The following is a 60,101-nucleotide window of genomic DNA, read 5'->3' on the forward strand; positions in this document are numbered from 1 at the left end:
CTGTATGCTGAGCAAATAATCTGAGAAGCTGGACTCTAAGAAGAAGAACAGGGCTTCAGGATTGGAGGAAGTCTCATTAACAACCTGCATTAGGCAAATGGTACAACCTTGCTTGCTGAAAGTGAAGAGGGTTTGAAGCAGTTACTAATGAAGATCAAAGACCACAGCCTTCAGTATGGACTGCACCTCAACGTAAAGAAAACAAAAATCCTCACAAATGGACCAATAAGCCACAGCATGATAAACGGAGAAAAGATTGAAGTTGTCAAAAATTTCATTTTACTTGTATCCACAATCAACAGCCATGGAATCAGCAGTCAAGAAATCAAAAGATTCATTGCATTGGGCAAATCTGCTGCAAAGGACCTCTTTAAAGTGTTGAAAAGCAAAGATGTCACCTTGAAAACTGAGGTGTCCCTGACCCAAGCCATGGTATTTTCAGTTGCATCATATGCATGTGAAAGCTGGACAATGAATAAGGAAGACCGAAAAAGAATTCACGCCTTTGAATTGTGTCGTTGGCAAAGAACGTTGAATATACCATGGACTGCCGAAAGAATGAACAAATCTGTCTTGGAAGAAATACAACCAGAATGCTCCTTAGAAGAAAGGAGGGCGAGACTGCGCCTTGTATACTTTGGATATGTTGTCAGGAGGGATCAGTCCCTGGAGAAGGACATGATGCTTGGTAAAATAAAGAGTCAGTGGAAAAGAGGAAGACCCTCAACAAGATGGACTGACACAGTGGCTGAAACAATGGGATCAAGCATAACAAGGATTGTTAGGATGGTGCAGGACCAGGCAATGTTTCCTTCTGTGGTACACAGAGTCACTATGAGTCGGAACCAATTTGACGACACCTAACAACTACAACGACAGTGGAACAGGGGCTTAGTGCTTGGTCACTAACAGAAAGTTCTGCAGTTGGAACCCACCAGCCACTCCATGGGAGGAAGTTATGGCAGTCTACTTCCATAAAGATTTATAACCTTGGAAGCCCTATGGGGCAGTTCTACTCTGTCCTATAGTATCACTGTGAGTCAGAATTCACTCAGCGGCAATGGGTTTTTTGAAGGTTTTGTGTGTGTGTGTGTGTGTGTGTGTGTGCTTTAAGTGAAAGTTTATAGTTCACATTATTTTCTCATACAAAAATTTATACACACATGGTTATATGACCCTCCTTGCTCTTCCTGTAATGTGACAGCACACTCTTCCTTTCCACTCCGGATTTCCCGTGTCCATTCAACCAGCTCCTGTCCCTTTTTGCCTTCTCATTTCTCCACCAGACAGGAGCTGCCCATTTAGTCTCAAGTATCTACTGGCGCTAAGAAGCACTCTCTTCAGGAGTATCATTTTATGTCGTAGCCCGCTCTAATCTTTGTCTGAAGTGCTGGCTTCGGGAATGGTTTCAGTTCTGGGCTAACAGGGTCTGGGGGCCATATTTTCCAGGGTCCCTCCAGTCTCAGTCAGACCATTAAGTCTGGTCTTTTTCCTAGAATTTGTGTTCTGCACTCCACTTTTCTCCTGCTACATCAGGGACTCTGTTGTGTTCTCTGTCAGGGCAGCCATTGGTGATAGCCAGGCACCATCTAGTTTTTCCAGTCTCAGGCTGATGGAGTCTCTGGCTTATGTGGCCTTTTCTGTCTCTTGGGCTAATATTTTCCTTGTGTCTTTGGCGTTTGTTATTCTCCTTTGCTCCAGGTGGGTTGGGACAAATTGATGCATCTTAGATGACCACTTGGTAGCTTTTAAGATCCCAGATGCCACTCACAAAAATGGGATGCAGAACATTTTCTTAATAAACTTTGTTATGTCAATTGACCTAGATGTCTCCTGAAACCATGGTCCCCAGACCCCCGCCCCTGCTGCTTTATCCCTCGAAGTGTTTGGTTGAATTCAGAAAACTTCTTAGCTTTTGGTTTAGTCCAGTTGTGCTGACTTCCCCTGTATTGTGTGTTGTCACTCCCTTCACCTAAAATAATTCTTATCTGCTACCTAATTAGTGAATACTCCTCCCCCTTCCTCCCTCCCCTCCCTGTAACCAACAAAAAATGTTTTCTTCTGTTTAAGCCTTTTCTTCAGTTCTTATAATAGTGGTCTCATACAAGATTTGTCTTTTTGCGACTAATTTCACTCAGCGTTAATGCCTTCCAGATTTCTCCATGTTAATGAGATATTTCACAGTTTCATCTTCTTTATCATTGCATAGTACTCCATCGTGTGAATATACCAGAGTTTGTCCATTTGTCTGTTGCTGGGCTCCTAGGTTGTTTCCATCTTTTTGTAATTGTGAACAGTGCTGCAATGAACATGGGAGTGCATCTATCTATTCGTGTGAGGGCTCTTATTTTTCTAAGACATATTCCAAGGATTGGGATTGCTGGATTGTATGGTACTTCTATTTTTAGCTTTTTAAAGAAGCAACAAATCAATTTCCAAAGTGGTTGTACCATTTTACATTGCCACCAGCAGTGTATAAGTCTTCTAGTCTCTCCACAACCTTTCCAACATTTATTGTTTTGTGTTTTTTGATTAATGCCAGCCTTGTTGGAGTGAGATGGTATCTCCTTGTAGTTTAGATTTGCATTTCTCTAATGGCTAATGATCATGAGCATTTCCTCATGTATCCGTTAGCCGCCTGAATACCTTCTCTGGTGAAGTGCCTGTTCATTTCCTTTGCCCATTTTTTAATTGGGTTATTTGTGTTTTTGTTGTTGAGGTTTTGCAGTATCTTGTAGATTTTAGAGATGAGAGCCTGATCGGATTTGTCATAGCCAAATTTTTTTTTCCCGGTCTATAGGTAGTCTTTTTACACTTTTGGTGAAGTCTTTGGGTGAGCGTTGCCCTTATCTCTTCTTCCATGATCTTTATTGTTTTAAAATTTATATTTAGGTCTTTGACCCACTTTGAGTTAGTTTTTGTGCATGGTGTGAGGTATGGGTCTTTTTTCATTTTTTTACAGATGAATATCTAGTTATGCCAGCACCATTTGTTAAAGAGACTGTCTTTTGCCCAATTAACAGACTTTGGACCTTTGTCAAATATCAGCTGCTCATAGATGGATGAATTTACTTTTACATTCTCAATTCTGTTCCATTGGTCTACATATCTGTTGTACCAGTACCATGCTGTTTTGACTACCCTGGCAGTACAATAGGTTCTAAATTCAGCGTGAGGACTCCCACTTTGTTCTTCTTCAGTAATTCTTATCCAGGCCCTCTTTCCCTTCCACATGAAGATGGTGATTTCTCTCTCCATCTCCCTAAAAAATGCCATTGGAATTTGGATTGGGATTGCATCGTATTTGTAAATTGCTTTGGGTAGAATTGGTATTTTCACAATATTGAGTCTTCCAATCCATGAGCAAGGTATGTTTTTCCATTTATGTAGGTCTCTTTTGATTTCTTGCAGTAGTGTCTTGTATTTTTATTTGTACAGATCTTTTATGTCTCTGGTTAGATTTATTCTTCAGTATTTTATCTTCTTGGGAGCTATTGTAAATGGTATTCATTTGGTGATTTCTTCTCGGAAGTTCTCTTTGTTGGTGTAGAGGAACCCAACTGAATTTTGTCCGTTTATTTTGTATCCTGAATCTTTGCTGAAATCTTCTATTAATTCCAGTATCTTTCTTGTGGATCTTTGGGGTTTTCTGTGTAGAAGATCATATCATCTGCAAATAGAGATACTTTTACTTCTTTCTTACCAATTTGGAAGCCCTTTATTTCTTTTGCTAGCCTACTTGCTCTGGCTAGGACCTCTAGCACAATGTTAAATAAGAATGGTGATGAACGGCATCCCTGTCTGGGTCCTGTTCTCAAGGGGAGTGTTTCCAGACTCTCTCCATTTAGGATGATGTTGGCTGTTGGCTTTGTATAAATGCCCTTTATTATGTTGAGGAATTTTCCTTCTATTCCTATTTTTTGAGAGTTTTTAAAATCATGAATGGCTTTTGGACTTTGTCAAATGCCTTTTCTGTATCAGTTGATAAGATCACATGCTTCTTATTTTTTGCTTCATTTAAGTGATGGATTACATTGATTGTTTTTCTAATGTTGAGCCATCCCTGCGTACCTGGTATGAGTCCCATTTGGTCATGGTGAGTTATTTTCTTAATATGTTGTTGATTTCTACTGGCTAGAATTGTGGAGGATTTTTGCATCTATGTTCATGAGAGATATAGGTCTGTAATTTTCTTTTTTTGTAGTGTCTTTATCTGGTTTTGGTATCAGGGTTATGCTGGCTTCATAGAATGAGTCTGGGGGTATTCCATCCATTTCTATGCTCTGTGATACCTATAGTAGTAGTGGTGTTAACTCTTCTCTGACAGTTTGGCAGAATTCTTCAGGGAGACTATCAGGGCCAGGGCTTTGTTGTTGCTGGGAGTTTTTTTAAATTACCTTTTCAATCTCTTTTATTACAGGTTTATTTCATTGTTCTACCTCTGTTTGTGTTAGGTTAGGTAAGTAGTGTGTTTCTAGAAATTGGTCCATTTCTTCTAGGTTTTCAATTTTGTTAGAGTATGATTTTTCTTTGTATTCTTTATGATTCTTTTAATTTCACTTGGTTCTATTGTGATATCACCCATATCATTTCTTATTCAGGTCATTTGCTTCCTCTCCTGTTTTTCTTTTGTCAGTTTGGCCAATGGTTTATTGATTTTGTTGATCTTTTCAAAGGACCAGATTTTGGCCTTGTTAACTCTTTCAATTGTTTTTCTGTTCTCTATTTCATTTAATGCTGCTCTAATTTTTATTATTTGCTATCTTCTGGTGCCTGAAGGCTTCTTTCACTGCTCTCTTTCTATTTGTTCGAGTAGTAGGGTTAATTTTTTTTTTTTTTTGGCCTTTTCTTCTTTTTGAATGTGTGCATTTATTGATATAAATTGACCTCTGAACACTGCTTTTGCTGTGTCCCAAAGGTTCTGGTGGGATGTGTTTTCATTCACATTTGATTCTGTGAATTTATTTATTCTCTCCTTAGTTTCTTCTATTACCCAGTCATTTTTGAGCAAGGTGTTGTTCAGTTTCCATGTGTTTGATTTTTTTTTTCCTTGCTTTTTCTGTAATTGATCTCTACTTTTATGGCTTTATGGTCAGAGAAGATGCTTTGTAATGGTTCAGTGATTTGAATTCTGTTAAACCTGGCTTTATGGCCTAATATGTGGTCTATTCTGGAGAATGTTCCATGTGCTTTGGAAAAGAAAGTATACTTGGCTGCTGTTGGGTTGAGTGTTCTGTATATGTCTTTGAGGTCAAGTTGGTTGATTGTGGCATTTAGATCTTCCGTGTCTTTATTGAGCTTCTTTTGGACGTTCTGTCCTTCACTGACATGGTGTCTATTATTGTAGAGATGTCTATCTCTCTTTTCAGTGTTGTTAAAGTTTGTTTCATGCATTTGGAAGCCCTGTCATTGGGTGCATAAATATTTATTATGGTTATGGCTTCCTGGTGTATTGACCTTTCAATCATTATATAGTGTCTTTCCTTATCCTTTGTGGTGGATTTTACTGTAAAGTCTATTTTATCAGAAATTAATATTACCACTCCTGTCCTTTTTTGATTGTTGTTTGCTTGATACATTTTTTTCCATCCTTTGAGTTTTAGTTTCTTTGTGGCTATTTCAGGAGAATAGGCCCTTGCTGGTAGACTGCTATTGTTTAAGCTGTGCAGTGCAGAGGTAGGTGTTTGATATCTGACATGGCTTTGCATATTAAACAGCACCTCACCTACGAACATCAGGGGCCTAAGGACTGGTGGCTCCACTCAGGTCACCCAGCCACCCATGACAGGGGTCCAAGGATAACTGGTACCTTCCAGTCCTTACAACCAAAAGCATTGGGTGCCCATGGTCCAACTGCAGAACCCACACACCTGTACGCTCCAGGGAAGAGGGATGTGCTTTCTTCAGAGACACTCAGGGAACGGTTCTCAACCCCCTGCCTTTTTCAGAACGTGACCCCCTGCTACAACCAGATACTGGTACCTATATCAAACATCCCAACCCCTCTAAGACTGTAGGACAGAGTCTGTACCACACTACCTGGACAGCTGAGCTGAATCCACACAGGAAAAGAGAATGGACTCATAAGCTCATATACCTGACAACAGCTCTAGTCTTCTGGTGACAGGACATCAGAGCCCAAAAGGTGAAAATAATCAAGCTAGCTCACTCAAGCAACCCATCTGGGAATATCAAAACAAAACAAAGCAAGAAACTAGGATACAGTAAGCAAACAGAAAATAAACTAATACAATAACTTATAGATGTCTCAGAGACAATAGTCAATATCAAACCACATAAAGAAATAGATTATGATCGCTTCAACAAGCTCTCAAAACAGAGAATCAAAGGATCTTCTGGATAAAGGTGCCTTCCTGGAACTACCAGGTGCAGAATTCAAAAGATTAATATACAGAATTCTTCAAGACATAAGGAAGGAGATCAGGCAATACGTAGAACAAGCCAAGGAACACACAGATAAAACAATTGAAGAAATTAAAAAGGTTCTTCAACAACATAATAAAAAATTTAATAAGCTGCAAGAATACCTAGAGAGACAGCAATCAGAAATTCAGAAGATTAGTAATAAAATTACAGAAGTAGACAACTCAATAGAAAGTAAGAGGAGCAGAATTGAGCAAGTGGAAGGCAGAATTGGTGAGACTGAGGATAAAGCACACGGCACTAATATATTTGAAGAAAAATCAGCTAAAAGAATTAAAAAAACATGAAGAAACCCTAAGAACCATGTGGGACTCTATCAAGAGAAACAACCTACAAGTGATTGAACAGGGAGGGGTAACAGAAAACAGAGAGAATTGTTGAAGACTTGTTAGCAGAAAAATTCTCTGATATCATGAAAGATGAGAAGATATCAATCCAAGATGCTCATCGAACTCCACGTAAGGTAGATCTTAAAAGAAAATCACCAAGACATATTATAATCAAACTTTCCAAAACCAAAGATAAACAGAGAATTTTAAGAGCTGCTAGGGATAAAAAAAAAAGTCACGTACAAAGGAGAGTGAATAAGAACAAGCTCGGACTACTTTGCTGAAACCATGCAGGCAAGAAGACAATGGGATGACTTATATAAAGCAATGAAGAAAAAAAATTGCCAACCGAGAATCATATATCCAGCAAAACTGTCTCTCAAATTTGAAGGTGAAATTAGGACATTTCAAGACAAACAGAGTTTAGGAAATTTGTAAAAATCAAACTAAAACTACAAGAAATACTAAAGAGAGTTCTTTGGTTAGAAGATTAATATCAGATATCAACCCAAGACTAGACTCCTGGACAGAACAATCAGATGTCAACCCGGTTAGCAAAATCACAACAATAAATCAAGATAAAAATGCTCAAAACAGGGAAACAGCAATGTCATTATGTAAAAGAAGACAACATTAAAACAATAAAGAGGGATTCAGAAATATAGTCACAGATCTTCCATATGGAGAGGAAGATAAGGCAAAACAAAGAAATAAAAGGTTTAAATTTAGAAAAATAGGGTAAATATTAAGGTAACCACAAAGGAGACTAACAATTCTACTCATCAAAATAAAATACAAGAAAGAAATAGAGACTCAGCAGAAACAAAATCAATGACAACGTATAAGAGGAAAAGACAACATATAAAGATAAACTACTCAGTGCAAAAAATTAAGTGGAATAAAGAAACTACCAATAACACACAAAAAAGACATCCAAATGACAGCACTATCTATCCATAATTACGCTGAATGTAAATGGACTAAATGCACCAATAAAGAGGCAGAAAGTGGCAGAATGGATAAGAAAACATGATCCATCTATATGCTGCATAAAAGAGACACATCTTAGACTTAGAGACATAAACAAACTAAAACTCAAAGGATGGAAAAAAATATATCAAGCAAACAACAATCAAAAAAGAGCAGGAGTGGCAATATTAATTTCTGACAAAATAGATTTTAAAGCTAAATCCACCACAAAGGATAAGGAAGGACACTATATAATGATTAAAGGGACAATATATCAGGAGGCTATCACTGTATTAAATATTTATGCACCCAATGACAGGGCTGCAAGATACATAAAACAAACTCTAACAGCATTGAAAAGTGAGACAGACAGCTCCACAATTACAGTAGGAGACTTCACACCACTTTCGGTGAAGGAAAGAACATCCAAAAATAAGCTCAATAAGGACACGGAAGATCTAAACGCCACAATCAACCAACTTGACCTCATATATATATACAGAATACGCCCCCCAACAGCAGCCAAGTATACTTCCTTTTCCAGTGCACATGAAACATTCTCTAGAATAGACCACATATTAGGTCATAAAGCAAGCATTAGCAGAATCCAAAACATCGAAATATTACAAAACATCTTCGCTGACGATAAGTCCACAAAGGTAGATAGCAATAGCAGAAAAAGCAGGGAAAAGAAACCAACACTTGGAAATGGAACAATACCCTGTTCAAAAACAACTGGGTTACAGAAAACATGAAGGATGGAATAAAGAAATCCATAGAATCCGATAAGAATGAAAACACTACCTGTCAGAACGTTTGGGACACAGCGAATGCAGTGCTCAGAGGTCAATTTATATTAATAAACGCACACATTCAAAAAGAAGAAAGGGCCAAATCAAAAAATTATCCCTACAACTTGAACAAATAGAGCAACTAAAGAAACCCTCAGACACCAGAAGAAAGCAAATAATAAAAATTAGAGCAGAATTAAATGAAATAGAAAACAGAAAAACAACTCAAAGAATTAAGAAGACCAAAACCTGGTTCTTTGAAAAAATAAAAAAATTGATAAACCATTGGCCAAACTGACAAAATAAAAACAGGAAAGGAAGGAAATAACCCAAATAAGAAATGAGATGGGTGATATTACAACAGACCCAACTGAAATTAAAAGAATCATTTCAGATTACTACAAAAAATTGTACTCTAACAAATTTGAAAACCTAGAAGAAATGGCTGAATTCCTAGAAACACACTACCTACCTAAACTAACACAAACAGAGGTAGAACAACTAAACAAACCCATAAGAAAAGAAGACATTGAAAAGGTAACCAAAAAACTCTCAACAAAAAAAAGCCCTGGCCTGGATGGCTTCACTGCAGAGTTGTACCAGACTTTCACAGGCGAGTTAATGCCACTACTACTAAAGGTATTTCAGAGCATACAAAAGGACGGAATACTCTCAAACTCATTCTATGAATCCAGCATATCCCTGATACCAAAACCAGATAAAGACACCACAAAAAAAGAAAATTGTAGACATATACCCCCCATGAACTTAGATGCAAAAATCCTCAACAAAATTCTAGCCAATAGAATTCAAGAACACAACAAAAAGAAAAAAAAAAACTCACCATGATCTAGTGGAATTCATACCAGGTATGCAGGGATGGTTCAACATTAGGAAAACAATTAATACATAATCCATCATATAAATAAAACAAAAGAGAAGAACCAGATGAGTTGTGGAATGACATCAAGGACATCATCCATGAAGAAAGCAAGAGGTCACTGAAAAGACAGAAAAGAAAAAAAGACCAAGATGGATGTCAGAGGAGACTCTGAAACTTGCTCTTGAGCATCGAGAACTAAAGCAAAAGGAAGAATTGATGAAGTAAAAGAACTGAACAGAAGATTTCAAAGGGCCTCTCGAGAAGACCAAGTAAAGTATTATAATGACATGTGCAAAGAGCTGAAGATGGAAAACCAAAAGGGAAGAACACACCTGGCATTTCTCAAGCTGAAAGAACTGAAGAAAAAAATCAAGCCTCGAGTTGCAATAGTGAAGGATTCCATGGGGAAAATATTAAATGATGCAGAGAGCATCAAAAGAAGATGGAAGGAATACACAGAGTCATTATACCAAAAAGAATTAGTCGATGTTCAACCATTTCGAGAGGCGGCATATGATCAGGAACCGATGATACTGAAGGAAGAAATCCAAGTTGCTCTGAAGGCACTGGCGCAAAACAAGGCTCCAGGAATTGATGGAATCTCAACTGAGATGTTTCAACAAACAGATCCAGCGCTGGAGGTGCTCACTTGTCTATGTCAAGAAATATGGGAGACAGCTTCCTGGCCGACTGACTGGAAGAGATCCATATTTATGCCTATTCCCAAGAAAGGTGATCCAACTGAATGTGGAAATTATAGAACAATATCATTAATATCATATGCAACCAAAATTTTGCTGAAGATCATTCAAAAACAGCTACAGCAGTATAACGACAGGGAACTGCCAGAAATTCAGGCTGGATTCAGAAGAGGACGTGGAACCAGGGATATCATTGCTGACGTCAGATGGATCCTGGCAGAAAGCAGAGAATACCAGAAGGATGTTTACCTGTGTTTTTTATGCAAAGGCATTCAACTGTGTGGATCATAACAAACTATGGATAACACTGCGAAGAATGGGAATTCCCGAACACTTAATTGTCCTCATGAGGAACCTTTACATAGATCAAGAGGCAGTTGCTTGAACAGAACAAGGGGATACTGATTGGTTTAGAGTCGGAAAAGGTGTGTGCCAGGGTTGTATTCTTTCACCATACCTATTCAATCTATATGCTGAGCAAATAATCCGAGAAGCTGGACTATATGAAGAAGAACAGGGCATCAGGATTGGAGGAAGACTCATTAACAACCTGCATTATGCAGGAGACGCAACCTTGTTTGCTGAAAGTGAAGAGGACCTGAAGCACTTACTAATGAAGATCAAAGACCACAGCCTTCAGTATGGACTGCACCTCAACATAAAGAAAACAAAAATCCTCACAACTGGACCAATGAGCAACATCGTGATAAACGGAGAAAAGATTGAAGTTGTCAAGGAGTTCATTTTACTTGGATCCACAATCAACAGCCATGGAAGCAGCAGTCAAGAAATCAAAAGACGCATTGCATTGGGCAAATCTGCTGCAAAGGACCTCTTTAAAGTGTAGAAGAGCAAAGATGTCACCCTGAAGACTAAGGTGCGTCTGACCCAAGCCATGGTATTTTCGATCACATCATATGCATGTGGAAGCTGGACAATGAATAAGGAAGACCAAAGAAGAGTTGACGCCTTTGAATTGTGGTGTTAGCAAAGAATATTGAATATACCATGGACTGCCAAAAGAAAGAACAAATCTGTCTTGGAAGAAGTGTGGCCAGAATGCTCCTTAGAGGCAAAGATGGCGAGACAGCGTCTTACATACTTTGGACATGTTGTCAGGAGGGATGAGTCCCTGGAGAAGGACATCCTGCTTGGCAGAGTACAGGGTCAGTGGAAAAGAGGAAGACCCTCAACAAGGTGGATTGACACAGTGGCTGCAACAATGAGCTCAAGCATCACAATGATTGTCAAGGATGACACAGGACTGGGCAGTGTTAAGTTCTATTGTGCATAGGGTCGCTATGAGTCGGAACTGACTCGATGGCACCTAACAACGAGAACAACAGCATTGTCCCTAATTTTTGTTCCATGATCTTTATCATTTTAGACTTTATATTTAGGTCTTTGACCCATTTTGAGTTAGTTTTAGTGCAAGGTGTGAGGTATGGGTCTTGTTTCATTTTTTTGCAGATGGATATCTAGTTATACCAGCACCATTTCTTAAAAAGACTATCTTTTCCCCATTTAACTGAGATTGGGCCTTTGTAAAATACCAGCTTCCTGTATGTGGATGGATTCATGTCTGGATTCTCAATTCCATTCCATTGTTCTATGTATCTGTTGTTGTACCAGTACCAGGTTGTTTTGACTACTGTGGCTGTATAATAGCTTCTAAAATCAGGTAGAGTGAGGCCTCCCACTTTGTTCTTCTTTTTGAGTAATGCTTTTCTTCTCCGGGACCTCTTTCCCTTCCATATGAAGTTGGTGATTTTTTTCTCCAATTCATTAAAAAATGTAGTTGGAATTTGAATTGGAATTGCATTGTGTGTATATATGGCTTTTGGTAGAAGAGATATTTTTATAACGTTATGTCTTCCTATCCATGAGCAAGGCATGTTTTTCCACTTATCTAGGTCTCTTTTGGTGTCTTGCAGTAGTGCCTTGTGGTTTACTTTGTATAGGTCTTTTACATCTCTGGTTAGATTTATTCCTAAGTATTTTATCTTCTTGGGGGTACTGTAAATGGCATTGATTTGGTGATTTCCTCTTCGATGTTCTTTTTGTTGGTATAGAGGAATCCAACTGATTTTTGTATGTTTATCTTATATCAATACTCTGCTGAATATTCGTTTCAGTAGTTTTCTTGAGGATTCTTTAGGGTTTTCTGTGTATAAGATCATGTCATCTGCAAATAGAGATACTTTTACTTCTTCCTTACCTATCTGGATGCCCTTTATTTCTTTATCTCGCCTAATTGCTCTGGCTAGGACTTCCAGCACAATGTTGAATAAGAGTGGTGATAAGGGGCATCCTTGTCTGGGTCCCATTCTCAAGAGGAATGCTTTCAGAATGTCCCCATTTAGGATGATGTTGGCTGTTGGTTTGTATAAATGCCCTGTATTATGTTCAGGAATTTTCCTTCTATTCCTATTTTGCGGAGAATTTTTACCATGAATGGGTGTTGTACTTTGTCAGATGCCTTTTCAGCATCAATTGATAATATCATGTGGCTCTTGTCTTTTGTTTTATTTATATGGTGGATTACATTAATGGTTTTTCTAATGTTGAACCATCCCTGCATTCCTGGTATAAATCCCACTTGGTCTTGGTGAATTGTTTTTTTGATATGTTGTTGAATTCTATTGGCTAGAATTTTGTTGAGGATTTTTGCATCTAAGTTCATGAGGACATAGGTCTGTAATTTTCTTTTTTTTGTGGTGTCTTTACCTGTTTTTGGTATCAGGGATATGCTGCCTTCATAGAATGAGTTTGGGAGTATTCCATCTTTTTCTAGGCTTTGAAATACCTTTTAGTAATGGTGTTTAACTCTTCTCTGAACGTTTGGTAGAACTCTGCAGTGAAGCCATCAGGGCCTGGGCTTTTTTTTTTTGCTGGAAGTTTTTTGATTACCTTTTCAATCTCTATTTTTGTTATGTGCCTATTTAGTTTTTCTACTTCTATTTGTATTAGTTTAGGTAGGTAGTGTGTTTCTAGGAATTCCTCCATTTCTTCCAGGTTTTGAAATGTGTTAGAGTACAGTTTTTCGCAGTAATCTGAAATGATTCTTTTAATTTCTTTTGGGTCTGTTGTGATATGGGCCATCTCAGTTCTTATTTGGGTTGTTTCCTGTATTTCTTTAGTCAGTCTGGCAAATGGTTTATCAATTTTGTTATTTTTTTCAAAGTACCAGCTTTTGGCCTTGTTAAATCTTTCAATTGTTTTTCTGTTCTCTAATTCATTTAGTTCAGCTCTAATTTTTTTTTTCTTCTGGTGCCTGACAGTTTCTTTTGTTGCTCTTTGTTTGTTCAAGTTGAAAGGACAGTTCTTTGATTTTGGCCCTTTCTTCTTTTAGAATGTGTGCATTTTTTTTTATATAAATTGACCTCTGAGCACTGCTTTCGCTGTGTCCCAAAGGTTCTGATAGGAAGTGTTTTCATTCTCACTGGATTCTCTGAATTTCTTTATGCCCTCCTTAATGTCTTCTATAACCCAGTCTTTTTTGAGGAGGGTATTGTTCAGTTTCCAAGTATTTGATTTCTTTTCCACGGTTTTTCTGTTATTGATTTGCACTTTTATGGCCTTATGGCCTGAGAAGATACCTTGTAATAGTTCGATGTTCTGGATTCTGCAAAGGCTTGCTTTATGACCTAATATGTGGTCTATTCTAGTGAATGTTCCATGTGCACTAGAAAAGAAAGCATGCTTTGCAGCTGTTGGGTGGAGTGTTCTGTATATGTCTACGAGGTCAAGTTTGTTGATTGTGACAATTAGATCTTCCATGACTTTATTGAGCTTCTTACTGGATGTCCTGTCCTTCACCGAGAGTGGTGTGTTGAAGTCTCCTACTGTAATTGTGAAGGTGTCTATCTGACTTTTCAATGCTGTTAGACTTTGTTTTTTGTATCTTACAGCCCTGTCAATGGGTGCATAAATATTTAATATGGTTATATCTTCCTGGTAAATTGTCTCTTTAATAATTATATACTGTCCTTCCTTATCCTTTGTGGTGGAATTAGCTTTAAAGTCTATTTTGTTGGAAATTAACATTGCCACTCCTGCTCTTTTTTGATTGTTTTTTGTTTGATATATTTTTTTCATGCTTTGAATTTTAATTTGTTTGTATCTCTAATTCTATGGTGTGTTTCTTGTAGGCAGCATATAGCTATATTATGTTTTTTTATCCAATCTGCCATTCTGTGTCTCTTTATTGGTGCCTTTGGTCCATTTATAGTCAGTGTAATTATAGATAGGTATGAGTTTAGTGCCATCATTTTGATGTCTTTTTTTGTGTGTTGTTGACAATTTCATTTTCCAATTACTTTTTTGTGCTGAGGTTTTTTTTTGTTGTTGTAAATTGTGTGTTCCGCTTTTTCATTGTAGTTGAATTCATTTTTGTTGAGTCCTTGTGTTTATCTTGGTTTTTATTTTGAAGTATGGAGTTGCTTTTCCTCATTGTGATTACCTTAGTATTTACCCCTAATTTTCTAATTAAAATCTTCACTTTTATCTCCCTATATTGCCTTGATTTCCTCTCCATATGGAAGATCTATGCCTCCTTTATTTAGTCCCTCTTTATTGATTATCGTCATCTTTTACATAATGATGTCAATGATTCCTTGTCCTGAGCTCTTTTTTTTTTTTTTTTCGTTTTTGTGATTTCCCTATTTGAGTTGATATCAGGATGTTCTGTTCTGTGTCCTTGTGCTGTGTTGATATCTGATATTGTTGATTTTCTGACCAAAGAATTTCCTTTAGTAATTCTTGTAGCTTTGGTTTGGTTTTTGCAAATTCTCTAAGCTTGCGTTTATCTGTAAATGACTTAATTTCACCTTCATATTTGAGAGTTTTGCTGGATATATGAGTCTTGGCTGGCAATTTTTCTTCTTCAGTGCTATATATGTCATCCCACTGCCTTCTTGCCTGCATGGTTTCTTCCAAGTAGTCCTAATTATTCTTATTGATTCTCCTTTGTAGGTGACATTTTGTTTATCCCTGGCTGCTTTTAAAATTTTCTCCTTATCTTTGGCTTTGGCAAGTTTGACGATAATATGTCTTGGTGATTTTCTTTTTGGATCTGCCTTGTATGGGGTTCAATGAGCATCTTGGATAGATATCCTTTCATCTTTCACGCTGTCAGGGAAGTTTTCTGCCCACAGATGTTCCACAATTCTCTGTGTATTTTCTGCTATCCCTCCCTGTTCTGGAATTCCAATCACATGCAAGTTCTTCTTCTATATAGTCCCACATGATTCTTAGGTTTTCTTCATTTTTTAAAATTCTTTTGTTTGATTTTTCTTCAAATATATTGGTGCGAATTGCCTTATCCTCCATCTCCCCAATTCTGCATTCCAATTCCTCAATTCTGCTCCCCCGACTTCCTATTGAGTTGTCTAATTCTGCAATTTTATTGTTAAATCTTTTGAATTTCTGAATGCTGCCTTTCTATGGATTCTTGCAGCTTATTAAATTTTTCACTATGTTCTTGATTAATCTTTTTGGTTTCTTCAACTGTTTTATCTGTGTGTTCCTTGGCTTTTTCTGTATATTTCCTTATTTCATTTCTGATGTCATCCCTGATGTCTTGAAGCATTCTGTATCTTAGTCTTTTATATTGTACATCTGGCAATTCCAGGAATATATCTTCATCTTGGGAAAAGTCTTCATTCTCTGATTTGGGGATTTGTAGAAGTAATCATGGTCTGCTTCTTTATGTGATTTGATATCGACTGCTGTCCCCGAGCCATCTATAAGTTATTATAATGATTTATTTTATATTTGCTCAATATGCCTTATCTTCTTGTTTTGTTTTGTTTCAGTACACCAAGATGGGCTACTAGAATGCTCTAACTTGTTGGAACCTTTGAATCACTTATGTCCTGTTATCAGATGTTTAGAGGTGTTAGCAGGTATATGAACCTATGAGTCCACTCAGTATTCTTGAATAGAATCAGCTCAGGTGTCCTGATAGTGAGTCACCTAGAGTGTGGTGTAGGCTCTCACCTACTATCTTAGAGGAGTAGTGGTGATGTTTGTATGCGCCACTTTCTAGTAGCCTCAAGGGGTCACACTCTGAGGAGGGCAGAGTGCTGACAGCCTTCCCCCAAGTGCCAGTGAGGAAGTAGCATCTCTGTTCTCTAGAGCACTCTGGTGGGTGGGCTCTGCAGCTGAACCTTAGGCACCTAATGCTTGTATCTCTGAAGACTGGTAGACACCACTATCCTCGGACCCCTTTAGGAGGTGGCTGGGTGGTGTGGATGGAGCCTCAGCCCTCAGTTCCTGCTGTGGGTCAGTGGGGGCTCTATTTAATAGGCAGAGAAGTATCAGACCTCCAAAACCTGCCTCTCCAATGCTCTGCTGAAACAAATGCAGTCAGACCTCTAACAGAATTGCCTTTGCATTATAATAGCCACCTGGTTCCATGTAGAGGTGAAAGCCAAAGACTGTGGATCTCTCATGCCTGGATGGAGCTGCTTCTGTCTGATCTTCCAGTTTAGGGAAGTCAGGAAAGGATTTTTCCTCTGATTGTTAATTGCTGCTTTTCCCAGGCCAGGAGAATGGGTTAGGAAAAAACCCCTCTGTCTGGCCCAAGGAATTTGGATGTTAATGAAGCCGACTGGGGCAGGGAGGGGAGGGATCAGATAGGAGAGAGGAGAGAGTAGCATGGTAGAATAGACAAAATCACTTATCTTGTATGGTGAGGGCTGTTTTATCTGAGATTCCAGAGGGGTGTGTAGCCTGTGTGTGCTGGTTGGGGTCTCGTGAGATTGCTCCAGGAGATAGGGCTGTGTCCTGTGCTTGCCTTTCAGGAATCCACCATCAGCCCCGCCGCACTTGCTCCAAAGCCCAGCACCAAGGGATTAGGGCTGGGGCACTCTTTCTGTGTGGCCTCTCATCCCCCTGTCACTCAGATTGGTTTGTAGCTTCTGTGCCCTGGCTGGGTCCCCATGGCGATTTCCCCTGGGGGTTAGAGGGGCGTCCCGTGCTTACTTTGTCTCAGGAAGCCACCATCAGCCCTGCCGCACTCACTCCAAAGCCCAGCACCAAGGGATCTGAGCTGGGGTGCTGCATACGCCAGGCTCCAGAACTAGTCGCTACTTCTGCGTGGTCTCTCATTCCCCTGTGAGTCAGGTTGGTGTGTAGCCTGTGTGTGCTGTCTGGGTCCCTGCTGAGGTTGTCCCAGGCAGTTAGGGCTGCATCCCATGCTTGCCTTGTCTCAGGAAGCCACCATTGGCCCCGTTGCACTATCACCAATGTGCCGCACCAAGGTCTCAGGACTGGGGCGTAGTGCGCCAGGCTCCGGAACCGGCTTTAGCATGGTCTCTCAATCCCCTGTCACTCAGGTTGATTCCTTAGTTCTGTGTTTGATGGTGAGGGTTTGTAGATTGTCATGTATGTAATCGATTCACTTGTTTTTTCAAGTCTTTATTGCAAGAGGGTTCAGCTTAAGCTTCTGCCTAGTCAGCCATCTTGGTCCTGCCACCTATTACTGCTTTTTATTATCAGTATCTTTATAAATCATGTCTTTGCCTTTGGGGGCTGGAAGCATTACATATAAACTTATGGATATATTTTAATACATACATACATGAAAATACACAAATAAAAATTTACTCCGATGATGAAGAAGAACTGGACGGCATTGGCATTTTGTCAGTTGTGGTAATAAGCCCTCTTGTAGAAGGTTCTGGATCATCTGGATTATGCCTGGGAAAGGAGACAGTGTTTCTATTCAGAAAATTAGTTAGAGTTGTCTATATGGTCCTTTTCTTTTTTTCTTCATATGTTTCATGGTAACAGTTCACTGCTTCCTGAATCTGCCTGTCAGTGTTAGCTAAGGGATCAGCATTTGGGTCCATGTTTTCAAGGAGCTGAAGTCCCTGATTTAAAAAAAAAGAGAGAAAGAAGTCCCTGATTTAGTTTAGAAAAAAACTCCAGCTAATCATTTCACTATAAATTTTTTTAAAATAATTTTTATTTTGCTTTAAGTGAAAGTTTACAAATCAAGTCAGTCTCTCACATATAAACTTATATACACCTTACTACATACTCTCATTTACTCTCTCCATAGTGAGTCAGCCCACTCCCTCCTTCCAGTCTCTCCTTTTGTGACCGTTTTGCCAGTTTCTAACCCTCTCTACCCTCCCATCTCCCCTCCAGACAGGAGATGCCAACACAGTCTCAAGTGTCCACCTGATACAAGTAGCTCACTCTTCATCAGTATCTCTCTCCAACCCATTGTCCATTCCCTTCCATGTCTGATGAGTTGTCTTCGGGAATGGGTCCTGTCCTGGGCCAACAGAAGGTTTGGGGACCATGACCGCCGGGATTCTTCTAGTCTCAGTCAGACCATTAAGTCTGATCTTTTTCTGAGAGTTTGGGGTCTGCATCCCACTGTTCTCCTGCTCCCTCAGGGGTTCTCTGTTGTGCTCCCTGTCAGGGCAGTCATTGGTTGTGGCCGGGCACCATCTAGTTCTTCTGGTCTCAGGATGGTGTAAGTCTCTAGTTCATGTGGCCCCTTCTGTCTCTTGGGCTCATAGTTATCATGTGACCTTGCTGTTCTTCATTCTCCGTTGATCCAGGTGAGTTGAGACCAATTGATGCATCTTAGATGGCCCCTGTTGGCATTTAAGACCCCAGACGCCACACTTCAAAGTGGGATGCAGAATGTTTTCTTAATAGAATTTATTTTGCCAATTGACCTAGAAGTCCCCTTAAGCCATAGTCCCCAAACCCTCACCCTTGCTCCGCTGACCTTCGAAGCATTCAGTTTATCCCAGAAACTTCTTTGCTTTTGGTCCAGTCCAGTTGAGCTGACCTTCCCTGTATTGAGTATTGTCCTTCCCTTTACCTAAAGTAGTTCTTATCTACTAACTAATCAGTAAATAACCCTCTCCCACCCTCCCTCCCTCCCCCCCCCCATAGCCACAAAAGAATGTGTTCTTCTGGGTTTATACTACTATAAAACAAGACTCTTGGTAAGCCTGAGGCCTATGCCAGTTGTGCAGGTTCCAGACTGAGAACCATTGCCCTGCTTAACTTCACTGCCCAGAGGATTTCACATATGGCCTGAATTCAAGGCCAGGCACAGAACCTCAGCACCTTCACATTGGAGTGTATGTTGCTTCAGAGGAGAGACCTCCATAGGTTACAAACAAGTTGTATGACTACTTTGTACCTGCTTGTTGTTAAATGTCTGTAAGAATTGAATCCACAGCTTTTTTTTTCATGTAACTAAAAACCTGTTATCAAGTTTTCTGAGATTGGGGACTCTCTCCTCTGCATTTCTCACATTTAGAAGCTGGTCCAGCTCCTAGTTACTATGCCACTTGGAAGCCAGAGTCTCACTTCCCTCAGGGGCCCTCCTGCCAGCCAGGCTCATCAGAGGAGAGCCATGCCCAGGTCAGCCCCGACATCTGCTATTGGCTTATCTGCTGTTGCACCCCAGCAGTCAGGTTTGGTGGCCCAGATGGCAACCCCTACTGCCCGTGTCATCGTGGGCTCTTCTGTCACTGGGCCATGCCATCACTGGAGGCTTCAGTGGAGTAAATAATGCTGAGCCCTCAAGGCCTGACATCACTTGCCAGGAGCCTCAGAGAGCCTAACCAGCATACCAGCAACAGCAGTTTGGCCCTTGCCGCTATGAGATGAAACAGTTTTTGGAGAGTGCCCAGAACCAGAGTGACCTCAAGCTTTGTGAGGGTTTCAGTGAGGTGTTGAAGCAGTGCAGATTTGCAAATGGATTAGTGTAATCAAGTTCAAATAGAAGAAATGGAAAATCTGCTTTCATGACCAGGTTAATGTGGCATAAAACTGTAGTTTTTAGAAAATAGGAACGAGAATCTAGTTGCCTAGCAGCATTGCGTTGGTGAGGCAACCTGCACCTGTATTTGGGGGAGAGGCAGGAAGTTTTCCTAGTCAGGTTTTACCACAATAATGCTATATAACAGAATCCCCCAAAATGTGAATGGTTTATGAAAACAAATATTAATATCTTCCTCACGTAACTCAAATTGGCCACTGAAGTTACTTCCAGCCCACTAGTTACCTTCAAGTCTATTTCACGTGTCCTTTTCATTTGTGATTGACCTTGAGAAGCAAGTCCTGCCTGGGGCCTGCTGTCCTCATGTGGAGTGCAGGTGGGGCACAACGGAGCTACCAGGAACCTGTAATGTCTTTTTAAAACTCTGCTTAGAAACGACACACTAAATAAAGTGGGGAAATATAACGTTCCCACAAGAGCAAGGCAGGAATAGTGAATATATGTTGAATAATAAAATCTTCCATAGGGGGGACTAGACCTAGCCAGCATATCAAACAGTTAATGCCATTCTAATACAGTTAATGATAACCCATTACATATTGTAGCTGATTATGTATCCTATTAGCTGGTGAGCCTGGGTGTAACCTTGCTTATATCATAAGTGTAGTATTATCTCTAGACTAAAGTATATTGCTCTTCTTTTGTTAGCATCATTTAAGATAAACACAAAAATGTTAGAAGGCTAGAGCAAAGGGATGGAGGTCAACCTATGCTGGCTTAAGAGTATGGATACCTACTAGCTATGATTGAGTTGAGGGGATAACAGAATCATGGAACATGTGCAGTTTAGGAATGGATATGCCAATAACAGTGTTTCTAATGACATTTAACATTGGGTTATTACACTAATGCTCTCCATAGGGCACACTGAGAACTGACCCAAGAGCAGGTCTCTGCCTTTTTAAAAATCACAGCCTCATTCCTTGAAGAAGAACAAACAGTGGCTACTCTAAAAGTCAGAACCTGGCACAGAGGCAAAACCCTTCCCTACTGACTGGGAAAGTTGCCCTCATCACTAAGACATATACATTGAGGAGTTAATTTTTGTTACTATTGAGAACTGAAGCTTTACAGGAAGCTCTACTGCCAACATGTAGTAGGCAGCATTTTAGAACCATGGCCAGGATAGCTTTAGCTAAAATATCAGAGTCTAAGAAAAACAAGATATTTATGCAAATCCAGATTTTAAATATTAAAAAAAAATTAGTACACACAAATTCCCAGTCTCCTGAGGCAGAATGATGAGAACTTGTACCAAACAGCATTGAACAGGAATTCCATTTTACAGAAAGAGAAATTGCAACTACTTTGCCATTATTTAAATGAGCTTAGTTCTTGAACCCCTGTTTCCTCCGGGGGTCGAAAATTTCTTTCCAATACAAGTCCTTTTTTTTTTTCTTTTTTTTGGTGTAAACTCATTCTGTATTTGGTATGTGATCAAGGAAGAAGAATCACACTCCAGGCTCTTCCCCGAGAATTGAGAAGAAGCATACCTTGGGAGAGAGGTGTCTGTGTCATGCCATGGTCCCATCAGCCAGCGCAGAAAAGGAGTTACCCAAATAGCTAAGAGCTGTATCACCAGGTTCACACATTTTGCTTCGAGATTGGCTGCCCTAGCAAGTTGAACTTTCCCTTAAACTCATCTCACTGTTACTGAAGAGCATAGGCTGAGGGAACAGAACAGGGAGAAAAAATCAGCTGATTATATTGAGGAGCTGGTAGCGTGAGGGGGGCGGAAAAAAGAGTTAAAAACAGGCTAAAAGGTCCAGAACCCACAGATTCATCTTTTTCTGTCTAAACAGCATAGGTACATGTCAGGCTATGGCTGCAGTTTCCATTTCCCTCACACTCTACTAAATATAGGAACAAAGACAAACGAGGATGGGGTTTAGTTGGCAGGCATCTGAGTCACTTCCCATTGCAGGACTAAGTGTTCTACTCTATTCCTACATTTGTAATGTGGTTTTTAGACTCCAGTGTCCTAAAAGGGTAGTAGAGGTGAGTGAGAAGGTAACCACTGGTGAGGTAGTTATCTAGATACAAGAGGCTTCAAGGAACCCACGGCACAGAAGGAAACTTATACTATTTTTTTTTTTTTTTTACTGTGTCAGCCCTTTACAAGGATCAGTACACAGGCACGTGGATGCTCATATTGTGTGTTAGATCCTGCTTTCTCTTCTGGTGTAGTGTTTATGGACAAACTCCCAACCCTGGCCCCAACTCTTAAAGTCTTTTGACTTTGGATTTTGTGAATGTTCTGACAGCCAAGAATCATCAAGCCAGTAACTGCTTTTTTTCCTTTTAAATGGGAACAGAAGAGGGTTCAGAGTGAGCACTGTCTGATTAACAAAGAGATCTGACACCCAAGTCACAAATTTTAAAATTTCTCAACTTCAAATGGCCCATCCCTGAGAACTATTGAAAATTTGTAAAGGGGATACTTTTTGTCTCTCATCACACCAGACCAGATGCTATGGCTATGAAGAGGGTCAAAGCACCTGACTCTTATGGTAATTTCCAGATCAGCTCTCCTGAAGAAGGGTGAGATGATTTTTTCCACTGGGCTCATTTGTAACCTATTCCTCAGGGATGTCAGAGCAGCCTGAGTCAATGAAGGGCCTTCCTGAAGGAAGAATGGCTAGGAGTCAGGGCTGTAGCCCAGAGAGTGCCTATCAGTAATACGGCACAAGGCTAAGTCTTACCTCATTTAAGGGTGGATGAGTGGAGGTAGGCACCATGGGCCGAACTTTTGTGAAGAGGGACACAGAGGACCAAACAGGGTTTCTCAGAGAATGGCATGTGAGACACTTTTGTAACCTCATAAATATGTAATACTAGCATTCCAGTGTCCAGGTCTTACTGGAGGTGCTTTTTTCTTTTAAATAGCTATCCTACAAATTAAAAGCCCTGTAATTTCAGTTTTCCCCGTATGCCCCATGTTCCAAATAAACTATCACTGAATTGAGGCTGAAATTTTCCTATAGTGATGTAACCTTCTCTCCAGCTTGAGGGTTGTTGTTGCTGTCAAGTCAGCTCCGACTCATGGCAACCAGATGTAGGTAATGTGATTATTATACTAACACACCAAGCAAGGTTTTTTTTACATTATAGGAGTCCCAGGGCGGCCGAAATAGTTAAGTGCTCTACTACTAGCCTAAGGGTTGGTGGCTGGAACCTACCCACGTCTGGCAATCTGGTTCTGAATCAACTCAATGGCAGCTAACAACAACAGCAACATTGCCTTCTGTTTTGTGTAGTCTTGAATCCTTATTCTTAAACCTGTATTTTCTATATCCAGTAATACCCAAGGTGTTTTTAATTTTGCTGTTATTTTTACTGTTTTCTCATGGTGGCAACTCTTTCTCATTCTAGAATTTCCCTAAAGAACCATTATCCCTTCGTACCCACATTTTTCTTAGCTGAAAAATTTCACTCAATGGATTTATGAACTGAAAATAAGTTTGTGCTTCCCTGGAAGGACTGTTATATCCTTAGCCTTGTGGTCTCTCACCAGAGCTTGTGAAACAGGGTGTTAAAATGACACTTTTCCTGCTTGAGACTTTACACTAGGCACCAAAGCTGAGAACACTAGGTGCCAAATAAGCACACTTTCTAAAACAAGATGCTAGACCATCTTTTCTAGGGTTGACATAATAAAAAAAGAAAATGAAAACAAAAAAAAAAAAGAGAAACTTCATGTCAGGTAATGAGAATAAGCCTCATTAACTTATCAGTTTATGAAATCGTTTTAACAATTCTTCTTTTACCGCTATTGTTTGCTTGTGACTTAGACTTATAGAACCTAATTTTAAAAGATACTTTTCCTTGAATCAATTATAAGAAGAAAGCTGATGCTGGAAGAAAGACTCGAAATCGTTTTCTTCCATTTCTAAGTGATATTAAAAATATTGCTTTAGAGCCCAAAAGAAATAACTAGTCTTAGATTCTTCATCACTAGACTCTCTCACACCTTTACAGCTTCATCAACAAAAGCAAACACAAAAACAAATGAGAGAGAGAAACTTCTTGGATCCAGTAAGCTAAGAATGATATTGTTTATTCAGGCTTGGGTGGTGTGCCCACCATTCCTCCAACATCAATCTCTGTGGCTCAGGAAGTACAGGACCGCTATACTTACCCCAGCTTGGGTTTAACACTTGAAATTGCCAAGTTTAATTCTAGGACATGGAAAAATCCGGCATATACTTTTTGATTTACAATAGAACTTTCAGCTCTAAATGTTTTAGAAGTGACCTATTGGCAACCCAGTTGGAGATCATATTTTTAGCTAGGTGTGGCCGTGTGATTAACTTTGCACATGGAATATGAACAGAAGGGTATATATCCCACTTGTGGGTCTTGGCCAGATAAATTTGAGCCTGCACTCCACTGGTCCCTCTTTTCCTTCCCATTCTTTGGATCCTAGATGTGGCAGCAGCTTTGACCTTGCAGATGAGTACAATGCATTAGTGGGTACAGAACAGCAACTGGAAAAGAGCCCGAATATCTTAATGGCCCGGGGCAGGAATGCTTCCACACAAGCCTAGAGTGGTAGGACTGTAACATATCTTCTAAGCCATAGTAACAGCCTCTTACATGATCTTTGTCTCCAGTATCCTCACTTTATTCTCCTTCTCCTGCTGCCATAGGATGGATGGAACCCAAGCACAGCTCTGAGCGTGCCTAATGATCTTTAAAGTCTCTACATGATTGTGGAGTAGAGTCCATGACCCAGATCCCAACTGATCTTTCAATCTCCTCTTCAGTGAGCATGCTACACTGGCAGATTCTTGGTATTCACGTGCCACTATTCCTCCATTATATCTGTGGACTATAATATTGGGCATTTTATATTTTACACTAGGTCCCTGGGTGATACAAATGGTTTGTACTCGACTACTCACCTAAAGGTTGGCAGTTCAAACTCACCCAGCTGTTCAGCGGAAGAAAGGCCTGGAGATTTTCTGCAAAGATTATATATAGCACAGTTCTTTTCTGTAACACATGAGCTCGCCTTGTGTTGGAATCAATTTCACAGCAATGGTAGTTGTTTTTTTTTTTTTTTTAATATCACACACACAAGTATTTTTATGGTTAATAAAAAATATACTTTGGAAAGAGAAGAGAAAAATGAGGACATAAAAAGTTAAAAAAAAAAAAACCCTCTTCCCTGACAAATTACTCCTAAGATACAGGTTTTTGAAATATTCTCATCCTCCTGTTACTTTGTTAACATTCACACCTGGTGCCCTGTATTTACTGTGGGGACCAAGGACACCTAAGCCAGCTGTGAAAGAGGAAGGAGCCTGGGTTTCTGAAGCTCGGTGTAGAGAAACGCGGACTTTACACCGGCCACACCCGGGTGTCTAGCCTCTTGACTCAATAAAAACTGTTAGCTGCACAAAAGGGCGTGTGTTTTCGGTTTCCATCCTGAGTCTTAAAGTGATAGCTGTAATATCCAGCTTGCTTTTCAGCTTCTAAAAGGAGCAATCCCCTTTCTGAAGGAGTCACTTGCAGGAGGAGAGCGCAAGAGGTGAGCAAGGGCAGCTGAAATATCGTTCTCTGGCTCACAGCGACCGCGCCAGGTAAGTTCTTTCCAAAAACAGAGTCTTCCATGTACATTTCTGTTACCTACTAAAAACAGCAATAGCAACACACATTCCGAAATGCCCTGGCAGCGGGAGGAGGCGCGGTGGCTGGATGATGTCTGGCCCAAAGGAGCTTTGCTACGGGCAACTCAGCTTCTCAGTTTGGACCAGAGGCCGCTATTTGGCGACAGCTCGGGCACCATGTCCCCAGGATGCGCTGCTCCCCCTCCGACATCCTGCCAGGGCTCCTAGATGGCAGATGGAGGAGTGCATCCTACCCTCATCTTTGGAAAGGGGGACTGACGTCCTTTCTCAGATGAGGGAGGAAATTCCATCCCCCTCGCAGAGACTCCGCGGTGGGATGGCTTCCTCCTGTCTCTCACCTCCCTCCCTCGGACTTTGGCTGAGTGCCCTCTCTCCTGCATTGGAGAAACAAAGAAAAAAGAGGGTCCTTATCTTACTTTTTTTTTTTTTTTTTTTTTATCTTACAGACACTTTAAATCTCAAAAGATTGTTTCTTGCTTATTTTGGTATTGAGCACACTTAATGTTCCAATGACTCTGCAAAGCTGTATTTTTATGGGATAATTCATCCTCACTCTCTCTCACCAACTATTAAAAATAGCTATGAGGTCTAAGCCTGTTAATCAGGCACTGTTTCTAAAAGCTTCTAGTCCGTTCTTTCACGGCATCAGATAACCTGTGATCCTTACTGAAAATACGGCTCTTGGGCATTTTTAACTATTACTGCATATGATTCTTATGAACAGTAACTTGGAAACCATTAATGGTCTACCCAGTCTCATTGAACTATCTCATTCTATTTGTTTAATTTGGAATTAAAAGCTTCTTGGCTTAGATATCTGTGTTTTGCATAAAAATAAAAAAGTACTTTGTAAGCTCATGTAATCTTCCCCCAGAATTTTAAAATATTAAATCTAAGGAATAAACTATACATTTCTCCTGCTTATAACACAAACCTGGTGGCACGGTGGTTACAGCTGTTAACCAAAAGGTCAGCAGTTTGAATCCACCAGGCGCTCCCTGGAAACCCTATGGGGCAGTTCTACTCTGTCCCATAGGGTCACTGTGAGTCCAAATCGACTGGACAGCAACGACTAGTAGTAGTAGTAGTATAACACAACAGTAAAAGGCTCAAGTTTTACTTGACCAACTCTGTTCCCCACCATTTATAGAAAAAAGAAAAGACATCATATGGTGGAAGTCTGTTCAGAATGAAATTGTTGATGTTTCTGATGAAAATGATCCAGGTACCTTAGTATTTCTTGGTAATTTGCAAATTACATAACATATTGATACATTTTACTGCAAGGCTTAACTTCCTCATTGTATAAACGGTACTTTAATCCTGAAAAGTGAAAAATAGTTTGAGAGCCTATATGTTGTTAGCTTGGACAGCAATGAATCAGGCAGGAATTATTGTTTTATCCATAATGCTGATAAGCGAGGCTTACCAAAAAACCCAAACCAAACTCATTGCCATCCAGTTGATTCCGACTCAATAGAGACCTATAGGGCAGAGTAGAACTGCCCCATAGGGTTTCCAAGGAGCATCTGGTGGATTCAAACTGCTGACCTTTTGGTTCGTAGCTGAACTCAACTACTACGCCACCAGGGATTTTGGAGAGGTAAGTTCCTCTCTAAAGGTCTCACAGGCAATAATTTGGGTAGGATTTGAACCCAGGCAGCCTGACTCCAGAATCTCTGCTCTAGCCCTTAGGACTTCTTTGGGTTCTTCTTGCCTGACTCTTCCTCCAAGGTGCTCTCCCTGTCAGCCCTCCCACTGTGTCCACTCTGGCCTGCTTATTCTCTTCAGGGGACACATCCTCCGCTGGCTTCCATGGGAAAGAACTGCTACTGCTTCTGTCCATACCCAATCCTCACCTTCATAGACACTTAAATCTTGTCTTCTTAGACACTCAAAATGTTTAAGCAATTTTTATATAGCATTTACTATGTACCAGGCAAGATTTTAAGTGCATTATAAATAATATGAGGTATTTGGAATCTCCTGTAGGAGATAGTTAATATTAGTCTCTCCATTTTATAAGAGGAGAAACTAAGACACAGAAAATTAAGTATCTTTCCTTGGTCACACAGTTACTAAAGTGTAGGAACATGGGAATGTTAGCTATTGATGTCTTAGATAACAGAATAAAGGGACAGCAAAACTCCTTGGCCTCAGTCTCTTGGAGCCAGAAACTCTCCACTGCTTTTGAGGAAAACAAAGAGAGGTCTCACCCAGATGTGAGAAGCCTGTCAGATCTGGGCAGATTCTCAAATATCCTGGCTACTGGCCCTCTTCTCTGTCAGCCTATAAACAAGAAATATCCTTTTCTTTCTGTTACATAAACTAATTCCTGGACCAGTATCTTTGTCTACACACTGTAAAGAGCTTTCCTTTTCATTTTGAGAGACAGCGACATTCTTTTTCTCTCCTTCCTTCTCTCAAGGTCATTCCTCCCTCCAGTCTGCCCCTTGCTTCCCTCAGTTCACTAAACCTATCCTCATCAAGGTCAGTGATCATCTCCATTTGTCTCTTTCTCAGGGAGGCCTTGCCTGATCACCCCACATATAAATACAACCCCAACACTTCCTATCCCCTGCTTGTATTTCTCCAAAGCATTTACATGCATATATATTTTTGTGCAATTTTTTAAATTTATTATCTGTCTTCTCCACTAGAATAGAGCTCACATGAGGCAGGAATTTGTATCCACCTTGTTCACAGTTGAATCCTGAGCATATAGAACAGTGCCCTGCACAGGGTCGGTAGTCAATATATAGGGAGCTCCTAGAACACTTTCTGGCCACTCCTTCTCCTCTCCATTAAGTCCCACTCTGCCTCTACTTACCCACCAATTATTAATGTTCGCAGGGACTCATCTGTCCTTTTCTTTCCTTTTCTATTCATTTTATGCATCACACAGGAAAGGTTCTTTTAGAGCTCTTGCAGGGATCAATAAGGTAATGTATATAAGGCATCTATATAAGACTTTGAAATGGAAGGTGTCTTGGTTGTCTAGTGCTGCTATAACAGAAATATCACAAGTGGATGGCTTTAACGAAGAGAAATTTATTCTGTCACAAGCTAGTAGGCTACAAGTCCAAATTCAGGGCATCAGCTCCAGGGGAAGGCTTTCTCTCTCTGTCAGCTCTGGAGGACAGTCCTTGTCATCTATCTTCCCCTAGACTAGGAGCTTCTCAGTGCAGGGACCCCAGGTCCAAAGGACACACTCTTCTCCTGGGATAACTTTCTTTTTGACATGAGGTCCCCAAGTCTCTCTGCTTGCTGCTTTCTTTTATATCTCAAAAGAGATTGACTTAAATCATAATCTAATCTTGTAGATTGAATCCTACCTCGTTAACATAATTGTTGTTAATCCCACTTCATCAACATCATAAAGACAGGATTTACAACATGCAGGAAAATCATATCAGATGATGAAATTGTGGAAAATCATGGCATAGCCAAGTTGACACACATTTTTGAGGGACACAGTTCAATCTATAACAGAAGGCTACATACTTTGCTTACAAAACATAGGAAGCTGATATATACATTCCACAAACAGAAAGCTGATATACATGTACCTTGAATAACCATTAGATACGACATTAGGTCCTTGCATTCTACTGAGTGTCTCTTCTGGATTGCAGGTTACCATGGCTTCCAGATCCATCATGACGGGCCCCATTTGTTTGGTGGAAAATCAGAAAGAGCAGCTGACGGTGAATCCAAAAGCATTAAAGATTCTTAACGAAATTTCTCAGCCTGTGGTGGTAGTGGCCATTGTAGGGCTGTATCGTACAGGAAAATCCTACCTGATGAACCGCCTGGCAGGACAGAACCATGGTGAGTGTTGTCCTGGGCGAAGGGCCGTTAGTTTGGAACCAGTGATAACACAGTCTCCTCTAGGTCATATTAAGGAAGAGCTGGCTTCTTCCCACTAGAAAAAAACAAAACAGAACAAAAACAAATTCTGATGCTCATCACCAAATTTATAACTTCAAACTTATGTATCCACAAAATCTGTAGCAAAGAAGAGCTCTTTTCTCCATTAATAAAGAAGAGCTCTTTCAACCCTATGCAAAGATCCACCCCACATGTTCTCTGGATCCCTCCACCTCCGGCAATGATTCTCTTTCTTTCTCCTACATCATTTGTGCATGTGATACAGGATAAAGAGAAGCAGAATCTCTGTATATCTAATATCTCAACAGAGATACCATCTGATTTTTTTTCTCCAGTTCATAGCAACTTTGATAAATTGTACCCTCTTTCTCTATTTAGTCTTTTCTAAAATGTAAAATACAACACATACATAAAAGTGCAGCACGCATAAATGCACAATAAAACTAATAGACATGAATGAACACCTGTGTAACCAATGCTCAGGTCAAGAAATAAAATATTCCCAATATGCAAAAGCCCAAATCTTATACCCTTGTCACCCTCACACGTAATCACCGATATTTTAGTTTTCCTGGCACTTCTCTTGATTTTTAAAGATGGTTTTACAACCTATGCATACATTTCCAAAAAAGCAATTTAGTTTGACTTGCTTGTAAACTTTATTTAAATGGATTTATATGGTATGCATTCTTTTGTGTCTTGCGTTTTGGCTCATTAAGAACTTATAAGACTTACTTAGTTTATTATATGTATCTGTAATTTATCTATTTGTACTAAATTATAGTATGCTGTTGTATGAAGATACCGGAATTTCTTTATCCATTCATTGTGGATCAACATTTGTATTATATTCAGCTTTTATCTTTTATGAACAAGGTTGTCATGGATTTTTTTTCTACTTATAACTGTTGCTCATGTACACAAACCACTTGTGTACAAATTCCTGGAACTGGATTTGCTGGATCACAGGATATGTGTGTCTTCAGTTGTTACAGATAATATCAAACACATTCTCAAAGTTTAGGGCAATTTAAATGCTTATTAGCAGTAATCGAGAATTTTCCACAACATTACAAAAATTTGCTGATCTGGTTACTATATAAAACCAAAAACGAAAGCAGTTGCCCTCCGGGAAGTACCAACTCACGGCAATGAGTTGTGTGCCAGAGTACAATTGTGCTCCACTGGGTTTTCAATGGCTGACCTTTTGGAAGTAAGTTGCCAATTTGTTCTTTCAGGGTGCCTCTGGGTGGAGTCAAACCACCAGTGTTCTGGTTAGCAGCCTAGCACTTAACTGTTTGCGCCAGTTTGCCTCACTATAAGGGAGGTTGAACACCCTTTCAAATACGTATTTCCCACTATTTCCTTTTTGTGAAATCTTTTTTTCCTACTGGATTGTTTTCTTTGGTTGTTATTGATTTTCAGGGAATTGCCCATAGTCTGTCAGTGAAGACCTTGTAGCCATTTTTTTTCCCCTCGCTTCCTCTTAGCACCGCTAAGGATTAAAATTTAGTCCACTAAACTCTCAGGGCCACCGTGCTTGTCTCACTGTCTCTGTCTTTGTCTCTGTTTCTGTCTTCGTCCCTCCCTCCCTCCCTTTTTCCTTATCACTCTTTTTTCTTCTCATTTACTCTGTCTCCTTTTCTTTCTCCATTTCCCCTTCTTGTTTCCCAATTTCCCCCTTGGCTTCTAAGCAAGCATTTTGTCTTTATTTTTATTTTAGGGGAGTTCTTGATCATCAAGAAGGAAGGGGGGACACTTTTCCTTGCCTTGCCCAAATAAATTCATAAGGATATTTTTTGATGGATTACGGTTCAGAACCTCAGGAGACAGATTTCAACAATGTCCTTTATTTTCTACTCAAGATAAGATCAAGTAATAACCAGGCGATTTCCCAGCACTCTGCTGAGGAAGTCCCTGACCTCAAGATGTTTTAAAATTTCTGACTTGTGTCTCTACCACCCCACCTGTATCACAGGAAGAACAGAAAGAAAAAGATTCACTTCCGGTCATGGTCCATGAGCAAGACCAGGTCGCTATTTCTGTTGCTTTGTTTTTTTATACCTCTGATGACTAAGATTTATGACCTTCAATTACACCTTGCCCTTCCACATTGGGGCCCTGAAGTTAGGCTTGCTCTAGATTATTTAGCAAACATCAAAAATTATCATGATGTAGAAGAGTACAAAGGAGCCCTGGTGGTGCAGTGGTTAAGAACTCTGCTGCTAACTGAAAAGTGAGTGCTTTGTACCCACCAGCCATTCCATAGGAGAAAGATGTGGCAATCAGCTTCTGTAAAGATTTATGGGGCAGTTCTACTCTTTCTTATAGGGTTGTTTTGAGTAGGAATTCACTCAAGAATGGGCAATGGGTTTAGAAGAGTGCAGACCAACCCATGCTTTTATATTCACTCCTTGGAGAAAACATAGGCTGGGAGGTAAAATGAATGGCCTGAGCCATGCTGAACCACGTTCCCCTAGAAGTTTCCTTACCACCTCTAGTCTCAGTTGAGGAAAGCACTGCACATAGCAGATGCTCAAAATCTTGGACTCTTTAACGGGATATATTATCCACAGATTCCTGGACATAGCCATCAGATCTTATCTCACTGTGGGTTTAAGCCATTGGAAAGAAAATCCAGCAAGCTTCAAGGGTCTGTACTGCTTTCTCCTCTATTGTATCCCCTTCTTGAAGCAATGAACATTTTTCTGGAAGAGGAGAGAGGAAAAAAAAAAAAAAAGAAACAGGAAGAATGGGGAGAAGCAAATCCAACAGATAACCCACTCGAGGGGTAATGAAAGTATTTAATGGAGAGACCATTTACAAGGATAAAGACAGAGCAATGTGAACCAACGAGAGATGGTGAAGCACCTAGACAGTGGTAATAACAGTAGCAGTGTAGCCATTATCATCTCTAGGCCTGAAGAGGCAAGCAAAGAGTGAATAGCAGAATGTGGCAGGATTAGAGTTATTGGGTGAGGCTGAGTGAAAGGAGTTGTGACCTGATATAGAGGAACAGAGGCACTGAATATTGTGGCCCAGCAGGGTGGAGGTGAGGGAGCGTGTGTCTTCTTTCTGCTCTCCTGGGTACCTCCCACTGGTTGAATTCTACCAGAAGCCAGAGGCCAAGGGAGCCTTCGTGATAGAGGACATAAAGGTCTATGTCCTTGGGCACAGGTCAGGGTGTAGAGCAGGAAGAGCTAATCTGATGGGAAAAGGAGGTGGACAAAGACAACTAGTATATCAGAATTTTATCTGCCAAGCTAAAAATTATGAAGACTTCCTAACCAAGTTATGAAACCTGGGCATGCTTTGACTCCCCCCACTTCACTTCCTGTCCCATCCTTTTCTTCTCTAGATTTATCAAATCCTTTTAATCATTTTTCTACTACTTTCACCCTAGTTGGCCACATCATTATATCAGACTGTTGATCTTTGTACAGGGTCAGTGTAGCCCACGGGGAAACAGGCTGGGAGTCAGGGGGCCTGTGTTAAGTTTAGGCTATATGTCTAAGTAGCTGTGCCAACCAGTGACAGTTTCTGGGTTTCAGTCTCATCATTCACAAAATGAGCGAGTTGGACAAAATGATCACTTCACTTTTTCCCAGCTCTAAAATTCTTGAAACCTCCTAATGGTTCCAGGATCTAAATTCCTACTTACTTAGGCATTTTAATACCACACTGATTTTCCTAAATTCTTCTTGATTTTTCATCATCCATCTCAAAAAATTAATTAATTTCCATTGTCTAGCCAGTCATATCTCCTTAATTGTGCATTCAGACCCCCGAATCACCTATTCCTCAACTACATTTCAGGCTCAATTCTCACTACTCTGTACTGGAAGCCTGTTTCAGCAGAACTGGACTCTAGAAACTGTTCACTCCTTTCTCTTCCCATGTCAAGGTCTCCTCCAGTTAGGTGGTTTTCTCTTAACATGAGACCAAATAAGGAAAAGGAAGCTCTGCATAATGGTAATCCAGAAACAGAGCTGTCTTCTCAGCTCTCTCTCTAATCCCACTATACATTTCTTGCTTTTTCTTTCCTCTTGTGCATCAGATAAAAATAGAAACAAACCAAACCCTTTGCTGCAAGTTGATTCTGACTCATAGCAACCCTACAGGACAGAGGAGAACTACTCCATAGGGGTTACAAGGCTGTAATCTTTAGGAAAGCCAACTGCCACATCTTTCTCCTGTGGAGTAGCTGGTGGGTTCAAACCTTCAACCTAGCAGTCAACAGCTAGTGCTTAACAACTGCGCTACCAGAGCTCCTCAGAGTTTGCTAAAAAACCAAACCCAACCCACTGCTGTCGAGTCGATGCTGACTCATAGTGACCCTACAGGACAGAGTAGAACTGCCCGATAGAGTTTCCAAGGAGTGCCTCATGAATTCGAACTGCCAGCCTCTTGGTTAGCAGCCATAGCACTTAATCACTACACCAGCAGGGTTTCTACAGTTTAATAAAGTTTCCATTAATTCTGTAACATGATATAGTTTGAGTCTTTAAAGGAATAAGGTGAGCAGGGGATACAAAGTGTTTCTTGAGAAGGGACTTAATATATATAACAGTTTGATTGGCTTTTCTTGCTTAAATGGAAGAAACTCCTCTCCATGCTAGGCACTTGCCATACTACAATTTTAATTAACCTTTGCAGCTCCTGAGCAGCCTGGACTATCTGCTATCACTGATGTTGCTTTACTTTCTTCCCTATAGGCTTCCGTCTGGGCTCCACGGTGAGGTCTGAAACCAAGGGCATCTGGATGTGGTGTGTACCTCACCCCTCCAAACGCAGGCACACCCTGGTCCTTCTGGACACCGAGGGCCTGGGCGATGTGGAAAAGGTAAGACAGAGAGTCATGGAGAAGTCATCTTTGCTCTTGACTCTCATTTACCTTTTAATTTGCCACGTTAATCCAACTTTTGTGACATGTTGTTATGAAAAAATTAGGGATAATTAGGTTAAATTTTATTTCCTTGAACTTATTTCCTTTGTATGCTCAAATATTATTGGTATATTAGGGATAGATCTTCTTTTGTTTAACACTAGGATGAATAAAAATATTAATAAATGCTTTCTGAGCAGTTGAATTTCAGGGCTCTGTGCTAAGTGTTGTAGGTAAAGAGTGAATAAGGCAAAGGCCCAGAGCCTAGCTGAAGACTCAACATGTACAAAGTGTGATCAACATCAGTCGTCATGAATGCAAGAAAGTGAACACCTAACCCAGACCTACGGGTTAGAGGGAACTATGATTCATGGGATCAATGGGAGCTACCAGTTAAAGAATGTGGAGCCGATGGGGTTGGAGGTAGAAACCATGAGTTTAGGGTTTCAGTGAAGTAATCTATCTAAATAACCTTCAGAAAAGCTTCATCTACATGAGGAATATTCATAAAGATTTTGGTTCAAGACTCTGGGCTTTGGAGATTAACTCTCCACTAGCTTCTCTATAAAACCATGAGCTTGACCCACGAAAAACATTGTAAATGGGACAATTTTAGGTATTTTGTCTTTATAATATTAAATGCAATGAATCATTTCTCCTTATTTAATTTCTCCTTTTTCATTATTGAGTCTAAGTTCAAAGTAGCAGCAGTAGATATTTGGTGTTCGTTACTGCCAAAAAAAAAATAACAACAAAAAACTGGGGGAGATTTTACCCTGAATCTCTTTTCCTTTTCCAGGCTCAGCTTCTGCTCCTTCACACCTACCCCATGCTTCACTTAAATGGAATAACTCTAGAATACTTCTAAATGACCCATACTCTCTAACATTTCTGATGTGATTTTTGTTGATTTGGACACCTGTATGATCTCTTTTCCTATACAAGTTCATATTCTATGAATTCCTAAAAGACTAGCTATTTTCAGTCTCCTGACATCCTATACCAGTCAGATGTACATCTTCTCCTCACTTATTGACTAACTCATTTTCAGACATTTCGTATTTACTACAATAGTAAAAAATCGACTATGTGACTGTTTTGTGCATTAATGATGTACCTCTGGCAGTAATGAATGCCGAGGTGCAAGGTGAGAGTGACGCTGACTGTGATGGTTAATGTTACGTGTCGACTTGGCTGGGCCATGATTCTCAGTGGCTTGGCACTTATGTAATGACGTAGTCATCGTCCATTTTGTGATCTGATGTGGCCATCTTCCATTCCTGCATAATGCCAATTTTGCCTAAAGACCTGCTCTTTGAAACCTAACCATGTCAGTAAATGAGGAGAGGGTGTAGTCATTTCTTGCTCTGAATCCGCAGCGTACTTATTGCTATTTATTGGCCTTACCCCTTTTTCTTTTACATTGTAACTATTGGGCCACTCCTGGCAGAGATTATAGTCTTGGTTGCAATTATATGTTCACATGTTTATCTACCTTTCTGGAAAGTCATCTTCTTGAGGTTAGGAACAACCATATAGAACTTTGTACTCATACAACCAAAGTGTCCAGAGTTTATGGATGCCCAATGAACAGTTGTTTAATTTAATGAAATAATATTTCATCCTTAATATAGTCCTCAGTCAAGAAAAAAAAATTGCTGAAGTTATTGTCCACCATTTACTGAGCACCTACTGTGATCTAAACTATGTATTAAACATTTTACACACATTGACAGTGTCATTCACTTAGTTAAAAAAACTGAAGAACCTGAAGCCCTGAGAGTGATCAATGTAAGTAAAAATATGAGGTTTGAATTTAACATTGTTTTCAAAAGGTATGCTATCTTCCCTATTCAGCTATAGAACAGCTGAAGTAGTAAATGCACAAATCAAATCAATGAACGAACAAATGAAGAGCAGACTCCCATGTCTCTTGCTCTAATGTGCTTTCTAGGGTGACCCTAAGAATGACTCCTGGATCTTTGCACTGGCTGTGCTCCTGAGCAGTACTTTTGTCTACAACAGCTTGTCCACCATCAACCACGAGGCTCTGGAGAAGCTACAGTATCCTTCCAGGAACCCAACCACCATGTTTGTTGAGCTTATGGGAATGGAAACTGAGACTATTTCTTTTTTCTTGTGATTCAGTTTTCATGAATGAGGAAGAGGGAACATGGGGCAAATTAGAATGTTTATAAAATTTATTTCCAAGTGAGATCTGGGAATTGTGGTGTTGAATACTACTCCTTCCTTAGCTAACCTCCCAGCTATGTGACTGAACTAACAGAGCTAATCAGGGCAAAATCCTCCTCCAGATCTGATGAGGTAGAGGATTCCACCGAGTTTGTGAGTTTCTTTCCAGACTTTGTTTGGGCTGTTCGTGATTTCAGCCTGGAGCTGAAGTTAGGTGAACGCCCTATCACCGAAGATGAGTACCTGGAGAATGCCTTGAAGTTGATTCCAGGTATCAGTGCATGTCCTGGGTGGTGGAAGGTTCAGTAGAGGGTGATATATATCAAGTGAGCCTCGTCATTCAGCATTTGAAGTCAACATGTATTTGAGGCTGGATAGAGGCCCAGGAAAATGGTGATTGAGGGGAAGGCATGATTTTAGTGGATTATTACTACCTGAAAATATCCAGTGGCTGGAGTTTAAGCTCACTGAGGAAATTTAAGGCCCAATGTTGAACCAAATGATTTCAGAGCCATTGGTACCATGAAAAAAAAAAAAATTTCAAATTACAATCACTTCTATAACTTCTTAAGGTCCACATACCTGTGTTCCTTATTAAGTGTGCCTCCTGGTTTGAGAAAAAGAGTTCAAGAAATTGGAAGTTGTTAAACACAGAATCACAGCGAAATCAAATGGCATAGTTTTCAAAACATATTTCAGGAGGCATATTTTAGTAAATGATCCCCGGTGGCTCAGGGGGCAGTTCTACTCTGTCACGTGGGATCAGTATGAGCCTAAATCAACTCAATGGCACACAACAACATATTTTACTAGCTTTGAGAGTTACATCTGTGAGAGTGAAACCTGTGAGAGCCGGAACATGGCAGGACTGCCTTGTTTTTGCAAGTCTTATGAGTTTTCTGCCTTTGACAGGGTGCAGTCTTACTACTTCGCTATCACTCACTTTAGTGGAAAATATTTGAGTTTTACTTTTCTCACAGGTTTGCACCTTATAAAGGTTCTGGCTTTTGCAGGCTTTGCTGCATACTAAAGTCAGAAAAAAAATTGCGATATCCTTTCAGAAAGACTGTCAAATCCTGTTATTGTTCTGTTAACATCACATACATCATTCTACATCCTTACGTAATAAGTTATCATTTTAATATTATGAACTTATTACATGGATTACATTTAGGAAGGTGTCTAACTGATAGCATTAGAAAGAATATCCATTTTCATTTATTCATTTCTTCAACAAACACTTATTAAACGGCTGATATCTGCCACAGTATCTCTCTGCAAGACATGGTCAAGTCCTGTATAATGTGAGGTAGGGAAGTTGTGAGGTCTCCAAATTACATTCGGGCTAACCCTACTCATTGAAGGCTTTTGCTGAAAGAATCTCTAAAAGTATTTATGATGTGTGTATTTTGGGGCTCTGATTTTAAATTTTTCTTTATTGACCTGAGTATCACCTCTCCTCATAATATTTTTCCAGCAACATCTTATCCTTATATCAAGCATTACTTTGTTTTTGAAACCACATTTTATTTCTGACACAAGGGCGGTAAGATCAGAAAAGTACTTCTGATCAGTTCTTTTTATGTGTCAGTCATTCAATAAACATTTATTAAACGATTACTCTACTGAACTCCATACACAGATTAAGGAAACCAAATGTAAGTTTGTTTACTTGGGATAGATGCTACCATTTCTTCTCCAGAACTGCCTCCTTGACTTTTTGTTCTGTCCACAAATGGATTTTTTAATTTTTTTTGCTTTGGGTAGATTGGCTCAAGGCTGATTTGCACAATTGGATAAAAGGAGATTTAAAGACAAGAGAGTACACTGATGCACAGGTCCCTGGAAATAAAAGTCAACAGATTCCTTTCCTGAAGGCTTCCCCTTCAATGATTGCTCTTTTTCTAATTTGGCAGGTAGGAATCCCAAAATCCAAAATTCCAACCTGCCTAGAGAATGTATCAGGCATTTCTTCCCAAAACGGAAGTGCTTTGTCTTTGACCGGCCGACAAATGAAAAAACTCTCTTAGCCCATATTGAAGAGCTGCCAGAAGAGCAGCTGAATTGTCATTTCCAGATGCAAGCAAAAAACTTCTGTTCCTATATCTTCACCCACTCAAAGACCAAGACTCTGAGACAAGGAATCATTGTCACCGGGGACCGTGAGTCACCTTTGCCCCAAGCATGTCTCTCTGTGGATCAGTGTGTGGTGAAGCTGTGATTGTTCTGTGGGTTTCTCTGTAATTCTGTTTGCATTTGTATATGAATGTCCAGAAGCAGACGTTCATGCTGCACATAGTAATGCATTTTTCTTAAGTATTTTCTCTCTACCTGAGGGTTTATTGAGGCCAAATGTATCTTAAGAAAATAATCCACTAATCATATAGACACAAACTGCTGTTAAGGAGAGAAGATCTGTGTTGTGTAGAGAAGTCCTATGGGATACAAGTGCCTCTCAGGGTAGAATAGATAGTTCGTAAAATTACACAAATCAGAAAATACATAGTAGGCCATGAGTCCCTGCAAGCCCATTGAGATTTTGAAAAAGGAAGTTAAACATAATCTCCATACAGGGCCATATTCATGAGCATATGACCTGTGCAGTTGTATGGTGTCTGTGCTGAAATGGGTCCATACTTGGTTTAATGTTCTATGTTGTCATCTTGAAATTGTTTTTCTTTCTTTTTCCACAAAGAACCTATATTTCTTTTGGAACTGACTCTATAAGTTATGTAATTACTTTGACTATCTAGTAAACATTTTTTATTTTATTTAAATAGAAATGTATTTTTCCAGGAATCCCTGGAAAAGATAGTGGTTGTGATCAATAATTCAATTTTATACAGTAATGAAATGGAGGATCACAAAAGAAAGAATAAATAGGGGAAAAAGTGATGTTACTTTAAGGAAATGGAGTCATCAGAAAAGAAAAGAAGGGAAAGAAGTTCATGTTAAATTTAGAAAGCTGATCACTAAAAGTTTTTAAAACAGTAAGCGAGAACTTGATATTTATCCCTAAATTTGTTCATTTGCTGGCTCATTCAGGGCTGGGGACTCTGGTGGAGACCTATGTGGGTGCCATCAACAGTGGAGTGGTACCTTGTTTAGAGAACGCGGTAACAACTCTGGCCCAACGTGAGAACTCGGCAGCTGTGCAGAAGGCAGCTGACCACTACAGCGAGCAGATGGCCCAGCATGTGAGGCTCCCGACAGACACACTCCAGGAGCTGCTGGTCGTGCACGCGGCCTGTGAGAGGGAAGCTATTGCACTCTTCATGGAGCACTCCTTCAAGGACGACAAGAGGGAGTTCCACAATCAGCTCGTGGTACTTGTCTTAGCACTTATCATTCCTGATTCCTGTCCATCTTTTTGACTCCATGCTTCATGTCTTTCATGTAGTAGAAGGAGCTTGGATTGTAGGGAGTGACAGGGATCTACAGGGCTGCCATTCACGTTTTTTCTAAAAGATGTGCACTTCATTTTTTATTTCTGTACAACAGATTATTATGAACTTAGCATTCACACACTTATCAGCTCATGGTTTTTATTTCAGAAGTTCAGCACAGCGTGTATGGGTTCTCTGCTCACAAATTAAAATCGAGGTGTCTTCTGGGCTTTATTCTCAACTGGAGGCTCTGGGGAACACCACTTTATCTTCATGCCAACAATGGATTCATCAAATCCTTCTCTTTAATCTCTCTGACTTCCTCTTCTGCCAACAGCTGAGAATCACTACTTTTAAAAATCAAGAACCATTGCCATCGAATCAATTATGACACATAAGGACCCTCTAGGACAGAGTAGAACTGGTGGAAAGGGTTTCTAAGGAGCAGCTAGTGGATTTGAACTGCTGACTTTTTGGTTAGCAGCCAAACTCTTACTCACACTCAAATCCTATTTGAGAGAATTCATGAAGGGTTCCAAAGTCTTCTCAGAGTGCATTTAAGTCATTACTGTGTTGGTTGCTTTTTCATGTTCACATTTTCATCCATAGCAACCCAGGTTCTCTGAGGAAACTCTCCTTCCAGCCAAATTCACTTTTCTATTACTTGTTGCGATTGTTGGATCACTGTTAATTATGCTGTACAGCTAAGGAAACCATAGAGTTCATGTCGTCCACCCCTACCACTTATATATTATATATATCATTGTACTTGACCAGTGTTTAACACAAGTCTTCTGACTCCAATCCGAGGTTATCAGCCGGCTTCTTCCAAGAGGACCATCCTTTCTAAAAGCTTCTCTCTATTGTATTTCTCGACATTTCCCTGCAGTGCACCATAGAGAAAAAGAAGGAAGACTTTATGCTGCAGAATGAAGAGGAATCTGTGAAATACTGTCAGACTGCGCTTAACCAACTTTCAAAGCCCCTGATGAAAAGTATTTCAAGAGGCACTTTCTCTGTTCCTGGAGGACACAGTCTCTACTTAGAAGCAAAGAAAAAAGTTGAACAGGGCTATGAGCAAGTGCCCAGGAAAGGAGTTAAGGTGAGGAATAAGGGAAGTGGAGGGAAGGTCAGCAGAGTAGAGGCAGGGAGCCTTTGTCCTACTGAAAATCTAAGACGACAGCACCAGTAGTGGGGAAAAAGTATAGCATGCTGAGTTCTCAACATTTTTAGTTTTATATCCACGGTTAGTTAGAAACTCTTGAAGAAATCACAAATATTTATTTCAAAGAAAGGAATTAGAACCAGAAATCCATATGACAAAAAAATTTCTTTCATTTTTCAAACAATGTGATCATTTTGTGCTAATGCCAAAAGCCAAACTAGCTGCCATCAAGTCAACTCCAACTCATAGTGATCCCATGTGTGTCAGAGGAGAACTGCTCCATAGGATTTTCAATGGCTGTGATCTTTCAGAATTAGATCACCAGGCCTTTCTCCTGAGGCACCTCTGGGTGGGTTCAAACCACCAACCTTTTGGTTAGTAGTTGAGCACTTAATGTTTGCACCATGCAGGGACTCCATGCTAAGTACAGGAAATACAATATTAAAGAAATAATCTTTGTTCTTAGGAAGGTCATGATCATTTTGAGACAGAGAAATAATCAGTTGGATATGGTGTGATAAGGGTCATCATAATGTTATGCACAGATAGTAATGAGGATGATGATTATGATAATTATAGTGGCTAGCACATATTGAGCACTTATTTCTTATACCAGGCATGGTCTTAAGACTTTTGTTGGATTATAACTTAATCCTCAGAATAATATTATTCTCATTTTATATATATAAAGATTTGGTGATCTGCTTCCGTAAAGATTACAGCCTAGAAAACATTATGGTGGGGCAGTTCTACTCTGTCACATGGGCTCACTATGAGTCAGAATCAATTCAATGACACCTAACAACAACAACAACAATGCTATTATGGCATTACTACTGTTATCCACATTATACAGTTGAGAAATATGATACACAGAGAGGTTTATAAGTTGCTCAGTGTCACACAGAAAGCAAGTGGTAGAGCTAGTAGGGCAGCTCAGAGTACTTAGCATCTATTCCAAACCAGGAATGCATTCAAGGAAAGCTTCCTGCAAGAGATGATAGGCAATAAAAGTTGAAGTATTGATCGATGTTATCCTAGTTAAGAAAGTATAGAACAACATTCAGGTAGAAAAAAAAAAGAATGTGCAAATATGTGAAACAACATATGTGTTTGTAGAACTGCACACAAGGCTGGCTGGCTGTTACCAAAGGAAACAGCTGTGATGGAAGGTTTTCATGTCCCCCAAAGGGGCTTGGAATTTATGCTGTAGTCACAGAAGAAAGGAAGCTCTGGGGGAATCCTAAGCAGGTTTTAAATTATTCAGGGTCAGATTTGGGGTTTTATGAAACAGTAATTCTCCAGTAAGAGACTAGATCTCTGCTGCCTGCCATGTCTTTGATCCTTCTTGTTTCCTCAGGCAACTGAGGTCCTCAAGAGCTTCCTGCAGTCACAGATGGCAATAGAGAAATCCATCCTGCACACAGACCAAGCACTCACCGATGGAAAGAAGGCCATAGCAGGTACAGGGGCAGGGCTCAGCCCACAGTGGGGTAGAGAGGCTCCTGCAAAGCCCTCTGAGGACCTAAGATGAAGATCTTCTGAAATCATGAGCTTCCTGACTTCTATGGAACACACACTCTGCTGAGTCTGAAAAGAACCAGAGGGAGTTGTGGTTGGATGTCCAACTAGATAATTAGGGCCTATCCCATCGCATTCTGAAGAGTATCTTTGAAGGTGTCGATACAAGGATAATTCAGAGAGTTGCACTCTCCCTTTTTTAAAGTCATTTTAATCTCCGGGCACAAGAGGATACAGCTCAGGCTTGACCTGTTGTTTTCTTCCCTCTCTTCTACCTTTGTGGGACAGCGGAGCGGGCCAAGACGGAGGCAGCTGAGAAGGAAAAGGAGCTGCTGAAACAGAAACAGAAGGAGCAGCAACAAAAGATGGAGGCTCAAGAGAGGAGCTTCAAGAAAAGCATTGAGAAATTAAAAGAGAAGATGGAGAGAGAAAGAGAAAACCTTCTGAGGGAGCAGGAAATGATGTTGGAGCATAAACTGAAGGTAAATGTGTCCTGCGAGTCCTCAGTGTCTGAGGGAGAATGCCATTGTACCTAAAGAAGGGAAGGTTCAAAATGTGACACAAAAACATGGTCTTGGCAGGAAACACATGAAACATTTGGTTTACTAAAATCTGAAATCCATCTGAATCCTGCTGAAGTCCTAAAATCTCCAAGACTCCAGTACCTTCTTTAGTGTTAGGCTCTGGACAGGACAAATAAATTCCCCCAGAGCATGGGCTGCCATTTGTTGTGATTATACAGTAGTATCATTATGCCCTTGTTGAATATGACCTTAGACCTATAGTCTTAGGCTTCCTGGTACAACATCGAAGAGACCTGAAATAGATCCATCGGGCCTTGAAAGATTAGAATTGGCCTGATATGAAATAAAGGGTGCAAAATCTCTGATACTCGCTGCATTTGTTTCCAAATCTGCTGGAGTCAGCCTATGCATCCTGGAGTGAAATGCATTCATTGTCCTGACCTGGATCTTGATAAGCAGTTTCCTATACAGGGTCAGCAGCTCCCATTACTTGTTAGATGTGTGTGGCCATGCTCCCTCAGTTGGAACTGAGAATTAACTTGCACCAAAGGTACATTCCCTCCAAAGGGCATCCTTTCAGCTGGAAAGCATTGTGACCTAGCCACAGTGCTCCCCACTCTCAGTGAGATGGTGGTGATGGAAATTTAGGAATGTTGCAACCATGGAAACATGTGAAGACACTGGAAAAACTCATCCAAGAGCTCTGTAAGGTGGTAGAGAAATATACATGCTTAAAGCTGGAGAAGTTGTTAAATGCAAAACCGTGATTCTTGATAATTGTGTTTTTTAAAAGATACCCTCTTTTGCCTTTATAGGTCCAAGAAGAACTGCTTAGAGAAGGATTTAAAAAGGAATCTGAGAAATTAAATGCAGAGATAAATCTGCTAAAAGAAGAGATAAATCGGCTAGAAGAAGAGATTAAAAAGAAAGGCTCAGGATTTTCACAGCTCCTTGATGACACACTACCTGGTGTTGGTACACTACTTTGGGCAGGGGTGAAGCTTCTCAGCTCATATATTAAATAGGTTGGAATTCATGTTAGACAAATTATAAAATGAGGCTTCTTTTGTTTTAATAGCTTAATACCAGTGGCTCATTTTTTAAAAATATGTCATCCTACTTTTATTCAAGAAAAGTTTAAAAGTAAAGATTACTGTCATGGATTGAATTGTGTCCCCCCAAAATGTGTGTATTAACTTGGTTAGGCCACGATTCCCACTATTCTGTGGTTGTCCTCCATTTTGTGATTATAATTTTATGTTAAAGAAGATTAGGGTGGGATTGTAACACCCTTAGCAGGTCACATCCCTGATCCAATGTAAAGGGAGTTTCCCTGGAGTGTGGCCTGTACCACCTTTTATCTCTCCAGAGATAAAAGGAAAGGGAAGCAAGTAGAGAGTTGGGGACCTCATACCACCAATAAAGCTGTGCCAGGAGCGGAGCACACCCTTTGGACCTGAGGTTCCTGCGGCGGGCGAGATGCTCCCAGACCAAGGAAAGACTGATGCATCACAATGACTTTCTTCCAGAGAGGACAAAGAGAGAAAGCCTTCCCCTGGAGCTGATGTCCTGAATTTGGATTTGTTGCCATCTCAACTGTGAGATAATGAAATTGTTCATAGAAAAGATACAGGCAAAGCAAAACCACAAGTGGAAAGATGAAGAAAATGTAGTTTATATCACATACATGGAGATAATTTCTTTAGACTATTAGGAGCTGCCAAAAATCAGTGATAATAAGAACAGCACAAAAACCAAAAAACCAAACCCATTGCTGTCAAGTTGGTTCCGATTCATAGTGACCCTATAGGACAGAGTAGAACTGCCCCATGGAGCTTCCAAGAAGCAGCTGGTGAATTTAAACTGCCAACCATTTGGTTAGCAGCTGGAGCTCTTAACCACTGTGCCACCAGGGCTCCAAAAGGAGCAACAATTGCATTTTAAAAACAGGCAAACATATTGAAACAAAATGAGAATGTTTAATTTTGTGCATAATAATGATGTGCAAAGTGAAACCATGAGGTACCTCTAGGAATGCCAAGGAAGACCACTTTTGATGGGATGTGGAGTTGGCAAGTATTTCAGGAAATGAGCAATCTCTCATATTTGCCTGCGAGAGTGTAAGGCAGTGCAATTACATATCAAAATGTTAAATGCACACATGTCTTTGACTCAGCAAGTCTATATCTAGGAATTTATGTTATAAATGTATTTACCCAGTAGAAAATGGCCTATGTTCTAGGACATCTGTTGCAGCATTGTTGTAGTGCCAGAAGACTGGATCAACTCTAAAGTCCCTCTGTAGGTACTAGTAATATAAATCACGGGACATACTTACGAAGGAAGACTCTACAGACACCAAAGTGAAAAGGGGAAGCTCTATTTGAACTAATATAGAAAAATAGCTGAGATTTATCATAACATGAAAAATATAAAGATGCAGAAAGTGTGTATAGTTGCTTCCACTGAATTCAGAAAATAATGAAGGTGTGCATATGTTATCACCTATCTCAGGAAAAATATGCAATGAACTAGTGAAGTGGGAAAATACCGCTTGAACATTCAGATGGTAGAATGGTTTATGGGAACTGATGAAACCCCTGTGAGCTATAGCACGCCTTGAGATTCTTTTCTCTCTGATTGTTCCCTCATAACGTTGTAAAGGTTTAAGATTAATCTGTTTTCCCTCTAAAGATGAAAAACAAGTGATAGGATCTGGGAACTGAGGAGTCAGGAGATGGCGATACCTGGAGACCAAATTTCAATGATGCCAGAAGGGACCTTAAGAATACCTTGAAAAGCTCATCATGACTGGCAGGCAGTTTGCAAGACCACCTCAAAGGAAAATTAAAAATTCTCCAGATTCCTCAGCCTTAGCCTTTCTTTCCCTATAAAACCCTCCGGCTGGCCTTTTTGCGGCAGACAGAATTTGGGAGGAACCTATCCCCTCTGTCTCTTGCATACCGGTGTTCAATAAAGCCCTCTTGCTGCTTACCTCCCTCCTGTCTCAGTATTGGCTTTGCAGCAGGCGGCTAGAACCTGCGATTTGGGGTAACACTAGTAGCTGGGATTACCACTCGGGATGGACCTGGGTAGTTGATCTGAGTGGGAGGATAACTAATTTTACATTGTGCATTTTATACAGTATTAATTTATTACTCTAAAAATAAACAGTTGCTAAAATTAAAACGGAAATAATAATACACGGAATGGGAACGTTTCTGTGACAGAATGAAGGTGTTTAATGCCACCACAAATAGCATAAGTCAGCTCAACTAGAAGACTCTGCTCATGACAACAAGGATCTGGAAAGCAGGACGCGTGCGTCCTAACTTTGTCTTCATTATGGTCTTTCAGTAAGGCCTTGACACCCTAGTGCCTAATTACTTTTCAGATATAAAGTCTGAGATTTTTCTGAAATAGCGTCTAAATTATATCCCCAAAATTACAACATTGGTAAACTAAAAGCAAAATTTTTCTTCAGGGTCTACTTAACTTTTTAGGAATTTCTATAGAGTGCTTTAGACCCTGCTGTGGCTAAAAGGAACTCCTTGTAATTCCACAAGCTGGACATGTTACTGTTACCGCAAATCGTGGATTTGAGCCACCTGCCGCAAAGCCAATACTGAGACAGGAGGGAGGTAAGCAGCAAGGTTTTATTGAACACTGGTATGCAAGAGACAGAGGGGATAGGTTCCTCCTAAACTCTGACCCAAAAGGGCCGGCTGGAGGGTTTTAAAGGGAAAGAAAGGCTAAGTCCGAGGAATCGAGAATTTTTAATTCCCCTTTGAGGTGGTCTTGCAAACTGCCTGCCAGTCATGATGAGCTTTTCTAGGCATTCTTAGGGTCCCTTCTGGCATCACTGAAGTTTGGTCTTCTGACATCACCTTCTCCTGACTCTTCGGTTCCCAGATTCTATCCCTGTTTTTCATCTTTAAAGAGAAAACATAGATTAATCTTAAACCTTTACAACGTCATGAGAGAACAATCACAGAGAAAAGAATTGCAAGGCATGCTATAGCTCACAGGGGTTTCATCAGTTCCCATAAACATTATCTATTCTACCATCTGAATGTTCAAGCAGTATTTTCCCATTTCAGTACCTCCTGACTCTGGGTCTTTTCACACAGTATACAGGTATCTTAAAACAACCTTGCTTCTTCACTCTGTATCCTTTGCTAATTTCCATTCCTCCTTGCCCAAAACCAAACCTGTTGCCCACAAGTTGATTCATATCAACCCTATAGGACAGAATAGAACTGCACCATAGAGTTTCCAAGGAGCACCTGGTGGATTCAAACTGCTGACCTTTTGGTTAACAGCTGTAGCACTTAACCACTGCACCACTTGCGTTCCTCTCTGTTCCTTCATAAAAAAAAAAAAAGCCCATTGCCATCCAGTGGATTCTGATTCATAGCAACCCTATAGGACAGAGTAGAGCTGCCCCATAGAGTTTCCAAGGAGCACCTAGTGGTTCAAACTGCTGACTTTTGGTTAGCAACCATAGCGCTTAACCACTATGCCACCAGGGTTTCCTCCATAAGGGGTCCTATTTCCTGACTTCCTAAGACTGGATGCGGTGTCCCTCTGTGCTGCCATTATGCTATGATGTCACATCTACCATAGCAATTTTTATGCAATTACAAATATTGATATTACCTATTAAAAAAAAAAAAAAACCCAGTGCTGCTGAGTCGATTCCAACTGGAATCCGATGGTGGAAGTAAAGATAGCTCCTTGTTCTTCTTCTTCCTCGTATCTTTAGCTGTTAGCACAGAACCTATTACATAAAAATCAGGTGTTAAAAAAAAAAATTGGTTGAATAAACTCATGAGATACCATCCAGGAGCACCCCAATTTAAAATTTGCTCATTACATTAGCTACTCTCTAGGTTTTGAAACATAAAGGACACAGTTTGGGGAATTATGCAGAAGGGACTCAGTGAAGCGGAAAGCACAGGCACACTCCTCTGAACCTGACACCCTATTCCTTCTGGGGTACCAGACACAGCGTGTGCTCTGTGCACCTCACCCTTCTCATCCACAAAAACCACCAGGAGTGAAGTCACTGCCTTTGCTCACAGGCAATTATGAAGGTTAAAATAATAAAGGATGCAAAATAATCATGTGCCTTTCATTTTCAGCACAGTTCTATCAGCTTGGGGTGCTTCTGCCAAAATGAAGGCTTGCTTTGCTGTGAGGATCAATTTCTTACTGAAAATGATATCCTCAGATTTGCAGAGTTGTGGAATCTGCACAATGGCCAAGGAGTCATCAGACAGCATCGGTGGGGGTCAGTCTCCATTTCTCCCATCTCTCTCAATCTTAGAGGCACAACTCTGCATTTTTGAGGGTTGTGAGACAATGCTTAATCATCTCCCAGTTTCCTTCCCCTGCCAAAAAAAAAAAGGAATGAGAAGTCCTGCAGCTGAGCCAGGATCACCCAGAGGAATGTGCCTCATATTGTACCTCGGGATGGTATGGTGAAGGAGATGATGGACTGGAATAAGGTCTACTTCCCATTCAAATCTCCCTACACACATCACCAGCAATAAGAATATGAAACAATCAAGAAGGGAATGTTGAGGTGAAATTATAGCTGTTTAGAGATCAAGAAAGGAGACGTGGTGGTGCAACAGTTGAGTGCTCAGCTGCTAACTGAAAGATTGGTGGTTCAAATCCACCCAGTGGCTTACAGGAGAAAGATCTGGCCTTCTGCTTCCTTAAAGATTACAGTCAAGAAAAATTTATGGGACAGTTCTAGTTTGTCACACAAGATTGCTATGAGTCAGAATCGACTTGATGGCAGCCAACAACAACAGAGATCAAGAAGGGACCAGGAATGAGGTATAGGAGAATAAAAGCGGCTTCCTTACCTATTTTGAAGTTTAATCATAGGTTGTAATTTGTTGAATAAAGTTTATATCCATCACAAGATAATGTTCCATGTAAAAAGCCTTGCACACAATTGAAAATTAACAAATTATGAATTTGTTGAAAGAATAGAAGATCTATTTCAAGCACTTTTTCAACAGTTTTGGAGGAAGGCAGCTTAACATCCATTCTTTCACATGGTTTTTTGATGTAGCAAGAAGTTATCGGCTTTAGCCCTCTCTACATTCTTTTATGTCTCAGACTTAGTCTATAGCCTACTTTGGTGGTGCTGCCTTCTTACCTGTTAGGGTGAGCTTGACTAGCCCTGGCAGAATTTATTTCCTAAGAAAACGCTTCAGTTTTGGGAGGTGGGGTAAGGAAGAAAATCTGTTAAAAATTCAAAGAATGTAGATATACACTTGTTTAGGAATATCAAAAACAGCTTAAGGAGGTAGGAGGGCTGACCAGACAGTATCAGGTGGTCTCCTCAGTGTCTGGATGGGCAGGAGCTGTGTAGAAATATAACCAGCACAGGAATGTCTCACTACAACTGGCTGATCCAGATTCCAGCACAAGCCACCTCTGACATCCTGAAAGGACCCTAAAAGCCTCAGGGCTCAACTAGTTCTTCTAATTATAGGGTGTTGATTGGAAAAGTTGAGCACATGGATTCTGTAAAATACTAATAGTTTCAGAAAGCTTTGTTTGTTAGTTCAAACTGAATACAGAATCTCTCCCCTTTTCCCCAAAGCTATAGGTCCATGGGCCAGGACCAGGGTATCAAGATCTCTCCACACATGACTTAACCCTGTCAAAACCAACACTTGAGGACAATCCTGATTGTGACATGGGCTCCACTTTTCCATTTAGCATTTGGCTTTAGCCTTGATCCTGTAGAGTTTCTGTTCCGGGATCTTGCCCAATACCCTTGTAGAACTATGGGTGTGACTTCTCCAACTGCTCTCTCAAAGACGGGGAAGCTTAACTAAAACTCCACTGAGGTTAAGCCCTGATTGCATTGGCTGGGCTTCCTGAAGCTCTTGACCTGCTTTAGATTCTGTTTCACACTGTTCCTGACACCCACAGGAGCTCTCTACAGTCTTAACCCTTGGATTTTTTTCCTAAAGTTCATCGATTCAAACCCACCAGTGGCTCCACGGAAGAAAGATGCGTGTCTTGTTCTGTAAAGATTTACAGCCTTGGAAATCCTATGGGGGCAGCTTTATTCTGTCCTATAGGGTTGCTATTAGTAAGAATCGACTAAACAGCAGTGTTCCCCCCCAACCCCCAGGGGTTGGGAAGAGGAATTTTATGAAGCCAAATGTCATTTGGCAGATGTCGAGTTCATTTGGTAACATTGGTAGTCCCTGGTGGTTTGAAACCAGGTTTGAGTTACAATGAAAACACCCTCATATGAAATTCTGCCATTTATAAATATATTGAATATAACAAGTAGATAAGGACATATAAATAACATGTCTGAAGCTTCAGGAGGTCCCTCTCTATGAAGCAAAGTCTCACTCCGAGGTGGATGTGATTAGATTGTGTGGCAGGAGCTCTGGTTTTGAAGTTAGATCAGGTGGCAGGACTCTATCTGGAGTGGAGAGAAGCAGGACAGCAGGTTCTAATCCTGGATCACTGCACAGGTGGATGAGTTAATAGGCTTGTCATATTTTACGTCCTGTTCATACATGGGCATAGGTCTTGTTCATTTCTTCTAACAATCATGTAATTCAACATCAACTCCTTATTTCTACCAGCCCTTAGGCCAATTAACAAACTGCTGTTAATTGGAGCCCCAGTGGCACAGTGGTTAAGAACTTGGTTGCTAATCAAAAGGTCAGCAGTTGGAATCCACCAGCTGCTCCTTAGAAACCCTATAGGGTAGTTCTACTGTGTCCTAAGAATCTGCCACTATGAGTCAGAATCTACTGCAAGGCAAAGGGTTGAGGTGGTTGTTAATTAAGGAAAAAAATGCTACATGTGTTAAATCACCAACTCTTAAGGGGATCTTTCCAGATTAGGGAAACCCTAGTGACACAGTGGTTAAGAGTTTGGCTATAAACCAAAATGTCAGCAGCAGTTCAAATCTACCAGGTGCTCCCTGAAACCCTATGAGGCAGTTCTACTCTGTCTTATAGGGTCACTGTGAGTGGGAATCCATGGCAACTGGTTTGTTTTTTCTTTTTCTTTTCCAGACTAGGGCAATTCATATGCTAATTAACTCCCTCAGGGGTGTAAATTGGTGTTAGCTTTTAAATATACACATCACAATTCTCATTTGGAAATGTTTTAAAGTAAATTACCACTTGTGTAAAATAGTAAACTGCCCCAATTCCACCTGCCATTGTCAAAAAACATTGCCTCCTTCATTTCCTCACCAAGATAAAGCACTACTTTTTGGTCCCTGTAACTATATCCAAAAGGAGCCCTGTTGGTGGAGTATTAAGTACTTGGTTGCTGACTGAAAGTTCATCAATTCAAATTCACCAGCAGCTCTACAAGAGAAAGATGTGGCAGTTTCCATAAAAATTTATGGATTTAGAAACATTATGGGGCAGTTGTATTATGTCCTGTACAGTCACTATAAGTCAAAATCGACTCGACAGCAACGGAGTTTGGGTTTTCGAACTATATCAAATGCCCCTAGTTTGTGTCCCAACCCAGGGGATCACTACACACTCTCATTCCAAGCAGTCTTTCCTATCTAACCTATGTTAGTATAAATAAATCAACTGTGCACAAACACAAACATATGGCAGACTTCATATGCAGTCTTAGCTTATTAAATACGTGTCTAACTCGACGGCAGTGGGGTTTAACAAATAAATAATCAATGAATTGCAATAGCTGATACCTGGTAGAAAATAATTCTCGAAATAAGTGATTTTCTTTTTCAAAAAGGAAATTATTGTTGTGTGTTTTTCTAGGATTGTAAAATAATTCCTAGTAATTGAAAAAATTCAAAAATACAGAAAAATATAAAAATAAAAAGTAATCTGTAGACACATCAATGAGTTAGAGATATTAATTTTGGGGTATATATCCTTTTAGACTTTTATCTATTCATTATTGATTTTTATGTTTTTTTTTATAAATAGAATCAGTTGGTACATACCATGAAATGAACTATTATCATTTTTTTATATCCTTCTGGACTTTTATCTATTCATTATTGATTTTTATGTTTTTTTTTCATAAATAGATTCAGTTGGTACATACCATGAAATGAATTATTCTCAACCAACATGTCCAAATTTATCTACAGACAATAACTTTAATTCATCTGGAAAGAGCTTGGGAGGGTGTGGTAGCAAATTAAATTCTTTCATAAGGCCAGTGAATTAAAGTCCAACTAACAAAGAAAATCTTCTCCATGACAATATGGGAAAAAAAGAACACTGTTTTATCATTGCGTAAGTAGGACCAAGAACATGCATATACATTCAAGCAGATACCATCCTTTTATACTACATTATTTTTAGACAGCATGTAACATATTTCCTCAGGATCAATGGTATTCTGTTTTCCCATAAAAGAACTTTGTACATTCCCCCATATAGTTCATTCTATGCTTGAGAATTGAGAAAGCCATTTGTTTAGTTAATTGCCTTCATCTGAAAGAACAGTGAAACTTTTCCCATCTCCCCGGCAAGCAAACGGTTACACCCTGGCTAGATCTCTAGGTTAAGCTGCTAGGGTGTCAGGGAGACTGAAGCTCTATTTTCCTGGGTGTCGATATTTCAAAAGGGATGGAGCCTAGATCATTGGAGACATCTCTGGATTGTAAAGCTAGCAGTGGTTTTATTTAGCCCCAGAGAGAGGTTTTTCTTTTCTTTTCCTTTTTTAAAACATTCAGAAGTTTAAAGAAAGCAGGGCCAAGATAGCAGAATAGTCAGATGCTTCCGTCGTCCCTCTTACAACAAAAACCTGGAAAAACAAGTAAATCAATTACATATGAGAGTCTAGGAACCCTAATCATCAGAGACAAAGCCGAAGAATCAGACAGAGAGGCTGGTGGAAAGAGAGACAATTCAAAAGCAGTGGAGAAGTACAGGTCATGAGATTACCAGAGCCCCGCTATCTGAGACTACAGCAGCACACATGGGCTGAGGCAAATGCAACATCCAAAGATGAGCCCCATCATATCAGGTGCAGCCAAGAAGCAGTGAATCTGCATTCACATCCAGAAGCAAGTAGGAGGGACACCAGGCCTGTGAAAGTTAAGTGCAAGCTTCTAACCTACCAGGCAGGGAAAAACTAACCCCTCTCCCTCAGAGTTGCACAGTGTAGAAATACTTGCTTCCCCTCACCCACTCCCCAGCCTGCTCTGCTGGGACACCTTCCACAGTATTCCATAATGCCAAACCCCCTAAGCCTGGGACCTCAGGCTGTTACCCCCACACCAGTCATGCAGCATTAAAAAATGCCATGCCCCCTAAGCTGAGAATTCAGGGCTGGTCAGGAGGCTTTTCCCTTTGCCCACTCACTAGTGTAAGGGGTTCGTGGACTTGTAGCACCCTTCACCCCTGCCCAGACCTGCATGGGTCAATTCTACATAGCATAATCTCATTAGCATAGAACAGCAGGGCATGCACCTGAAGCTCATTTTCAACTGCAGCAGCCAAGGGGGAGCTACAGATTCAATACATTTCACACTGCCCTGGCCCATAAGCAGAGGCCTCACCCACCCACACTAGGGGCTCACGGGTTGGTGGTACCACCCACTCCATCTAACCACCCATGACAGGGGTCTGAGAATTATTGGTGTCTCCCAGTCCTTCTAGCCAACAGTGCTGGGTGCCCTAGCATGGGCTACAACACCCCCTGCTATGCGCCCTAGGGGTTAGGGACACACCTACCACCTAGGCACCTGGGGGCAGCTGTCAGCCCCTTACCTTGCTCCACACATAGCCTTCCACTGCAGCCAGAAAACTGTGCCTGCTCCAAACACCCCTACTCAGCCCTGCCCACCTAGGACTGTAGGTGAGAATTTGCACCATGCACTCAGTGACCTATGACCTGGTCACCTGTGCTGAACCCCCACAAGAAAAGTGAACAGACTCCTGGGCTCACACACCTAGTAGCTGCTCTGACCGCCTGGAGACAGAATGTGAGAGCTTCAAAATGACAACAACTGAAGTAGCTCACATACCCAGCCTACATGGCCATATCAAAACAAAACAAAAAGTCAGGACACAGTAAAAAAATGTACGATAAATAAATAATTATAATAACTTATTGATGCCTTAGAGATAATAGTCAATATCGAATCACATAAAGAAGCAGGTCAAGATGGCTCCAGTAAGCTACCAAAATAAAGAACCAGAAAAATTTCCAGAGGAAGATAAGGCAATAGAACTACTGAGAAAGAATTCAAAAGACTAAAGACCTCTCCAAAAGATCAGGAAGAACAGCAGACAAAACTCAGACAAAGCAATAGGAGAACAATACAAGAACAAAATGACAGAATAAACAGGCTTCTTGAAACCATACAGAGGCAGCAACTAGAAATTAAAAGGATTAACAATAAGAGTTCAGAATTAGACAACTCAATAGAAAGTCATGGGAGCAGAATTGAGACAATGGAAGTCAGAATTAGCGAGACTGAAGATAAAGCCCTTGACACCAATTTATGTGAGGAAAAATTAGAAAAATGAATAAAAAAAAAAAGAAAGCCTAAGAATTATGTGAGATACTGTCAAGAGGAGTAACCTATGTGTCATCAGAGTACCAGGATGGGGGGATAACAGACAACACAGAGAGAACTGCTGAAAATTGCTGGCAGAAAACTTCTCTGATAGCATGAAAGATGAGAAGATATCTATCCATGAAGCTTAATGAACCCCATACAGGGTAGACCCCAAAAGAAAGTCACCAAGACATATCATAATCAAACTTGCCAAAACCAAAGACAAAGATAGAACCTCTAGAACAGCTAGGGATAAACGAAAAGTCACCTAGGAAGGAGAACTAATAAGACTAAACTCTGACTACTCAGCAGAAACCATGCAGGCAAGAAGACAATGGAATGACATATATGAAGACTTGAAGGAAAAAAAAAAAATTGCCAGCTAAGACCAACTGAAATAAAAAGGGTCATAACAGAATACCATGAAAAACTGTACTCCAACAGATTTGAAAACTGAAAGGAAATGGACACACTTCTAGAAACACACTACCTACCTAAACTAATGCAAACCAAGGTAGAGAAATTAAATAAACCCATAACAAAAGAAGAGATTGAAGAGGTAACAAAACAAAACAAAAAAAAGCTACCACCACCACCGACAACAAAAAGCCCTGACCCGGACAGCTTCACTAGAGAATTCTATCAAACTTTCAGAGAAGAGTTAACACCAGCACTATTAAAGACATTTCAGAGTGTAGAAAAGGAGTACTCCCAAACTCATTCTGTGAAGCCAGCATAACCCCGATACCAAAGCCAGGCAAAGAGATCACAAGCACACAAAAAATTACAGCTCACTATCCCTCATGAACACAGACGTAAAAATCCTCAACAAAATTCTAGCCAATAGAGTTCAACAGCATATCAAAAAAATAATACATCATGACCAAGTGAGATTCATACCAGGTATGCAGAGATGGTTCAACATTAGAAAATCAACCAACTTAATTCATCACATAAATGAAACAAAAGAAAAGAACAACATAATCTTATCAATCAATGCAGAAAATGCATTTGACAAAGCACAACACCCATTCCTGGTTTAAAAAAAAACTCTCAGTAAAATAGGAATAGAAGGGAAATTCCTTGACATAATAAAAGGCACTTATATACAGCCAACAGTCAACATCATTCTAAAAGAAGAGAAACTGAAAACATTCCCCTTGAGGACAGGAACCAGACCATTTATCACCACTCTTATTCAGCATTGTGCTGGAGGTCCTAGCCAGAGCAATCAGGCATGAAAAAGAAATAAAGGGCATACAAATTTGGTAAGGAAGGAGTAAAAGTATCCATATGTGCAGACAATGTGATCTTACACACAAAAAACCCCAAAGAATTCACAGGAAAGCTACTGAAACTAACAGAAGATTTCAGCAAAGTATCAGGATACAAAAATCAGTAGGATTCCTCTACACCAAAAAGAGAGCTTTGAAAAGGAAATCATCAAATCAATATCATTCACAATAGGCCCCAAGAAGATAAGGTCCTTTGGAATAAATCTAACCAGGGATGTAAAAGACCTATACAAAGAAAACTACAAAGCGCTACTGCAAGACACCAAAAAAGACTTGCGTAAGTGGAAAAACATACCATGCTCATGGATAGGAAGGTTCAACATTGTGGAAATGTCAATTTTACCCAAATCAATCTACAGATACAATGCAATCCTGATCCAAATTCCAAAAGCATTTTTTAACGAGATGGAGAAGCAAATCATCAACTTTATATGGGAAGGGAAGAGGCTCTGGATAAGTAAAGAATTACTGAAGAAGAACAAAGTAGCAGGCCTCACACTACCTGATTTTAGAAACTATTATACCACCACAGTAGTTAAAACAGCTTGGTACAGGTAAAACAACAGACACATACACCAATGGAACAGAATTGAGAACATAGACGTATATCCATCCACCTTCGAGGAGCTTATATTTGACAAAGGCCCAAAATGGGGAAAAGATAGTGGCTTTAACAATGGTGCTGGAGTAACCGAATATCCATCTGTAAAAAAAAATGAAACAGGGCCCATACCTCACACCATATACAAAAACTAACTCAAAATGTATCAAAGACCTAAATATAAAATCAATAAAGATCATGGAAAAAAAAAATTGGGACAACTCTAGGGGCTCTAATATATAGCATAAATAGTATACAAGCCATAACAAAAAATGCACAAATACCAGAAGAGAAACTAGATAACTGGGAGCTCCTAAAAATCAAACACTTATGCTCATCAAAAGACTTCACCGAATGAGTAAAAAGAGAACTTACAGACTGGGAAGAAAATTTTGACTGCAACATACCTGATAAGGGTCCAATCTCTAAAATCTACAAGATACAGCAACACCTCAACAACAAAAAGACAAAAAATCCAGTTAAAAAATGGGCAAAGGATATGAACTGACTCTTCACCAAAGAAGACATTCCAGCCACTAACAGACACATGAGGAAATGCTAGTGTTCATTAGCCATTAGAGAAATGCAAATCAAAACTGCAATGAGATATCCTCTCAAGGCTGGCACGAATCCAAAAAACACAAAATAACGAATGTTGGAGAGGTTGTGGGGAGATTGGAACTCTTATGCACTGCTGGGGAATGTAAATTGGTGCAACCACTTTGGAAAACGACATGGCGTGTCCTTAAAAAACTAGAAATAGAAATACCATAGGATCCAGCAATCCTGCTTCTAAGACTATACCCGAGAGAAATAAGAGCTATCACAGAAAGACATATGTACACTCATGTTCATTGCAGCATTATTCTCAATAGCAAAAAGATGGAAACAACCTAAGTACCCCTCAACAGATGAATGGATAAATATACTGTGGTACATACACACAATGGAATACTACACAATGATAAAGAACAATGATGAACCTTCAAAACATCTCACAGCATGGATGAATCTGGAGGGCATTATGCTAAGTGAAATAAATCAGTTGCAAAAGGACAAATATTGTACGAGAGCACTATTATAAGAACTCAAGAAAGGGTTTAGACATAGAAAAAAGCAGTACTTGATGGTTACAAGGGTGGGGAGGGAGGGGTAGGGTAAATCACTAACTAGATGGTAGACAAGGGTCAACTTTGGTGAAGGGAAGGACAACATACAAGGGAAGTAAGCACAACTGGACCAAAGCAAAATCAAAGAAGTTTCCTAGACATATCCAAACACTTTAAGGGAAAGAGTAGCTAGGGCTGGGGCCTCAGGACCATAGTCTCAGGGGACATCTAGGTCAATTTGCATAACACAGTTTATGAAGAAAATGTTCTACGACCCCCTTTGCTGAGTAGCGTCTGGGGTCTTAAAAGCTCACAAGCAGCCAGCTAAGATACATCTATTGGTCCCATTCCACTCAGAGCAAAGGAGAATTAAGAAAACCGAAGACACAAGGAAAATACTAGCCCAAAGGACAAATGGCCAAATGAACCAGTGACTCCACTAACCTGAGACCAGAGGAACTAGATGGTGCCTGGCTACCACCAATGACCACCCTGACAGGGAACACAACAGAGAGTCCCAGACAGAGCAGGTGAAAAATGCAGAACAGAACTCAAATTCACATAAAAAGACCATACTTAATGGTCTGACAGAGACTGGAGGAACACCCAAAACTATGGCCCTTGAATACTCTGTTAACCCAGAACTGAAACCATTCCCAAAGCCCACTCTTCAAAGATTAGACATGTTTGTCTAAAAAACAAACAGAAAACATGCGAGGAGCATGCTTCTTAGTTCAATCAGATATACGAGACCAAATGGGCAGCTTCTGCCCAAAAGCAAGATGAAAGGGCAGGAAGGGACAGGAGCTGGTAGAATGGATGCAGGGAATCTGAGGCAAAAAGGGGGAGTGTGCTGTCACATTGTGGGGATTGCGACCAATGTCACAAAACAATATGTGTATAAATTTTTGAATGAGAAATTAACTTGAGCTGTAAACTTTCACCCAAATCACACACACACACACACACACACACACACAGAAAATTGTTTCCAAAAATTAAACAAGAAAGAAACAGGAAATGTCTCCTCTTCCCCCACAGCTCTACAAGGGAAGAGTCCTCCATGCTGGAGAACTGATTCAAGGAATCTTATCAGAATCAGGTGTGGAATTAAGAACATTCAAAAAAGTTTATCCAGAATTGAAAACTGTTCTATTTTCCATTACCAAAATCTGTTGTTGAGAATGAGATTTCCATACATGCAGCACCATCGATGAACAGCAAAAACATTATGCTCAGTGAAAGAACCTGGATACAAAAGGGCGACCTGTATAATTTTATTCATGTGAAGCTCTAGGAAAGCCAAATCTAATCTATAGCGACAGCAAGTGGATCCACGTTTGCCTGGGGTCTCAGGGTATGGGTAGGGGATTGACTAGGAAAGGGCAGAGGGAACTTTCTGGAATGATGGAAACATTCTATATCTTGGTAGTATATACATTGCCAAGCCTCATCAAACTGTACACTTAGAATGAGTGCGTTGTATTTTATGTAGATTACATGTCAATAAAGCTGATTTTAAGTAATTAAAAAAAAAATTTTAGAGAACGGACTCTGTCCTACTAGTCTCCAAGGAAACACTCTAAAAAGGAAATGGGAAAATGAACACTTTCCAGCTTATAAAAACAAAACCAATTGTCACTGAGTCCACTCCAAATCATGGTGACCCCATGTGTGTCAAACAGTATATATTCTATTGTGTCCAGCTCCATTTGCTCAACAATACATTTGGAAGAGTCATTCATGTGGTTGGGTATAGCTGTAGTTTGGTCATTTTCATTGTTATAAAGCATCCCATTAAACAAATGCCCCACAATTTACTTACCTGCTCTGTTGTGGTTGGACATTTGGGTCATTTTCGGGGTGGAGGTATGAGAAATATTGTTGATAGGATCATTCCACACAAGGCCCTGGTGCGTGTGTGCATATGCCTCTGTCAGAAATATCCTGAGGAGTGAAATGGCCAAGGCGTAGGGTACTTATTTCAAATGGATTTTAAAGTTTAAACCCCATGCAATGCCTTGCTAACTTGGTGCAGCTCAACGGCATTGGACATATTACCAAACTTCTCTCTGACTCCTTTCTCTTTCAACAACGGGCATAATAAATACCCCAGTGGTGTAGGATTATCTCGAGGTTTAAGTGAGATATGTAAAAAGTCTAGCCTTAGAGAGCAATAAATAAATAGGAAACATTTTATTGTTTACTCAGCAAAAACAGGAATTTTAGTGACATGGTTGATAGCATAGGTTCTGAAGCAAGACTGCTTGGTTTCAAATCTTACCTGGTAGCTCTGTGATCTTATCTCTCTGTAACATTGTGTTGAAAGTATTTGTGATGAGAATTAGATGAGATAATCTACACAGAGGAATTATCACTAGCTTGAGTTAAGTGT

At 40.1% G+C, this 60,101-nt stretch overlaps 1 protein-coding gene and 1 pseudogene across 1 annotated transcript; both read left to right on the forward strand.

Annotated features, from left to right (window-relative positions):
* The first annotated feature begins 19,436 nt into the window (after positions 1–19,436).
* LOC126071568 (coiled-coil-helix-coiled-coil-helix domain-containing protein 2-like) lies at positions 19,437–19,866 on the forward strand (annotated as a pseudogene).
* Positions 19,867–25,354: 5,488 nt separating this feature from the next.
* Positions 25,355–46,717, forward strand: LOC126071553 (guanylate-binding protein 4-like). The gene is made up of 11 exons (XM_049875738.1): positions 25,355–25,522; positions 29,206–29,401; positions 34,177–34,304; positions 36,301–36,410; positions 36,614–36,810; positions 38,456–38,701; positions 39,585–39,865; positions 40,815–41,027; positions 42,451–42,553; positions 42,900–43,093; positions 43,951–46,717. Exons 2-11 carry the CDS (start codon positions 29,212–29,214, stop codon positions 44,158–44,160), a joined length of 1,872 nt encoding a protein of 623 aa, XP_049731695.1. The 5' UTR covers positions 25,355–25,522; positions 29,206–29,211; the 3' UTR covers positions 44,161–46,717.
* Positions 46,718–60,101: the final 13,384 nt, after the last annotated feature.

Source organism: Elephas maximus, chromosome 3 (assembly GCF_024166365.1).
Source record: "Elephas maximus indicus isolate mEleMax1 chromosome 3, mEleMax1 primary haplotype, whole genome shotgun sequence".
Classification (NCBI taxonomy): domain Eukaryota; kingdom Metazoa; phylum Chordata; class Mammalia; order Proboscidea; family Elephantidae; genus Elephas; species Elephas maximus.

Bases quoted from the DNA above. Each gene is read 5' to 3' on its own strand.
- LOC126071553 (XM_049875738.1), top strand. From the start codon at position 29,212: ATGGCTTCCAGATCCATCATGACGGGCCCCATTTGTTTGGTGGAAAAT. The intron at 36,411-36,613 runs GTATCCTTCCAG...CTAACCTCCCAG, and splicing joins GAGGCTCTGGAGAAGCTACA to CTATGTGACTGAACTAACAG. The intron at 41,028-42,450 runs GTGAGGAATAAG...TTGTTTCCTCAG, and splicing joins TGCCCAGGAAAGGAGTTAAG to GCAACTGAGGTCCTCAAGAG.